The sequence below is a fragment of the Meleagris gallopavo genome, chromosome 4 (genome assembly GCF_905368555.1).
Source record: "Meleagris gallopavo chromosome 4, MGAL_WU_HG_1.1, whole genome shotgun sequence".
Taxonomy (NCBI): domain Eukaryota; kingdom Metazoa; phylum Chordata; class Aves; order Galliformes; family Phasianidae; genus Meleagris; species Meleagris gallopavo.
In genome coordinates this window covers 69,111,994-69,172,941 of record NC_139407.1, presented here as the reverse complement: position 1 = coordinate 69,172,941, position 60,948 = coordinate 69,111,994, and the positions used below count along the sequence as shown (strand labels likewise).

At 49.0% G+C, this 60,948-nt stretch overlaps 1 protein-coding gene across 1 annotated transcript; it reads left to right on the top strand.

Moving 5' to 3' along the window:
* The first annotated feature begins 451 nt into the window (after window positions 1–451).
* Window positions 452–25,302, top strand: ADAM33 (ADAM metallopeptidase domain 33). Its single transcript, XM_085223759.1, has 24 exons — window positions 452–764; window positions 2,890–2,972; window positions 8,475–8,551; window positions 10,892–10,967; window positions 11,294–11,370; window positions 11,600–11,786; window positions 12,263–12,328; window positions 12,438–12,509; window positions 12,946–13,112; window positions 13,214–13,298; window positions 13,902–14,044; window positions 15,231–15,408; window positions 15,790–15,879; window positions 16,235–16,430; window positions 17,173–17,281; window positions 17,751–17,955; window positions 19,027–19,104; window positions 20,006–20,114; window positions 20,335–20,485; window positions 21,112–21,202; window positions 21,592–21,837; window positions 22,182–22,345; window positions 23,125–23,142; window positions 24,202–25,302. Exons 1-24 carry the CDS (start codon window positions 641–643, stop codon window positions 24,251–24,253), a joined length of 2,844 nt encoding a protein of 947 aa, XP_085079885.1. The 5' UTR covers window positions 452–640; the 3' UTR covers window positions 24,254–25,302.
* The last annotated feature ends 35,646 nt before the right edge of the window (window positions 25,303–60,948 follow it).

Sequence of the window (60,948 nt, the reverse complement as noted above, 5' to 3'; positions counted from 1 at the left end):
GGGGAGGATGGAGGTGGTTATCACAGAGCAGCAGAAGCCCTGCAGTTTGGGTACGTGGGCAGCATCCGACCCCCACCACATACAACCCAGCAAGCCCTGCAGCCACTGAGTAAAAGACAGAATGCTATTAATGATAATTAATAACCACCGTAAGCACCCTGAGGATTGCAGGCGGGTCTCTGCGTTATCTCACCCCGGATTTACGGGAGGGATAGAAGAGGTTATTTTAATACGTTTCCCCTTTCCTCCTTGCTGCTTTTCCATGGGGTCGGCGAGGGGCTGCTGCTGGGGCTCCGCTGGGACGTCCTGGCCGAATGAGGGGAGGGATGGGGGGGGGGGAAGAGGGAAGAGCTTGGGAGCAGCCTTCCCTCCCGTCTGGTTTCCATTAGTCCGCCACGCTCAGCCAAGAAACACAGCCATAAATAAAGGCGAACAATACCAGCCCCCTCCCCGCGACCGCCCAGCCCAGGACGCAGCCGGGTGCCTGGGAAAAGTGGGCTCCGGCCATTGGGACGGAGGGGAGCGTGAATGGGGCTGGTGGGGGGAAGCGGGACGGAGGGGAGGGCAGCCGAGAGCATAAGAGGGAAGGGAGGGCTGGCGGCGGGGAGCAGAGGCTGTGACAGCCGCGGGGATCGCCGGCATGGCGAGGTTGGTCCCCCGCGTGCCCCCTAAGCGGAGGGGTTTCGCTGTCATTTTTGGGGACCGCGTCTTGCTGCTGGGGCTGCTGCTGCTCCCCGGGCACGGGGATGCTGCTGGGACACGAGGTAAGGGGGTATGGTTTCTAGGGGGGGGTTGGGGGGTGGGGAGGGAGTGCTACCCTTCGGTTTGGGGATAACAGCGTGCGGATGGGGGGACCCCAGGTTGTGTTGGGGTGATGCTCGCTTTGGTGAGGCTGCTGTTCCTCCTCTTGCTCTGCAGCTGTGCTGTGAGGGGGTCCCCCAAGCTGCCCCCATTTCTGTGGGACCCCCTGATCCCTTCCCAGAGTTGTACAGATTGCTGGGTGCTGCCGATGCCTCTATATGGTCCGATCCGGAGCAGAGAGCTGTGAGCGGCCGCCCAACCCTGAGAGGAGGAGGAATGGCTCCTGGCCCCCCCATGGGACCCTCATGAGGACCCTCTTTTCCCCCCACCCCACACCAGGAACCCCTCGGCCCTCGCAGCCATCTCAGCTCCCCGAAACGGAGCCAAGCTGGTGCTGCTCAGCTGTGTTTTGGGGCAAAACTTGGCCTTTTTTTAATTACTGAAGAAATACGTTATTTTCCCCTAAGGTTTCCAGCACTTTCAAAAACAGTTGTATGCTGAAAGCCTCGTTGAGCCCATTTGGGTCTGTGTTCTCCACCCTGTTTTCTTCTGCAGCCTCTCCAAGGAGCTGAAGGCACAACTTCTGTTATTATTGTTCTCTGTGCTTTGCCGGACGCTGCACTTTCAGTGCGTGGTGGGAGCTCTGAAATTGAGATAAATTCAACATAAATCCCTATCAGAAATGCTGAGCACTGCAGGGCTGAATCCATCCCAACAACCAGCGCTCCCAAAAAGGGCAGGGAGTGAGTGTGTTTTCCAGGAAAAAGAAAAAATATCAAGAGAAAGGGGTGGGAATGCCCCTCCGCGCTGCGCTCGGGTTTGTTTGAGTTGGATTTTCAGACCCTTGCTCGTTCTCTGGGGCTCTGCCATTCCCAGCACAACCTATAGACAAACAGTTCATGCCGTGAGCTCCCTGCTCCCAGCCCAGGGGGAGAACAGCTGTTATGTTTTTTTTCCCCCATTTCTTTGCATTGGGTTGGTGGCAAACGTCACGGAGCGCGATGCGCTGTGCGGCCGTGCCTCAGTTTCCCCGTATTTATGGCTGTGGTTGGAGGCCCCGTTCCCCTTCTTGGAGGACAAGGGAGTCTGCCACTGCCTTATCTGCAGTTATTCCTGGAATCTGATTAAATGCTGTGTGTAATGAGAGCTGATTAAATGCCACCGGGCGATATCGTGCTGGGACTGCTCCCACCCGCAGCTCCTTTTCTTTCCCTCTTTTTTTGTCTCAGTAACACCATCCTTCCCCACCCCAGTTCCCCACATCACTGCAGGGGGACCAAAACAAATATATTCAGTGACCACACTGTCAGCCCCTTCGTTCCTGTCCCTTTGCCATTTATTGGGGAGGGTTATGGGATCCCAGCTTCCACTAACATTTCCCTTGGCGAGGTGGCCCGGCGCCGGCCCTCATCCCCTCTCAGCAGTGTCTTCAGCAGCAGATTTCATTTTGTTCTGTTGTTTTCTTGGCTTAAGTCATTGAGAACCACTCACTCTGCTGCAATCAAATGCAGCCACGTTGTTTATGAGAAGAAAATCTTAGAAAGTCTGCCTGGCTCCGGCTGAGCCCCAGGACGCTGCTGGGATGTGTTGGATACAGCCCAAGATGTTTTTTTTTTGTGTGTGATTTTGGGAGCTGGCACATTTTTGGGGCTGGGAGAATGGAGATGCTCCTGGGAGCTGTGGTTTTGTGCTGGTGGCCAACCCTGCAAACCCAAGAAGCCCCCCAGCTTCATTTCTTTGGGGAAGCTCCTGCTGCTGGAATGTGCTGTGGGAACTCCCCAGCTCTCTGTGCTCACCATAACCACGTGAATCATAGAATCACTCAGGTTGGAAAAGACCTCAAAGTTCCCCAAGCCCAACCCATCCCACCGTGCCCACTGACCTCTCTCAGTGCACAATTCTGGAACATCTCCAGGGATGCTGACTCCACCTGGGCAGCCTGTGCCATTGCCTGACTGCTCTTTTGGAGGAGAAATGTCTCCTAATATCCAGCCTGACCCTCCTTTGGCACAACGTGAGGCCATGGGAGCTCCCCAGCTCTCTGAGCTCCCCGTAGCCCAGGTGCTCACCAGCTCTTCTCTCCCACAGGGCCGATGTCCCAGGGAGAGTGGGTGACACCACATTGGCTCCTGGGGGGTCGCAGCCGGCGAGCTGTCAGCCTGGATGACAAGGTAAGGACACAGATGGCTTCTGCCCTCCCCACTGTAGGGTAGGGTTGTGTGATGCCAGGTCTCGGATGCAGGGCACGTGTTGGAGTGCCCAATTTATGGCATCCATGAGTTTGGCGATGAAATTGGAGGCTTTAACAGCGGATTAATTAAATACTGGGTGGCTGGATCCCAGGCTGGCAGAGGCTGAAGGACCACATCCAGGCAGACTTTGGAGGTCCCCAAGGAGAAAGCCCTGCATCTCTCTGTTCCCTGTGCCAGCACTTTGGCACCCACCCAGCACAGCAGCGCTGCTGATGGGCTCCGGGCTCAGCCTGCTGCCTGGCTCTGTCTCCCTGATGTCCAAGAGCCGTGTGCTGGATGGGACACCCCTCCCCAAAGCTCACTGCTGGCTGCCACATTGTCCCCTCCATCCACACCTCCAACCCCCGCTAGGTGATGGAAGGAAACTGCTGAGGTTTGAGGTTTGGTAGAAGACACAGTGCTGGGAAGTGACCTCCTCTGGTGGCATCTATGATGGTGACGGGGTCTGAGGATGCAGTTTTGAAACCACCTGAGATGTTTCCACGTAAGACCTCCTGGTTGGTGCCTTTCACTTTCTGGGTAGCAACGCTCACACAGCAGCTGCTGCTGGGAATTGCATTTCTCCTGCAGCCAAAATAGCTGTGGTGTGCCCAGCCTCACACGTCTTATCCTGCTGGGGACAGCAGGGTTGGGTTCCAATCTATGAGAACCCGCCCTGGGGCTATATTTAGGCTGGAGGGTATCTGAGAGGCGAGTGGTTTATTTATACACTTGCTGCCCCAGATTGCAGTGGGATGTGGGGGCTCAATGCATCCCTGTGGCTGTGGGGCTGGGGAAGGGGCAGTGAGGAAGGACCTGGCACTTCCTGGCATCTGTTCTGCTTCCAGACAGCCCGAAACAAGGAGCTGCTGTTCGGCGGGGATGTGGGGAGGGGCTGCAAGCCAGCAGAGGGGCGGTTTGTAGGGGAATTGCTGGAGGAACCAAAGAACAGGGCAGGGGCGAGCAGGATTCTGCTTGCACGTCAAGACCCAAAGCGTTGCTATAACCTCTCCCCTCCAGCCTGGCCTTTTTGTCCTCAAACCACCACCAAGTGCTTATTTTTAGGATAAATCCATTCTATTCTGTCTGCTGCTGCCTTTCTAGCAAAGGTGCTGGAAATAGTTACGTTGGCTTGGTGCGGATGTGACATGTGTGGCTGCCCTGTTGCCCTTCCCAGTGCACAAAGAGGCTGTTTGTCTCCTTTTGGGGTCTGCAGTGTGCTCCTGTATGGCCTGAGGCCACGGGGAGGAGGAGGAGGAGATGCATCTGAGTGAGGAGGCGTCAGGATTTGGGGCTCCTCTTGCAGCGCCACGAGCTGGGATGAATTGTGTTGAGATGTGGGCTGGATAGCCTGGAGTTGTGAGTGCAGCTGGGCTGAGTGCACGAACCCCTGTGTGGCTGGACCCATGTCTGCCTCCTGAAGGTGCAAGACATTGGGTTCTGGCGCGAAAGGTTGGGTTCTGGCACGGAATGATGGGATTCTAGCAATGGGTTCAAGCCCAAAGCAATAGGGTTCAAGCACAAAACGTTGGGTTCCAGCATGAAATGATGGGTTCAAGTGCAAAACAATGGGTTCCAGCATGAAACAATGGGTTCAAGTGCAAATCAGTGGGTTCCAGCACAAAATGATGGGTTTCCATCGTGAAACAATGGGTTCAAGCACTTAGCGGTGGGTTTAAGCGTGGTGTTAGCAGCAGGCAGGATGCTGCAGGGTGGCCCATACCACTTTCCCATTCTGGGAAGCACCAAGGGGACACCATGGTGTCTTCTCTTCCCAGTGATGCTCCTCCTGGCTCGATGAGGTGGCCTTGGTGGCCCCGCACAGAAGTGGGCATGCAGGACCCTGTTGTTAGGGCTGAACTCTCACAGGCTCCGTGGCTCCCAGCACACGTGGAAATGATTTGGGAGAGGCCAGGAGGAGGTCATGAGGACCCTGATTGCAAACAGCTCCCTTGTTGCTGAATTGGTGTGGGATCCTGTCCCCATCAACCTGGTGGCTGACAGGATGGTTGTGCTGTCTGAGCTACTGATTTCTTTTCCCTTTGCAATCGCTTGTTCCCATGTGCCTGGGAAGCATCAGCAGCACTGGGAGGAGCAGGAAGGGAGGAGTGGGATCACCCGATCCCTGCCCAGGTGCTGTCACCCATTCCTGCAATATCTGTTTCCTGCAGGGAAGCCCTTTTCCCTCTGCAACATGTGGCAGGGCAGACCAAGCCAGCATGTAGCTTCTGAGCTGGATTTGCTTTGAAACAACCCGAATCCTGCCCCTTTATTCAAGGGTTGGGTTCTCCTGGTTCTCCAAGAGCTGGCTGCCCCCAGGATGCTCTTCCAGCGAGTGGCTGGAGGCAGAGGATTGCCCTGGAGGTCTTGGATTTCCATCCTGGTGTGCATCAAGCTGCGCTCTGCTGCATGTTTGAGTGATGGGGAACTCTTGAAACCCAAACTCTGCTGCTCAGCTCCAGCTGTGCCTGAGCCTGGGGAGGACCTGGCTCTGCTGTAATGCTCTGTCTGGGAGCTCAGCTGCAAAACCCATCACTGTATCCTCTGCGGGGCGTCCACATCCCCGTGGTGAGATGGGAACCCATCTTCCCTTCCTCCTCTCTGCATCCAGACTTGCATGGGCTTACCCAGGACGTCAGGGCTTGTGGGACTTGGAGCCGTGGAGAGACAAAGATCGAGTAACAACACAACCCTCTTGGCCTCAGCTTCTCTGCTGAGGTTTTTCTGATCAGTGGATTGAAAGAGAAAAGTGGAGCCAAACTCTGCCCCGTGGGCTCCTCGCCAGGGCGGGTTCATCCCAGCTGCTCTCCCAGCACAGCCCATACTGGGACTGGGTTTGTGGGATGTGCTGGAGCGGGGCCACCAGTACGTGGCCTGGCAGCTCCTGCAGCATGCAGTGGGGATCTGTGGGTCCTGGAGACAGACGGTGGTGTTTGGGTCAGGCAGGATGGTGCTGGAGCTTCGGAATGATGCCAGAGCTTTGGGACAGTGTTGGAGACTGGGATGGTGCTGGAGTTTGGGGTAGTGCTGGAACTGGGGGTAATGCTGGAGACTGGGATGGTGCTGGAGTTTGGGTAGTGCTGGAACTGGGGACGGTGCTGGAGACTGGAATAATGGTGGAGCTTGGGATGATGCTGGAGACTGAGACAGGGGCAGACTGGAATACTGTTGGAGCATGGGGTGGTGCTGGAGCTTGAGATGATGATGAGAACTGGGATATGATCCGTTCCCATTCCTGGTGCACACAGCCACATCCAGCAGCTCTCAGGGAGCCAACCGCCTGTCACTTAGGCTCAGGGCAAAATTACTATACTGGTGCTTAATTAACACAAAACACATCATCACCTTTCCTGGCCTAACAGCTGGGTTATTTGACTTCTGCCCAGCACGAGTGTTGCACTCTTTCTCCTTTCCCACATTTTCCTTATGTACTGCTGTTTATTTCTGCAGGGGTCCATCCGGGATAATGCCCCTCTCCCTGCTGCTTCCCCGTCCGTGTGGGGGAAACTGAGGCACGGGGAGGGACAGCCCCTTGCAGGGTCTGAGTGCTGACCCTATTGGCAGTGAGCTGTTTTCCAGCCTTCAGTGGTAGCACGGGGGCTGCAGGCATGAATGCTGCCCTGAAACACGTGTCCCTTTAAGGCAGCAGCTCGGGGACAAGCATTTTGCCATGAAGGCCCCAAAGTTGAGGCAGGGAGTAATTGCTGGGGAATTCAAACCAGGGCCTGGGGAGGAGGAGGAGGAGGAGGAGGAGAGGGCTCAGGGGTGGGAGAAGCAGCCTGGAAATACAGGGAGGCGGGGGAAAAGCAGGGAAATTGCAAGAAAAATGAGCAGACCATGTTTGGCCAGGGAGCGATGTTTGTATAAGATCATGTTCTAAAAATACAGCTCGTTCCCACCATCCGTGGAGGAGAGGAGCCTTCGGCCCTGGCTTCCTCCTCCTCCTCCTCTTCCTCCTCCTCCCGCGTGGCACAGGGCCCCTTGTTGTGGCTGTGCCTTGGCCATGCTGGGGCTGGTGGAGACCTCAATTTTGTTTTTTCTCTCTGCTTTTGTTGGTTTGTTATTTTAAAGCGCTGCCTCTGGGCTCCTTTTTTGGAGCTGGGGAGATGGCTTCTGGGGGGGGGCTCAGCCGTCAGCACTCCATCACTGCGTCCACATGACGCTGTGGGGCCAGCATCTCCCCATCTTTATCCCATCCTATCCCAAAACATCCCCCTTGGGCAATGTGAGCAGCTCAATTTGGGGAATTTGCCCGAAAAATAAGACCCTGCCACCACAAATCCCACGTGCCCCACACCATGAAATGCTTCATGGTGATGCTGTTCCCTAAGAACATCCCTAGGGCTACTGGGGTGTATGAAGAGCGATGTCCCACCATAGGGCCAGGAGAGAGGATTTGGGCTGTGGTTCAGCCATTTATGGGAAAATCACCCCCACCCCTTCGCATTCCTGGTGAGAAACGCGTGATGTTTGGAGCAGTGAGGCCGGAGCGCTGCCGGGACGGCTCCTTCCTCTCCCATTTATCTTCCTAGCTGGGAAAACCTCTGCGGCGTGGCAGCCACCGGCCCCATCCCACCACAGCCATGGCTGGGCAGGAGGGGGGGGTCAGCAGCATGTCCTGGATGGGGAAGGATTTGGGTGGGGGATTGGACCCAGACGCAGGAGATGGAGGTGGGAAGGGTCCCCTTGGTTCTGCTGGGCTCCTGCAGCTTGGGGCTGCAGCGGCAGCCCAAGGTTGTGCGGTTGAATCCTGGTACGAGGAATCTCACCCCACATGGGCTGCTTGGGCTGGTTTGGATGGTCTTATGGGATATCTCCAGTTCCCATCCTCTGGGGAAATATTGGTGCTGCCTCCTAGCTGTGTCCCAGCCCTGCCTTTTTGTGCATGTCACCTCCTGCCACCACTGCCACCGTGGTGACAGCCCAACCTCAAAGGGACCCAACCCACGGTTGGGTGCAGAGACACCAAGCACTGCCAGGTGACACCGGAGACACTTTTCATGTTCCCAGCATTGGAGCCGGGGAGGGGACGTGAGCACAAAGTCTCACTTTTGGATTGTGTCACATCCCGTTGTGCACAAACCAATTATATTGGCGTGGATGCGTGCGCACGGTGAGGAAACCAGTTCCCATTAGGCTCCCTCCAAAGTGAGGGATTGAGTAAAGCCACCAGCATCCTGGGGAAGCTGAGTCAATCGCTTCCTCCCGCTGTCCCTGGGTATTTTTATCTGTGCCGTTACCGCTGCCTGGATGGGTGCTATTTATTCCTGTGGCCGTGGCACAGAGATGCCAACCAGCCCTGGCTCAGCACTGGGCACCTCCTCATGCCCTCCTCTTTTGCTCCCCTCCTGTAAGTCCTACAATAACACAGAGAAAGACAGGGGGCATCTTGTCTTGGGTCTGTCTCTCCTAACCCCATTCCTCCTTTGCTTTCTTCTGCAGGTGCCAGCGCCGGCGCAGGCAGAGGTGGCTGTGATGGCAGAGGGCAGAGAGCTCATTCTGGTGCTGGAGAGGAACCAGTAAGTGTTGGGACTGGTTGAGGAAGGGGTACAGCTGCAGGACACTGGGTTAGGGCTGAAATGATATTTTCCATGGCTTGTGCCTGCATCATACAAGAAAGAGGCTGGACAGTGCCATGGTGCAGGACAGTGTGGGTGAAGGATGGAGAAACCCAATGGAGTGGTTCTGCAGCCCTGCTCTAGGGCTGGTGCAGCAGGGTCTTTGGTGGCATCTTGGTAGCGCGGAGGACATTTGGAGCTGTGTTGATCTCCTGTTGGTCCAGTCTCGGTGGATCAAACAACCTCAAGATGACCCTTGGAGACCTTGTGGTGTTTGTTCTGTTGTGTTTTTGGGTTTCTCCTGGTGCTGGGTGGCCCTGTGGTCAAGCAGAATGTGGTGTCATGCAGAAAACCCATCCTTACAGGTCCAGTTTTGCTTCTGCTTTCTTTCAGCTGTGTGGGTTGCATGCTAATATGCAAAACCTAGCCTGATTCCTATCAGGCTCAAAAATGTTTTCATTTCTTCTAACAACCCTACCTTCTTCTGGAAGACATTGAGAGGGCTAAGACCTCGTCAGCTGGAGATGGTGTTGGGTTTGCAGGGAACTGTTGAATTGGGTATATTGAATTGCTCTGAGAGTGACCATGCATGGTGCCCAAGACAGTCTGAGGTACTCAATAGCATCAACAGCACTCAAGAGCATCTATGGCACCAAAATCCATTCAAATGGCTCCCAAGATTGGCCTAGCACTTGCATCTGCTGGGAGGACCAGTGCAGCCATGGCTGATTGAACTGCTGTCTTGTGCCAGCTAACAGGGCTACCTCGGCTACCAGGCTGTGCCATACCCCAAATCTTCTCTCCTATGGTGCTGGGAGAGATGGTTCTCCTCTGAACTGTTCCTCATGGTCTCTTCCAACAAGACCTTCCCTTGTGAAGGAGGAAGAGCCCCATCTCCCTGCTCTCACTTCCCTTGCCCTACCCTGCAGAGGACATCCCAGTGGGATGCCACTACAATGGAATTTGCTGTATCCCAAACTGGAGATAAGCTCAAATCTCCCACCTCCCTCAGCCCCCAGGCACTGTGTGGAGGTTTTCACATCTCAGCCAACCCCATCCCTGACCCCATTCCTGTTGCACCCCTTCCAGGACCCAATCTGAGCTCTCATCACGATCCTCTGCTGTACTGGAGTTACTGGTGCCAGGCGTCTGCTTGCAGGGATGTAGGTTTGGATGCCAGGACTGTGCCCACAGCAATATTTTTGGAATCAAACTAATCACAAAATAGAAACCAAGAGGCGGGGAGGCCCGGCACTGTTCTGGGCTGTCTGCTGGCAGCGTTTCCTTCTGTAGAACAAAACCAGAGGGTCAGCAGGGGTGAGCCCAGCCCTGCAGCTGGCTGAGCCCCTGGCATACTCAGTGCCCATCATCCCAGACTCTAGGGAGGACACATCTCTGCTGCTTTCCCTCTTGTGCACAGGCATATGGGATGTGGGCTGAGCTCTGGCTCTTCTTGCCTGGCGGCAGGAAGCAATTTGTCAGCACAGGGCTGTGTCACTGCGGGCTTGGGTGAGAGATGGCCGGCAGCTGTGGAGACAGGCTTTGCTAAAAGCAGTCTGAGAGTTCTCACCATCAGCTATTAGGAAAAATTTATTCTCAGAAGAGTTGTAATGCATTGGAACTGGCTGCCCAAGGAGGTGGTGGGGTCACCGTCCTTGGAGATGTTCAGGAACTGTGGAGGAGTGGCACTGAGGGACGTGGGCATGCTAGGGATGGATTATCAGACTTGATATTAAAGGTATTTTCCAACCTTCTATGATTATCTGACCAGCTCTGCCTTTTTGGGACATGCTGGTACGATGTTGGTATGGTTTTGCATCAAGAGCATCACGCTCATTGTGCCATGAGTAAGCTGAAGTGGATGGATAGAACTCGTGGGGCTGGAGACCCCAAACCTGCCATGCTCTGAGTCTGGACCCCAAGGATGGGACTGACTCCGTCTTCCTCAAGCTGATGATTCCCCTTTGGGGCTTTGGCTTGATGGTGGGTTTGGAGGCTGTTGTTTCACTGGGATGGGGGCAAATGGAGACTTATCAGTGCTGAGGACCTATGGGTGGGCTTGGTCCTTGTGGAGAAGCCATCACTCCATCCTTGATGGTGACCCCAACCCTGGTGAGCTGCACAAGTGGGCCTGGAGACTTCAGATTCCCCACTCACATCTCCTGGGGCTAAGCAGCAGAGGCACCTTCCTGCCCCTTTGGACCCTCTGTGCCACTGTGTCCCCACTGACCACGGGTCCCCAAAGGGTCAGCACATCCCTGGAACACCGGTGGGTTCCTCACTGCTCTGCTCTCTCTGCAGGCTGCTGGCACCAGGCTATACTGAGACGCACTACACCACAGATGGGCAGCCCGTGACGGTGACCCCCAACCACACGGTGGGCACATCACTCATCTCAGAAGAAGGGGGACAGTGGTTTTGAGGTGCCCCCAAAAGGATGAACCCTGTGTATCTCTGTCCCTCCCCCGTGCCAATCCCCTGTCCCTGATTTGTCACCCACGTGGCACATGGAATCCTGCCCCAGGCTGAACCTCCAGAGCTGGCAGCATCCCGGCTCCATCCCTCCTTTTCCCGGGTCCAGATGGATGCTGCTTGCTGGGAAGCATGAAGTGGATGGCTTTCTTGGGACAAGAAATTGGGATTTACAGCTGGAGGGCTCTGTGTGGTTGTTTCTAAGCAGGGTTTCTGCTGTCTTTTTTCCAGGATCACTGCCACTACCATGGGCACGTTCAGGGCTACCAGAGCTCCTGGGTCGTCCTCAGCACCTGCTCAGGAATGCGGTATGGAGAGTGTGGGAGAATTTGGGGGTTCTGAAGGGAAATGATGGATGCACTGCCTGAGGTTTTAATGCTAGGGATGTCTGAGCTCATGGACCTGCATTCATCCATCTCTTCTTGCTGCCCGGCTGGGTACCCAAGCTGAGGTGTGGAAAGTTCGAGGGATCTTGGCAGGGTTGGGTGAGCAGTGAAGGAGCTGTAGGAGCTATTTCGGTCTGTTCTCCATCACCAGGGGCTTGATTGTGGTGAACAGCAATGATACCTACTACCTTCACCCTGTGGGGACACCCGAGCCAAACCATCACCTCATCCACCGAGCAGAGCACCTGCACATCCCTGGTGGCACCTGTGCCCACGGCGATGACTTTGGGAACACCATTGGTGACATCGCCCGGCTCTTCCAGCTGGTGGACCACCGGGTACAGCCAGCTCTGGGTCCTTTGCTCATGGTGGGGTGGGGGGCTGGGAGTGGGGCTATCTGCATCCTTGCCCGGTGTCACAGAATCACAGAATGGCCAGGGTTGGAAGGGACCTCAAGGATCATGAATCTCCAACCCCCCCCTGCCCCATGCAGGGCCACCAGCCTCCCCATTTAATACTAGACCAGCTTGCCCAGGGCCCCATCCATCCTGGCCTTGAACATCTCTAGGGATGGGGTGTCTTGGGTGGGCAGCTCACATGGTTTGATTTTAGGCAGGCGACCTGAACAGGAAGCCCTAATACATGTGGGCTGGGACTTTGACAGACAGTATGGAACATGATATGGCCATGCAAATTGTCCGTGCCTCCTTGTGCCTCTGATTCACCTCTTGGCCATCCTTTCTGGGCAGATGTAGGAACATGTGATGCACTTTGGGCTTCTTCACTCCTCCAAGCCTTGCTGTCTGTCTTGCAGGTGAAGAGAGATGCCTGGAGGACCATGAAGTACATGGAGCTCTTCATCGTTGCTGACCACACACTGGTGAGTGTTGCAGGGGCAGGAATTTGCTCTGGTAGAAAAGCCAGGATCCTGCTCTGTATCCATCTCTGCTCTTGCTCTGCTGACCTTTCCCATCCCCATCTCTTTGCAGTTCAGGAACCAGAACCTCAACTTGGGCCTCACCAAGCAGCGAATTGTGGAGATCGCCAACTATGTGGACAAGGTAACGCCGGTCCCTTGTCACCATTTCTGTCACTCCCAGTGTGTCAGAAGTGCCTGAGCTCAAGGCCAGACTGAGGGGACTGTCTCCATGTCACTGGAACTAGGAGTCTAGGTGGTGGTTGAGAGTACAGGATGGGAAATGCATTCCCAACCACCAGTGATGGTGGACTCTCAGAGGCCAGGATCAAAGCTGGCATTGACGTGAGCCTAGTGTTGTGGTTCTCCAAGCCTAAGTACAGACAGTGCTGTCACGTGGTGGATGGGATTGTGCCACCCTGACAGTGTTGGTGGTAGAGCTCATGTGTGCTGGTGGATTTAGGCCAAGCGTATCCCTGAGTCAACCAACCAGAAGGAAAGCATGGAGACCCACCGGCTGGAACATCACGGTGGGGATGGTAGATCTCCAGCAGGTGTTGATCCCTGTCTCTTCCCTGAAGTTCTACAGGTCGTTGAACATCAAGGTGGCCCTGATTGGCCTGGAGGTGTGGACGGAGCGGGACCAGTGCACTGTCACCAGCGATGCCAACACCACGCTCTGGGCCTTCCTGCAGTGGAAGAAGGCTCTGAGGGCTCGCAAGAAGCACGACAATGCTCAGCTGCTGACGTGAGCACCTTGGGGATGGTGGGGCAGGGCAGCAGGTCTCCGTACTGATAATTAATCTGGTTGGGTTCACTAATTGCCCTTCTGTTCTTTCTGGTGAGCAGCGGGAAGACATTCCGGGGGACGACCATTGGCATGGCCCCACTGGAGGGGATGTGCAGTGCAGACAACTCCGGAGGGGTCAGCGTGGTAAGGGAAGCACGGGGGTCCCCATTGCCAACCCCCCCTGGGCTGAGGACCCCATTGTCACCCAATCCTAATGGGATTGTTCATGGACTTGGAGAACCAGCCTGGGCTTGGTCCTAGGATTAACCAGTGATGCTGGTGGCCCTCTCGAATGCTGGCCAAGCCCTAGGAAAGGTGAAAAAGGGAAGGTTTAAAGCTTTTGTGCCCTGTGTACACTCCCAGCAGAAGTGTTGGGCTATCCTGCATTGCTTCTGTCCTTTATCTTAAGTACCATCTGCCTGTGCCCTCTGGTTTGGCAGGGCCATCTCCATCCCAGATGGTCTTTCTCCCTCTCCTGATGGGGTGATGGTGATCCTGTGGTCCCTGGGCTGGCTGAGGCACACAGATTCCTGTTTTTTGGGATGTGTCTTTCAATGTCCCTTGTTTTCAGCGGTTTGCTCCAAGAAAAGATCTTCCCAGAGGTCCCGTGGTGGGCTTTTAGGAAACAAAATCCCACCTCTCCCATAGACCCTATTCATTTGGGACACAGCTGCCCCCCCCCCCCACCGATGTGGGGGCCACCCCTTTCTGCTCCCTAGAGCTGACGCAGCCCCTGCTCCTTGGCAGGACCACTCGGAGCATCCCATCGGAGCAGCAGCCACCATGGCCCACGAGATCGGCCACAACTTTGGCATGAGCCATGACAGCCAAGGCTGCTGCGTGGAGGCCACCCCCGAACAAGGCGGCTGTGTCATGGCAGCGGCCACCGGGTGAGTGGCAGGGATAGGGATGGGGATGGGGATGGGGACAGGATGCCCCACAGCAGGAACATGTCAAACATTTGTTTTCCTGCCCTCTGCAGCTCACATGCAGAGCTCCCCAGGCTGACCGCGTCTTCCTGCCACATTTCTTCCTGCGGTTTTTTGCTAAAACGTTTTTCCCCACGTGGGCAGGAAGGACGATTTTTGACTGTCTGCAGTCTGTCCCTGCTCGTGTGTTCATGTATCAGCTTATGGATGTATTTACTTGCTTACCTTACATGGGCTTAAAGGTTTTTTCCTGTAGCCCAAGAGATTTACCCCAAAGTTCCCCCAGAATCCTTGCTTCATGTCAGAAATGAGATATGCTGATATGCAAAGAACTGTTTGTCAGCAATATGAGGAAATGAAAGCAGCCCTGAAATGAGCAGAGTGTATCTCTTATGCATATATCCTGTGCTCTGCTTCCTCCTTCTCAATGCACCGCCCACAAAGCACTAGAAACTTATGCAAAATTACAGAAGAACTGTTCTATAGATGTCCCCGTTTCATTGCATGAGAGTTGGACTAGATGGCCGTTAAAGGTCCCTTCCAGATCAAATCATTCTGTGACTCTCAGAGCTGGTGTAGGAAATCACCAGCTTCTGCCAAGCTCCTTATGGGAAAGGACACGGGCTGCTCAAGAAATGACCATACGTGCACTAACTTCTCACTTTTTTTGCCTCTCAGGCCTTGTGAACAATTCATTTTCATTCCTTTTTCTTTCGCTTTAAATTTTTTAAGGGTTTTTGTCTGTCTCAGCCTCCAAAGTATTGAAATAGACCCAAAGGGGTATTTCCCATTCTCCATTGAGTAATAACAGGCAGATACAGGCTGTCCACGTGGAGACCTGATCCAGACCATTGAGTCTCCAACCTCCAGGAGGCTTCTGTTGGAGATGTGGTGCTCTGGAGGTGGCACTGAGCAGCTCTGCTCACCCAACACAACCCATTCCCCAAAATATTTGGGTTCAGCATGGTGTCCCCTGGTTTAGTGTCTGGGTTACCAATGCGGGTTGGGGTGGGAGGTGGTCGTGTGGATGCAACTGGACGATGGTGTTTGCTGCTTGTCCTTATTTCCCAGCTCTGACTGTGGTTTTCCACTTTCTCCTGGCTCCACACGCCCTGGTTCCACCCTTCCCCATCTGTCCCCCATACAGACACCCCTTCCCGCGTGTCTTCAGCTCCTGCAGCAAGAGGCAGCTGGAGAACTACTTCCAGAAGGGAGGTGGCATGTGTCTCTTCAACCTGCCCGACACCAAGGACCTGGTGGTGGGACGGAAATGTGGCAACGGCTTTCTGGAAGATGGAGAGGACTGTGACTGTGGGGAGGTGGAGGTACGGTGCTGGAGGGGGGTGGTTTGTGTCTCAGCTCTGCTGGAGGTTGCAGCATGGGAAGGGGTCTCTGCAAAGGGAGTGGGTTTGGGATGCCATCCCAAAGGCAGTGCTGTGATGGGTGGAGAAGGGACTGAGAGGGTGGTGAGGCTGTGGGACAGGGTGACTGTTGCAGTTGTGGATGCTCATCCCTGGTGGTGTTGAAGACCAAGTTGGATGGGGCTTTGGGCATCCAGATGGTGGGAATTGGATGGGCTTTAAGGTCCCTTCCAGTCCGAGGCACTCTATGATTCTATGAGAGCAGTGATGGGAAGGGGGAAGGGATGGACTCATCGAGCATTGTTGCTGTCTATAACTCTACATCATTGTCTTCTCTGCATACAGGAGTGCACCAACCCGTGCTGCAATGCACACAACTGCACGCTGAAGATGGGGGCCCAGTGTGCCCATGGTGACTGCTGCCAGAACTGCAGGGTAATCCCCCCTCTGCCCTCCACCCAGTGCCCACCTTGGACCAAGCATTGAGACACGGTCCCCATGAGACTCACACACTGCATGTCCCCAGGTTCAGCCCTCCTGGTGCCAAATGATGAGGGTAACGCAGAAATACACATAAGATATGCATAAAACCTGTATCTTACAGGGAGTCTCTGCTTTGTGGCTGGGGTCCAGTCCCAAAATCTGGCTCTATACATCAAAGCCCCTTACAGTCCCAGAGGGGACATTATAGATGCTTTATGCCCCATGCTGTGCCAGAAGGTAGCATCCATCTGAGCTGATCCCATTTGCTGCTTTTGGGTGCTGATGCTTCTCTCTTCTCCTGTGGCAGCTGAAGGTGGCTGGGACCATCTGCAGGGAAGCAGCAGGATCCTGTGACCTCCCTGAATACTGTACGGGTGCCTCACCCTACTGCCCAGCCAACGTGTACCTGCTGGATGGCTCGTCCTGTGCCTATGGTGAGGCATACTGCAACAATGGCATGTGCATGACCCACCACCAACAGTGTGTCCAGCTCTGGGGACCAGGTGAGCCTCAGTCCTATCCCACAGGCATCCTCATGGCCCCTTACTGGAGCAAGAGCCTTGCTGGGTCTCCGTGTTGTGTCTCAGTGGTGTCCTTAGGCCCCCTGCCTACAGGGGTAGGGTGTAATGAGTGGAAGGTGTTTGTATCCAGGGTTGGGTTAGTGTCTGTGGGGCTGGTGTGGAGGGCAGAGCATGCTGCTGTTGTACATCACAGGTGCCTGGTCCTGCACTGTGCATAGCTCATCATAGAATCATTGTGGTGGAAAAGGCCTCTAAGATCACCAAGTCCAACCATCACTCCATTGCGTATGGTCCCCATAGTGCATATAGCCTATACATTACATGCAGCTTGTATGGCCCCCGTGCTGCATTGGGCTGCTCCTCACCCCTTTGCACACTGTGCTCCCCATACTAACATCCTTGACATCTTGCTCTATCCCATGGCTTCCATCCTAATAGCATGCAGCTCCCTATCTGCATTCATACAGCACACTGCCAACCCCAGGGCCAGAAGACTGCAGCAGGCACAAAGGGGAGGAAACCTTCCCCCACGGCCAACATCTTCTGCAAGATCCCAGAGCAAAGGGACTTTTATCCTTCTTGTCTTGTTCTTGACCCAACACCCACCTTGGAGCCTTCTCCAAGGTGTTCTCCCCATGAGCATCCATCCATTAATTGCAGTGCTGGTGTTTCTCCCTGCTTTCCTCATCCTGCTGATTATGAAGGACCTTTTTTCCCCTGTCAGGAGCCTGGCCAGCCCCAGCTGCCTGTTTCCAGGATGTGAACATGGCTGGCAACACCTATGGAAACTGTGGCAAAGACAGCCAAGGGCGCTATGTGAAGTGTGACAAGAGGTGGGTGAGGCACTGACATGTGCAGGTACTCCATCACCTGTAGGTCCCAGTGCCCAACAATGGGGCTGGCACGGCTGTTTCCCACCTTCAGCATCACTGTTTTGGGCCAGAGGAAGCCATCAGGTCCTTCCTGGGCTTAGTTCCATCATAACTGTGAGGTCGCTGTGTCACCACCCAGCCCAGCCCAAAGGGAAAATCAAGGACAGCATCTACAGGAGAGCCTGTTTAGGGAATGTGTGCTCTCCAGTATTCCCAGTTAGTCAGTGATCTTAGAGGGGTCCCCCTGCCTGTTCACTTCAGCATCATTTCAGCAACAGTCTCCATAGTTGATCTAAGCCTTTCTGAACCTCTTCTATCATACCCTCCCATGGCCATAAATTCAGAGAGGTGAGCTAGCGGGCAGTGGGATGTGGCAGGAAGGATGAGTCAGTCTTCACCTGCCTTCATCTTGGCTCTACCCTGCTCCTAGAGATGCCATGTGTGGCAAGATCCAGTGCCAGAGCTCAGCCAAGAAGCCCCAGGGGACCAACACAGTCTCCATTGACACCACCATCCGCTTCAATGGACGGGAGGTGAAGTGCCGGGGCACCTACATGTACACTGCCAAGGATGATGAAGAAGACCTCTCTGACCCTGGGCTGGTGATGACGGGGACAAAATGTGGAGATGGAATGGTGAGTGCCTTTTCTTAGGGTTGAGATTTTCTTGGGGAACCAACCAAGGTTTGTGTCCCAGCTCCACTGTGGACAATGACAGTTCTCTATGTGATGACTAGCCCCCCATCCATGGTTTCCACCACATTTGCAGGCATTGCCCTGATGATATGTCAGCTGTGATATCACAACTCATAGAACAGTTTGAGTTGGAAGGGGCCTTCAAATTTCATCTGGTCCAACTCCTCTGCAATGAACAGGAACACCCACAGCTCCATCAGGTGCTCAGAGTCCTGTCCAGCCTGACTCTGGCCACACATCACCAGATGTTTATGTGTAGGCCATCAAGTCCTCTTCTCTTTGGTCTCCGTCTTAATTTTCCCATTTAATGAAAAGTCGAGCAATACCAGCAAGAGATCCGTACTCTAGGACTTGATGAATGGGGTCTTCCTCCTGTGACTAACTGTTTTCCAGTGGGAAAACTGTTAGGAATCAAAATACCTATTTGGATAGATACAAAATGTGCTGCTAACTGAGCACGAGTCTCTTTTACAGCACCTGCATCTCCAAGTACTTTACACAGGGTCCGTGCAGCTTAGAATGGGCACAAGCCTGGTAGACAGCATGATAGCAAGGATGCATGCCATCTGGCTGGAGAGATACAGCCGTCACTGTTTGGCATTTTCCTTGTGAAATATCCACCCCAGTTTGTGATGGAAAGCCAAAATGTTGACATTTTTATGAGAAAGGATGGCTGTTTTTGAAATCCAGCATTGGCTTTTTTGGCTGGTGCCCACCTTTTAGGGCTGGAGGGAATGTGCCTTCTCCAGCAGCTGCCAGGTGGGCTGTCAGGGAGGGAGGTGGCAATGGTGGAGTGTGTCTCTACTGAGCCACATGGGATTGGGAATTGTTGGAGATTCCTGGGCTGTGCTGAAGGCTGGAGAGAAATACATTCACTTGGGACAATGAGACAACCAGCTTTCATTGTGTACGTTCAGTGTCTTCCCAGAAGACTCCTGTCTGTGAAGCCAAAATATCACTGTGCTCCATCTCTTGAGCCTTTCCCAACCTTTTCTCTTGTCTTTCTCTCAGGTTTGCAAAGACCGCCGGTGCCAGAATGCCTCCCTTTTTGAGCTGGAGAAGTGCGTTTCCCAGTGCAATGGCCATGGGGTGAGTTTCCATCTGAGACCTACAGCAGCTCAGATCCTTACGCAAAACCGAGTCATCTCCCACCGGGATGAGCCTTGTGACACAGCGGGCATCTGCTTTTCATAACTCTTAACTTGGAGGTCAGCTATGGGTGAGACCAAGCCGAGGTCTTTGCTTGTCTACGTCCAAGTTAGAAGGAGAAAATTATTCTTGCTGTGATGTCCATCTGCAAAATTTGGATCAGGGTACGGTTTGAACTGGAGAGTGTTCAGAGCTCGGAGCAGGTGTCTGTTCCCTCTGAGAACAAAGCAATGATCAGAAACTCAACAGGGACTGCAAAAAATGCAGGGAAATTGTGTAGCAAATAGAAAAAAGCCACTGTTGTCCGAAGCTTAAAGGCTGCAAAAATGTGATGCCTGCAGATGAGGACTGCTTAGACCATGGCTTTGTCGGGTGAAAAAACAACAAACAAAATGCTTCTTGGTTATGAAAAAGGCAATAGGTAGAACAGTCAATACTCAGCCTAGTTAAGGCTCCTGGTTTGGATTCTCTGCTTCAGAAATGCTGTGAACTGGGGGGACATACCCCAAGGGGAAGGCGTTTAATGAAATTCTGGCTTAGCACAAAGCAGCAAGGCACAAAGCACTAAGTGTAAAACTGAAGTTATGAGAAACCTCTCTGCAAGGTTTATACAACAAAGATCAGGAAAAAGTACTGCCAGCAGGAGAATGTGTCCACATTGCAATCACAGATTTGATGGCAAAGTTGGCATGATCCAAGTGATGTCCAAGGGGTGAATGGTAGCAGGGTTAAGCTCCTCCTGTCCAGATTCCTGCCATTGGCACGTGATTTCTGCCCTGTCCTATGGATCTTCATTTTCATCCATCCCTGTTGGTCTCCAGCCCTCTTTCTCTCCCCACAGGTTTGCAACAGCAACAAGAACTGCCACTGCAATGCAGGTTGGGCTCCTCCATACTGCGAGAAGCCGGGTTTGGGGGGCAGCGTGGACAGCGGACCCGTGCAGCATGACAGTGAGTGCAGGCTGGAGCAGTGGGGTGGTGATGGAATCCTTGAGATGGAAAAGGCCACTAAGATCATCCAGTCCAACTATCAACCCATCATCACCATGCCCACTACGCCGTGTCCTTAAGACCGAGCAGAGCCATGCTCTGGATTTGGCCCCTACCAAAGCAAACCCGAAGGCTGATGACTCTTCTGGCCCCACATTAATCTTTGTGCTTTCCCTGACAGATTATGAAGCCATCTTGGTAACAATTCTGCTCATCTTCCTGCTCTTCCTCCCGGCCCTGGTGGGGAGCATTTACTTCTGGTACCGACGGGAGAACTCGCTTCTGAATAAGTGGATCAAGGAGATGAGGAGGAGGAGCCGGGAGACATACAGGTGGGTGATATGTCCTAAATTTCTTCTCTCTTGGGAACCCAGTTAGACCCTGAAACCTTTTATTGGAAGCAGCCAGCCTGGTAGGATGGGTGGGGGAGGAAGCACAGCACCAGCTTCAGTAGGATCTGAGACTGCTTTGAGATGGAAAGAGCTCTTCCTGGGGACAATCTGAGGCTTTCAACTCTCTCCTGTGCAGAGGACAGGAATGATCTGTTGGAAGGGATGACCGTAGAGAGTGATGATGAAGGCAGCCTGGTAGCAAGGATCTCCCTTGCCATCTGCTCCAAGCAGGCTGCAAGAGCTGGAAGGGCTCTAAATGAACACAGAATTTGAGTATTCATTATTTCCTCTCCCAGCACAGGCTCACACACATATCTCAGAGCCCCTACAAGCATTTGAGAAAAAAACCCAGAGCCAGACATGTGCCTTTTTATATGCCTAGTGATTTCATAAATGCCTTTACTCAAGATTGACTTATTGTCCCTGCCCACCTAGCCCTGCCAGGCATTTCCCTGTGTGTTCCCAAAGACAGGACCTTGCTGATGTGCAGCCTTTTGGGAGGGAGCTGTTGCAAAGCTGATTGCTTTGTTTTGCCCTCTGTGATTTATGTTTGTGATCCTGGGCAGGAACACAGCCTTTGGTCGGAAGGCAACCAGTGGCCATTCCAAAGCTGCTTTCACCTTACGGAACATTTCCACCTCCAGCCACGATAACAAAGTAAGTAACATTCCAGCATCCAGGTTTGCTTTCCTCCCTGGTCACGATATTGTGGTGATCGCATTTCCCTCTAGCAATGGGGCTGGTGTTTTTCCCTGTGTCTGTGGTGTGAGCCCTCAAGCAGTATTATACATTCCTGCTAAAAACAGATCTTTTGAGCTATGTGTGCTCCAAAAGATCTCAGTGACTTCTAGGATACTTTGCAGGGAGTTGGCCCCATCCTCATGGCAGAGTGAAGCTGATGGCTTCGCACTGTTCCTCCAGGCAGGCAGACACTTCTGCTGGTGGTTGCTGCATCTCTGGTGGCCTTGGGATCACCCAAGCCAAGAACCTAGAACCTGTCTCCCTAGGAAAATGCACTTAGGTTTTTCCTTTTCTCATCTCTGCAGGCAACGCGAGCTGCATTCCCCCCCAAAACCTGTCCTCGCCAACCCGGCTTCCAACCCATCAATGTTGTCCATCCCTTTCGTCCACCTCCTCACTCCATCCCTCCACGCCCAAGGGACCCCAAGCCTGCCAGGCCACCTCCTCCAGCTGGCAAGTCACCCCTGGTTCCCACCAAAACAATCGTCTCTCAAGCAAAGCTGCCTCCTCCTAAGAAACCTCTTCCATCCAGCCCTGTGAGGACCCCAGTGGTGAGTTGTATTGGCTGCCAGAGTTCCCCATTTTTGGCTACCTGTGGCTCTGTTGGAGTGGACACAGTTGGGGAGTTGCCGTGGCATCCTAAGAGATGAATCTGTTGCAGTGCTGAAGAAAGCTCGGTAGATGCTGAGAATATTTCAGGGTACTTTGGGTACAGTTGTATGCTTTGAAACATGCAACAAGGACTTGGACGTGATGATCCTTGTGGGTCCCTATCAACTTGGGATATTCTATGATTCTACGACCTCAGCTCTACAAAAGGAGAAAAGGGGTTGTAAGACATCACTGGAGGCTTCCCTAAGGATGTTGTCTCTCCTTAAACATTTTGTGATTCCAGGTGGGCCCAAAGCACCAACCACCACGTCGGCCACTGCCTGGATGTCCTTTTCTGGCCAAAGAGCTGCCTCCTGCACCTGGACAGACCCTGCTGGTCACGGTCCCTCCTACCAACGTCAAAGCCTTTGGTACAAGTGCCATGAGCCACTCTACGAGGCCATCCAAGTAAGTTGAAGGAGGAGTTGAGTTGCTTCCCAGCACACCGGGGCCATGCAGGCAGACACAGCAGGGTCTCATGGGTCATGGGTTTCTGTGGGACGTCCTCAATGTCAGCACGGTGTGCTCTGGCTTGCTTTTTGTTCCCTCATCTACAGCGTGGCCTGTGTTTTGTGGTAACTCTGTCCATGGCAGGTGGGGTCAGAACTAGATGGTCTTTAAGGGCCCTTCCAACCCAAGCTGTTCTATGATTCCATGATTTGATGATTCTCTTAGTCCTCCCCAATATGTCTGCTGTGTTGGGGGTCTGTGCCTGCTGCTGGGGCTGTAGAGCAACTTGAAGCCCACTAGGTTTGAGAGAACCTGGAAGATGGCTTTGGTGCCCAGCTTCTAGGGGCAACAGCAACAAATAGGAAGGAAATCAGTTGATCCCCCAAATCCTGCCATGTGGGGAACAACTGCAAGCCAAGAATTTACCCAAATGTTGACCCTACCATCAACCCCATGCCCATAGTGCAGGAGAAAAGCCTGCCTGTGTGTTAGTCAGAGCACCCACAGGCACTCCATGCCTCCACCTGATTGGACATTGAGGGGTTTGGCCAAGGTTGGTCAATGGTGACCAGGGTTTGAGTTTTTGGTCCTGTAGGGTCATGATGAACTAAGGGGAATACCATATTTTGGTGGGTGCATGTGGCTTCGCATCCTGGAGCATGAGGGCTTCTGGTTTGCTGCTGGGGGACAGGGGAGAGATGGACAATGATGATATCTTTCATCTTTCCTCCCTACAGGCCAATGCCACCTCAAAGGTGAGTTGCAGACATCATGCAGGTACATGGGGGACCTTCTGCACTAGGGTTTGACCCGTCAAGCTGGAGTTTAAATGTCTCCCTTCCCAGAAACTCGTAGATGAGTTCCTTTCAACTCGTGCTATACTGCTAAATTCAATGAAAATGGGTCAGTGGGTACTTTTGTATCCCCTCATGATAGCCAAGGCCTTATCCAGCCGTGGAAGGAAGACGCCATGTTGAACTAACGTTGACCCTCATCCCCAGATGGTCTAATTACTGCTTTGATCTTCTTAAACTATTTTAGGTCCATGTTCCTTTGTGGTTGCCACCACAAGGAGGCTGAATATGCCCCAGAATTCTCAATGTAATTCAATCTCTACAGATTGTCTCTCTTAGTAGATAAAATAAGCTTGTTCTCGGGTCCAAAAAGAGAAAGGTTTGGCACATCTCTGCTTATCCAAGATAAAGCACTTTTGCCCTTGCTGTTTTCAGCCATACAATTCTGAAACAATGCCAGCTTCAGGAAGTGTAGACTGTCAGGGCCAGATGTGCTGGGAAGTGGGATGTACCATATCCCAGTCCTGATTCATTACTAGGCACTACCAGCGTGGTAAGAGGTAGGGAAATGTCCTTCCTGGTTGGTTGAGGTGAGAAATTTCATGAGTTCTCAGACTATGGGGACTTTCTCACAAAGGCTGGCTTGGTGACATCTCTGGTAGTGCACAAACTGCCTTGGTTGTTCTTGAGAAACTGAGAACCCCTTGGGGGACATCTCTCCAGCAGCAGGTAGGCTCCCAGGTGTCACCACTGGTTACTGCCTGGTGCCAACATGTGCTTTTGTCTCCTGTCAACGTATTGAGGATATGTCTAAGGCCAGCACCTCAAAGCAATACCATCTGGGATTGTATTTTTGAGAGAGGACTGTGACCAGGACAGTCTTGGATCCTCTCTGATCTCATAGACAGCAGCTGATCTTCCCTTTCTGAGATGTGGAAGGATGGTTGTGATGGAGGTGGTGGATGCTTGGTCTCTCTGCGCTCTGTTGAATTGTTTCCTTTCTCTTTTTACTTGCTCTAGGCCAGTCCCAGCCATCAAAGTCCAATCAACCTCCTTCCCCTTGAAGAAGTGACAACCAAAGGACACCTTAAGCCCATTCTTCCTGAGCTGGCTCTCCTGATTTGCACTGCTGCTGGCGACAGGGGTCTTTTATTCCTCTCATTTTATTTGGTTTGGTTGTTTTTTTTTTTGTTTTTTTTTTTTTTAATTTTTAATACCAGAGGACTATTTTTATAAGACAGAATGAGTACTCAGCACAAAACAGTAGTGGTGGGGGGAAGAGAGGGGAAATTGGTACCGTGGTATAACTGAGGGTTGCAGTATGGGGTTACCGTGGTGGAAACTCCACCGCAGCTCTTGCCATCACTTCTTTGCCAGTTTACCCACCAGCTTTGATTTCTTACTGACATTGCACATGGGCTGGTTGGGGTGACCTGGGGTCAACTGAACATCCAACACTGATGAAAGATGCTGACAACGGCAAAAGCTGTGTAATATCCTTCTAGCTACCTCCTCCTTCTCCTCCAGTCATGGTGAGATCCCCCCACCACCCATGGCCACCAGAGTTCAATGCTGGGCGTTGTCTCCATTTGCCATGAGACAAAAATAGTTGCCAGTTTGGACTGTGCCATCTGGTGCTGGGACATATCCGTGAAGGATCCAAGTTCTCAGGCTCCTCCTGGCCCCCTACCTGGTTGCACAAGAACAAACAGTGACAATCCTGGGGCCACACCTGGAAGGAGAAGCCATCTGGGAAATGGTTTAATGTCTGCAGTGCTGGTGACAGCTGGTGCTTTCAAGGGACTCAGGAGCTCTTCAAATACGTTACATTTTCCCCACTCGTGGGACAAGCCCAGAAGTGGTTTGTGAGCTGCTATCACTGCTGTCTGAAGTGGGAAGGAGCCACAAGCCAGGAACAAGAGCAGGAAGACCTCCTGCCTGTGCTTTTGGCTTGCCCAAAGGCCTTGGCCGAGCCATTGCGTCTCTCTGTGCCTCAGTTCCCCCCGTCTGTGAAATGGGGGGTAATGCCTACCTCACAGGGATGTTGTGAGGTTTAACGAACTGATGTCTTGAAAGGGCTTTACAATCCTCAAATGAAAGGTGCTCTTGACTTGCACAGTACTATTCCGTGCCACTTTCCTGTGACTTGACATGCGGCTCTGTCAGGGTCTGTAATGAGAACAAGAATACAGTCCCCTGGCTCCTCCGGCTGTTTTCTTGCTCAGAAGTTCCCCAGCCCTCTAGGCATCAAGAACTCTGGTTCTCCCACCGTACCACTGCAAAAACAGCCATCCCTGCAACCCCTCCATTGGCTTAAACCTGGGGTTGTTGGGTCCAACACATGGACGAACCTGGGTTAGATCCCATTGTGCCTAGGACTAAACTTTTTGGGATGTGTCACTGACCATGTACCTTGCTCATGGTATAAGCTCAGGGACAGCCCTCAGGAAACCATTCTGCTGTTTCATTATCCTCAGTATTACAAAATGGCTGTGGTTAAGTCAACCTAAACCATCCTTTCTCCTATGATTATTACTTTTTTTTTTTTTTAATTTTGAAGTATTTAGTCGTGCTTATTGGTCTTGTCTGAAGTACCTTCACATGATTCACATAATTCACATACCAGCTCCAGCCTCATGGAATCATTTAGTTTGAAGGAGACATCTTGAGATCATTCCCAACTGACCTCCAGAGCATGGGATAAATGAGCAGGTCTATAAACCTGCCCAAAGTCCTGTTCTTTGCTGTGATCTCCAAAGGAAGGTCATGGTTAGACTTGAGGAAGAGCCTACAGAACTGCTGTATCCTTCTCTCTGTGTAGGTGTTAGAAGAGGGTAAAACAATTGGAGAGTGGAGAAGTCACAGTGATGAAGGGATTGGAAAACATTTTCTTAATTACTTGGATCATTTAGCTTAATGACAAAGTGAGAGATGTCGATGCTGCAGTCAGAAAACTGCCTTACTTTGTGGTGGGCACTTGGATGGTTGCATCAAGCTGGTGCAACACCCTTCAATTGCCCTTCAATGCCATCCCACTCCCTTTGTCTCCTCCTGTTGCAGCTGGGGAGCAATGGGGATCTCGACTTCTACAGCTGCCCAAAGCTCACCAGCATTGAAGAGGCACCTTCAGGGATTAAATTTAAGTTATTCAGGCTGGAAAGCAACTGATAGAAACTTCAGTTTCTGATCTCAGGGGTCCTACAAGGTCACGATAGCACAGGGCTCTGCTCAGCAGCAAATGGTGTTTTTACTCAAAGACCATCTATCTCCCTGGGAGATGTCTTAGCAGGCACCAATGGCTTTTCCTCAGTGCAGACTGGTGCAGAACCATAAGAAGGGATTGTAATTTGGGGATGGTGCATGACAGTCTGTTTGGTAGCTCTGTGGTGGTCACAGGGAGTGCAAATGGATGATGTCCACCCTGATGCACCTACAGCTATAACACGTGGCTCATGGGACAGGCAGGAATTGTGTCCTGCTTAGGGAAATTAATGCATCCAGGGAGGGTTTCGGGGTGTTGGGATGACACTAGGTGGCAGCAGACGACCAGCAAACCCTGTGCTCAGCCTTTCGTCTGAATGCTGCTGGGATATTCCAGGGATGAGAGCTTCAAGAGCAGTTTTTCCTCCTTGTTCTCTGCCCCAGCCCCACGGTCTGCAGTCCCTTTAGAAGTATATGCTGGGCATCAGCTTGCTCTGCTGACACACTAAGCACGAAGTTCAACATTTTCATTGGAAAATGGCAGCAGAAAGCAAAAGAAAGCCACAAAAAAAAAATCCCCCCCCTTTTTTTTTTTACCTTCATCCCCCTGATGCTTCTGTCCCACCTTTCCTGCTGGATCATCCAACTCAAATGTCACACTGCATTATTTGACGTTGGTGTGGATGTCTCTTGGGACAAGTATCCACCAAACACTGCATCTCTTGGAAGGTTTAACCTGGCTGTTTCTCCACCAGGGAAAACCTGAGGCTGTGGTTATGGAAAGATGATGGATCTCCCCTCCTTCAGAAAGCACTTGAGTCAGGGCTGAGGCTGAGAGGCTCTGACTAATGCTGGAGCAGTGACTTGAGCAGACCTACTGCACTTATTGTACCCTGGTAGTTGTGCTTACCATGTGGGAGAGCCTTGCAAGATTGCAAGATCGAAATGACAAACACGAAACATCCTGACTTGCTCACAAGGAAATGTCTACATCAAATTCAACAGCTTTACGTTGCTGGAGGGAGCAATCGTGTTCTTACTTTCCAGTAGCAAATTAGAAGACAGTATGAGCCCTGTATGTGATTTCCAACAGCAGCCAGGGGAGATGTGGAGCAAAACCCAGCAGCTTTCAGATTTTAGCCTGAGCCCTGATAGATTCTAGTGTCAGCTCTTTGCTCTGATTCGTGTAATTGCCACTGTCTTCTTCAACTGTCCAGGGGTGGAGGACCCAGGCTACATCTTTTTGCATCTTCCTACCGGGTCCCAAATGTTTTCTCCAGTTTTGGTCTCATTTATGAGTCTTCCTCCTCTTGCACTGAGATCGTAGAGTTCACAGAATCATTAATTATGGAGAAGACCTCTCAGATCCCCAAGCCCAACTTCAGCCCATCCCACCGTGCCCACTGCCCACGTCCCTCAGTGCCACATCTTCATGGTTCTTGGACACCTGTAGGGATGGTGACCCCACCACCACCCTGGGCAGCCTGTGCCAATGCATTGCTCCCTTTCAAGGAATAATTTTTTCATAATACCCAACCTGAGATGCTCCAGGTCTTGTGCAAATGAAGTGAGTGAGAAGCAGAGCTGGGTTACTTTGCCTGAGCCATCTCTTTCCCTGCACAACTGCTCTTCCCTGCTGGGTTTCATCCCCATTAACATTCTTGTTAACTCTTCTGGGATCCCTAACACACCAGGCATTTTGCAAACAGTAGAACTGAGAGTCTGCTATGAAAGTAGTAGGGGCCTATGGGCTTTCTGGATGCTTTCACTCTAAGCAGGGCTGAATAGGGATTGTAGGAGCGTGCACATGGGTGTCTTAACATCTTCCTATTGACACCATGCCCTCCTTGGAATGAAACATCCAGGTGATATGACAGGCACAGCATGATCCTCAGAGAAAAGTCATGATGAGCTGATAGGGCTCATTTGGAATCATAGAATCATTAAGGTTAGAAAAGACCACTTAGATCATGTAGTTCATCATTAACAAATTCAGGGGTGTTCTACTCCTGGAGGTGGCCAAGGAAGAGTGACATTGACATTGTAGGGAAAAATCTCAAGTAAAGGCAGAGAGGAAGCTACAGCTGGCTTCATTTCTACTGTAGCAACACTGATGGCCACAGGTAGACCTAGCCAGGACAATGGGACTGGATTAGAATCATGGAATTACAGAACAATTTGGATTAGACCTTTAAAGGCCATCTTGTCCAACTTCCCTGCAATAAACAGGAGCATCTACAGCTTGCTCTGGGTGCTCAGAAATCCTGCCTCCCACCACACTAGTAGTGACGATCTGCTTGCCTTTGGGCAACTTATTGCCTCTCTCCACGCCTCAGTTCCCCTTATTTGTGAAATGCAGCCATCTGCTGCTGTCCCACCCATGTCTTGTCTTGCCCACTTACCCTCGAGGGCAGAATGCCAGCAGGGCAGGGGAGACCCTCCCATGTTTCAAAGGCTTCCATATACTGGAGAACTCAGTGGGACCAGAAGTGTCCTTCTTGGCTGAAGCCTGAATTTCAAGGTGCACCATTTGCAGGGTGCATCTTTTCCTTGCCCCTTGGGATGCAGCACAAGGTGGCATTGTCAGTATGAAAGCATCTCCCTTTTGTTTTTCTCGTTTTGTGCTGGAATGGTTGAGATGAGGGGGACAGGGGCTCAAAGTGGGACTGGGCAGCCATGCTCAGTGCTCTTGGACACGCAGAGCTGCAGCCACATTCACAGAGTCAAAGGGGAAAAGGAAAAATAAAAAGAGGAAGAAAAAAAGCGGTGAAGCAGTTAATGAAGAGGCTCCTGCAGCCGAGCAAGTCGAACCATTCACCATTTTCCAGCACCTTTTCTTTCCTTTCATTTTGTCTTTGGCAGAAGGCTGTTGCCTCCATCCCTCCCTGCTGTCCAGGGAGCTGATAGCTCCCTCCTTGGAGCCAAGAATGGTCCCATTACAAATGAAAGTGTGCAGCACAGCTTGATTTTAATTCACTGCATCAACATTTCCCTATATATACAGAAAGAAATAAATTTATAATACTATACACACATGCTAAAGACCGGGGTCCTGTTGAGTGCTGTCACTGAAGTGTTGACTAAAGCTGATGCCTTATCTCACTAATTTCCAAGTATTTCTTCAAGAAGCATCTTTCAAGTCCCAGCACTATGAAGTACAAAGTGAGCTTAGAGATGGAGCAGTTCTGTGTCAGCAGCATCAGAGCAGGATGCAGCTCTGTCTCACCAGCTTCCCAGTCTGTTTTAAGTCATTTCTCAGAGAAATAAATGAAGAAGCAGTGCAAGCTTGAACAGCATTTGGAGCAATACAGAAAGCCTGTCCTGTATTCTTAACAGGATCGTTTTGGTCTTTATTAGGTTTACATTAAAAAAAAAAAAAAAAAGGTGTTTGTGTCCAATGCTGCCTCCAGTGAATGAGGCACTTTGTGATCCCTAAGCTTTGCAGAGCAGTGAGCTTTGGTCATGTCTGTACTCAGAGGTCAAATGTGTTTGGGACAGTTTTGGAGGTCCTGAGGCCAACGGCACAAAGCAGTCTTCATCTGTGTAATTAAATTCTCCTACCTGCAGAACAAAGTGCCCATCGGCCAATTCGTGGGCCGTATGAGTGACTGACCCATGCATGGATTCTACAGGGCTGTGAGAAAGTCAAATGTGTGCCAGGAGGTACTCACAATTCAGCAGCTTGAGTTCAATCCACTGTTGAGTTCACCACTATAGACACAGCTTTTGGGACTGGGCTGGAAATGAATCTATTTCATCTTTTCAAGGATGGTCCCTCCTTGAACCTGTAACTTCATCCCTTCAGCCAAGGATGGTTCTTTCTTGAACCCTGATATGCATCTCTTAAACTGTGAGTGGTCCCTTCTTGAACCTTTATCTTCATCTGTTCAACCAATGATGGGAATTCCTTCTTGAACCTTCTCCTTCTGGCTTTGATTAGAAGAGAATGGATGAAGACAAAGGAGTCCTTAGGTCATTTTAGATAACGCTGATTTGGAAAGACTGATCTAAGAGGTACCTCTGAATGTCTAGATGAGGAATCCTCTGGTGCCAATGTCTCCTTCAACCACAAAAAGCAGTTATCCCTGCAATCAGTGGAGGAACAAGAAAATCTTAGCACCATTGGATGAACTTCATGAATAACCACGTCTCCGTTCCCAGTAAGAATCAACTCAGTGCAGCCTTTGGACTCATTTTTTAGAAGGGTGTGGATTTACCCCCCTGGTTTTATAGCAAAATTCTGCTAGCATCATTCTTCCTGCTGTAGGAGGTGTGTAACAGTACCTGCCATGGAGGTGCTGGCATTGAGCTCCCCATCAAGACGACTCTCATCAAGTCCAAAGATCTTCAGCCATAGGGATGACTGTGCATCAGGTCAGACACATGCAGGACAGCAAATAGTTATCCACCACACACCTGGACACTGGGATAAAGCAATGATTGAACACCAAGTAGTCCTCAAGATACTCCAAGGCATGGATCCAATCTGCCAAGCCATTCTGCTGGCGTTGCTTAGCAAATCCAAAATGAGCCACAATGGATAAACAGCTTAATTTTCCCCTGGGCATAAAAATAACAGCTACCTTTTGCAAGTGGTTTTTTTTTTCTTCTGCTTCATTTTGTTGGATTTTCTTTCCCAGCCTGCCCTTTCCATAAAGAAAAGCTCTGACTACAAGAAAAGCTCTGACTGCAAGACCAACTTCAGTCATTCTTTGAGTTTCAAATCGTTCTTGGCATGCTTTTTCCAACACACTATCTCCTCACAGAGGCTTTCCTGGGAGGATTTTGCAGGCGTGAGGCTTTTGTATTGCAGGCATCTCAGGTCTGAATCAAGGTATTAACATCCATCTCTGTGGGGCTCTGTTGTTGGGCACATTATTAGCATCACTCATGCAGTTTGGTCTTTGCGTGTTCTTCGTTTTTATACCAGTAGTGAAAATAACTCCATACCCTTTGATGTTCCCTTGGATGGGGCTCTTTATTTTTTTTTTCCTTCCACTTTTAGAATAGAAGCAGAAGAAAATCAATTTAAACAAGATGCAGAAAGGTTTCAAAACATGGTCTTAATCAAGTCAGCTTTGCTTCCCATCTTCCTCCAGCTCAGCTCTGAACCACCCCTCAAAACCTGGCAGTTAATGACAAAGGAAAATCAGCGATGACACACTTTGAAATCCTTGGCACTGAGTGACATGCACAACAGCTTTAAAAAAAAAAAAACACAAAACAATTGGCTGGAGAATTTTCTCCACTCAACTTTGGGAAAAAAACCATCATTTTCTGGTATGGGAAATGGCTTTTCTGATCTGTCTTGTTAGGGAAAGGGCCCTTGAGCACAGCTAAATTGAGCTCTGCTGACTTTTCAGCAGGAGGTCAGGATCTTCACCAGAGCTTGCAGAGCTGACACTGGGTTATCCCAATCATCCTGATCATCGAATCATAGAATGGTTTGGGTTGGAAGGGACCCCAAGGATCATCAAGTTCCACCCCCCTGGCACAGACAGGGCTGCCAACCTCCAGATCTGGCACAAGACCAAATGATGCTGGTGATGCTGTCCCTCTCTGATGTCCTGCAGTGCACTGGGAACAGCAAGTGGCTGGGCTTGAAGATGTGCTTGAAACACAACTGAAAGTGGCACGATTGTCCTTTCGGATGCTCATCAGCTATGTGCTCATTCTCTTTCAGCTTTTAGATGGAAGCTTTGATACCTGCTGACTCTTTTGTCTGTGAAATGTCAGTAGCATCACACTTGGTCTGAACTCTGCTACCTGGATCTTGCCAACCTGCACCTTGGAGGTGTTTCAAGTTGAGATTGCAATGTTGGTCTCTCCCTGAGAGACAGAGAATGACCATGGGGTAACTGGCAGCCACCCCAAGGCAAGATGTACCTCTGGTGCTGCAGAGCTCTGTGACACTCAGGATGGTTTGCGTGGTGATGCACTGGCACAGCTGCCCAGGGAATGGGAGAGTCACCATGCCTGGATGCGTTCAGGAACCATGGAGATGTGGCAGTGAGGGATGTGGTCAGTGGGCACGGTGGGATGGGTTAGGGTTAGGGTTGGGTTTGGGGATCCGAGGGATCTTTTCCAACCTGAGTGATTCTGTGATTCTATGGTTCTACGATCTCAGTGAAGGAGGAAGAAGACCCATAAATCAGGTCTCAATTTGGCTTTCAGTTAGGACACCTTGGGGGTCCTTTCATCCCTTGTCCCTTGAGGACAGCTGGATGAGGACCATCACAGACCTGCCTTGACCCTGCCCTGCAGCCTTGAAGATGCAGCACACTGCAAGCTTTGCTGCCACCAGCCTCCAAAACTACATCGCACTTGAAGTCTTATGACTCTGATGAGTGGGCTCCATGCTTTCTCCTTGATCCCTGATGACCAGCAAAACTCATCCTGGACTGAAAGCAGGAGAGAGATGATTTGCAACAGAATACCAATTTTGATGATTATACGCTGCACAGACACACCATCAGAATAATGGGGGCAGCTGATGGATTTGGTAGCACTGGGCGCTTAACATTCTGCCTTGTTTTGCCTCCTGTCATTTCGTGGTGTTAATGGCTTCGCTGTGATTTGTTAGATTGCATGACCTCAAGGACACCCAGCTCCCTCCTTCGTTTCTCTTCCTTCCTTCTCTCCCTGCGTGTGTGTACGTGCACCTTTAATGGAAGGCTTTGTTTTAATAGAATCTAAATGACATGTCTCTGCTTTGGACAGAGTTCAGGAAAGCCATCACAAGGACAGAGAAACCACAAGCATCCTATGAATGATTTCAGCTCTCCCTTGATAAGCTGGTGACCTGTTCCAGCAATGAAGCTGGGGGCTATTGATTCAGCTCAGGGCAATTGTGCAGATTTTAGCTGAATTGGCTTGGCACGTTGGCTGGAGATTGCACCTGTTTTCATGACAAGAATGAATAGCTGCTGAGCTGTTCTGTTATTCTATCTGCCTGCCACCCAGTGGGTATGGGGGCTGAGCAGCTGTTTCAGGAAAAGTTGGGATATCAGATAAATACTTTAGGGGTTTCCAGCCATAGACTCTGATTCTCTATCCCAAGTGGATCACAGATGGTTTGTGGGCTGGAGAAACAGGTCTTCCTGGTTCCAGGAGAAGAAATACATCCTAGCTGAATCCTGCTGTCCACATAGGAGTGAGATCAGAGCATGCACTGTGCTATCTCACTGCCCCACCCGGAGAAAAGACTCGTGCATGGTTCAGAGGGGAACCCTGCATGAGTGTAAGCAGCAGAAAGGGTAGAGAAGAGTCCCAGTTAGAGGCAGGGGCAGACAGACAGCTCAGCTGTAGAGGTATCATAGAATCACAGAATGTTTGGATTGGAAGGGATTTGAAGCCCACCCAGCCTCATCTACTGCTGTGGGTTGGCTGCCCCCCACCAGCTCACTCTGCCCAGGGTCCCATCCGTGGCCTTGGGCACCTCCAGGGATGGGGCAGCCACAGCTCTGGACAGCAGTGCCAGTCTAAATCTTCTGCCTTTTACTTTAAAACCGTTCCCCTTTTGTCTTACCACTACGGTCTAAACAGTTGTTCCCCATCTTATTGGAGTTGGGCTCCATGATCCTTATGAGTCCATTCCAACTCAGGATGTTCTACCATTCTATGATTGCTTACGAGCTCTCTTTAAATATTGAAATCAAGGGGTTTTGTGCAGATCAAAGAGCTGTACCCTGGTGCCAAGGTAATTTGGCTCTGGTCTGTTCCCTCATGATCTGTTTGGCTTGGCCTCACTGTTCCCCAATCTTCCTACTCCCAAGGAAAGAGTGTCTTCCATACTCTGGGGCACACGATGTTTAAGTTCAGGCAACTGAAAGAGAGCCTTTGGGCTCCTTTGACTGTGGCTGTAGGAGTGCAGACGCCTACACTCTGGCACTGAAACTGATGTGTTTCCATCTATCAGCTAATTCTGCCTAGGGATTCAATATATTGTTAATAATGTGTCTAGCAGGGGAGGAGAGAAGCGTCTCAATTTTCAGGCTTATTCAGCCTTGAAAATATCCTTGCTGTGCTGTTGGGAACTGTGGTGACGTGGCTGCTTGCAGGGTGTTTTGGAGTGGTGGATGCTTCAGGTTAGCTGGGAAGGGGCTGGTGGAGGATCTTGAAGCACGGGTGAGACCTTTCAGCTTGGCCAAAGGGGCAGTGCAACCTGATGGAGCTGTGGCTGTCCCTGTTCACTGCATGGGAGTTCGACCAGATGGCCTTTAAGGGTCCCTTCCAGCTCAAACCATTCTATGATTCTGATTTTATGTGCACGAGGGCTGTCAGGGGAACCACGACTGTAGCAAAGAGAAGTGGCCCCCAACACCCCATTGCCCCATTGCCTGAGGGAGGAGAGGGAGGTTTGTACAGAAAGCTGTTTCACTGGAGGAACAACCCAAGGAGTTTGTGGATGTGGATGCCCCATCCCTGCAGGCATTCAAGGCCAGGCTAGATGTGGCTCTGGGCAGCCTGGGCTGCTGGTTGGTGACCCTGCACATAGCAGGGGGGTTGGAACTGGATGATCATTGTGGTCCTTTTCAACCCAGGTCATTCTATGGTAACCCAACCAATCCCCCCCTGCAACTCCACGAGGAATAACCCTGTTGCCTTTGCAGCTTTGGCCCCACTCCCATTTTGCTCCGACCCTTGAGAGAGGAATTATTCAGTGGCAAATAATTGCTCACTGAGCTCCTCCAGCCTCCACAGCTCGGTCAATAATAACAGCCCACTGCGTTCTATCACATGGGGCTCTTTCCTTTCTCCTTTGTCTTCAACTTCCAGATTCCTCTGAAGGTTCAGAATGGAAAGATCCCTCCTCTCTGCCCTTATCTGCAAGGTGAAAGGACGGAGAAATTGTCTTCTGCCTTTGGGAAGATAAGTCACGTTGGACTCTTCCCCTTTAGAAAACTCTTTAATGCCATTTATCAATTAATTACCGGGTTGCATTTATGCCCATTAATTTCCCTTGCTGTCTTTCATTTTTGGAAAGGTCTGTGCTGCCCAGGATCTAATTGTCCTGGTCTTACATTTCTTTCTTTCTCATTTTCAAGCTAAGTGGATGCCAGAGCCTTCAAAGGCAGCTGTCTCTTCCCCCTCCTCCTCCACCCTGGCCATGCTCAAAGTGGATTTGGCTGGGCTTGGGGGGAGCGGATTAATCTGTGTGGCCCAAGCTTTAAATCCTAATTCTACTCCTGAAACAATCATTGCTGGATGCAGGGAAACATTTTTACCTGGAATTTTTTGCCTGGAAAGAAATACTTTCAGGTCACCTGCAACATGCTGGGGTTTTATATCAATCTTGGTTCATCCTTTGGGTCCAAATAACCAAACCAGACAATTTTGAAAAGAAATGATTCAATTTACCTTTGTTTCCACCCCCCTCAAACAGTTTAATATCTCCCTTTGAAACAATATTTCACTTTCTTTGCTTCAAGTTAAAACACAAACGTATTTATTTTAAATGGAAATAAGTTCCCAAGTAAACAAAATGGGCTTATTTTGTTCAAATGATTTTCCAGAGAAAAAAAATGAAAAGTATACCGTTTGGATAGGTCCAAAAATGCTTTTCTTCAGTTCAATCACTTAATCATAGAGTTTTTCCTGCCCCCTACCCCACAATCACCATCCCCGATGCCATCGAGAAGAGCACAAATGCTGCCATTTAAGCCATGTTTCAGCAAGGAAAGATTTTCTTGTCTTTCTTGTGTTAACTAAGTCAATTTTCAGAGATCTGAGCAGAGTCAGTCCTCTGGGGCAATGTGCTTGGATGCTCAAATCCAGCAAGAGCCCAGAGTTTCACAATCCTTTTCCCAGAGTGCCCAATGGGCTTTGGATGGCATTGTGCTGAAAGCCAATTAGAAGAAAATCTTTTGCAAAAGCCCTGGCTATGGCCAGGAAAAGAAGGCCGTGATACACACAAATCCCATCAGTTCCTACAGAGAGATGAATGTGTCTGGACGGCACAGAGGTGGTTGTGAGGTCATAGAATCTTAGAATGGCCTGGGTTGGAATTGACCTCAGAGCACATCCAGTCCCAAACCCTTGCCATCAGCAGGGTTACCAACCACAGATCAGGCTGCCCAGGACTGCATCCAACCTGACCTTGAACATCTCCAGGGATGGGGCATCCACAACTTATCTAGGTAAGACCTTCTCTGAGTTCTCTTATTACTGTGTCTCACTGGGGACCAGAAATAAGCTTTCATGCATGGGGTGGGCTTCCTTCTAGAATGTCTTCACTCAACCCATGGGTTTGTGGTTGCTTTTCTGTCTCCAATGTCTCAAGAATCTATGAGACCTCCACTTAAATGAGGAGAAATAAGCATTTCTCAGCAGAGGTATTGATGAACCAGATACCTGAAGCAAAGTGGGTTTGTCCTAGCTGTCAAGAAGGTGCAGCAATGTTATCAAAAAATATGGGACATTTCTGGGCTGTAGCCCCCCAGCAGGTGGGCAGTTATCTATGCTGATCCCCTGAGAGCTGTCACACCAAGGTTATTGCTTTGGGGATGGCTGGAATCTGACCATGCTGAATTGCAAGGACCACAGCACAGATATCATTGGTCTCCTTGCCATTGTTATTGATAAGAAATGCTTCCAAGAGGAAGGTATCCAAACTCAGGGGGTACAAAGCCAAATGCATCTCTCAAACCAAGCATCTGGAGTTGGAAAAGCACTGCAAGCCCTCATATTATAGGTAGATAAGCACATCTGGCTCAATTCTAGCCTTGGGTATGGTGCTAAGAATGCTCCCTGGGGATAACACGTGAAATGTGCAAATGCAGTTTGCACCTGTGCAAGTCCCAAGAGTGTGTAGATAAATTAATGATCTGCCAGCACTGTCCCTGGCCTTTCTAACTCCAGGCAAGTCATAGAATCACTGAATCATTAAGGTTGTAAAAGACTGCTAAGATCATCAAGGATGGCCATCATCCCATCCCCACCATGCCCACTAAACACCTGCCAGTGAATCAGTTTCCCTACTGGGGAAAAGGTGATAGGGATAAAGTTATTTTTCTTGCTTCCTGAGAACACTGGCATCTTTTAGTCCTTAACGATGCTAAGATACAGGAAGAGCTGTTAGCAGCATCACTGTTTACATCTCTCAAGGGAAGATGAGCTGTTATGCTTGGACTTAAAAACCTCTTGTGTAGCAGCATGTGGCTGTGCCCTGGGTCAAATGGGACAGATGCTTAGAAATTCACTGTTGGATAAAGTACGATGGAGAGGCGGTGGTGGGAGGCCCTGCTGCTGCACTTGTCTTCAAAATCAGGTTGAAACTGTGTGCAGGTCTGATGCAGGCTCTTCCCTTGGCCATGCTTAGAAGATTGACAAAAGCATCCCAGCTAAGCAGGGGTGTAGAGGGCCAAAGCCACCACACCAATGCTGCCTCAGCTACCATTCCCATTTGCTCCTTGCTTGGATTTCTCATCACTCATCTTTTCTTTAAGTTCTCCCACCCTGCAGGGTGAGTTATTGCAGGGCAGCATATCTCTCTCCCATAATTGCCCCTGCACCATGGGAGGATTTTATTTCCCTCATTCCAGCTGGGGTATGACCAGCCATCACCATTTCAGGCTCCTTACCAGCTCTGTGCTCAGGTCTGTCCCTTCCTTGCGTGGGAACACACTGCTCAATGGATGGAGACCCTCGGAAGACCCGAGGCCGAGGCCATCCCATAAACATCATCCAACTGCTGTTGTTCATTACAAAGAGGATGACATGCTCAGCAACTGAAACTTCTGTGCTTCCTTGCTTCTCTCTGCATTTCCAACCATCTTCCTTCTGCATTGCTGGAAAATCAGACTGCTCACCAAGCTCTGGATGTGACTGTGATCGGGAGGGTTTGTCAGACCCTGGAGGAAGAATTGGAGGGAATATTCTTGAATTTCTTTTTACTTCCTCCCTCCCTTGGGTACCACGATGGCAGAAGGAGGGAGAGAAGCCAAGCTAGTGCCTGAGGGGTAAGGAAAAGGTGAACCCATAATAGAATCATAGAATAACCTGAGTTTGAAGGAACCCATAAAGATCATTGAAAGCAATTCCTGGCTCCACACGGGATCACCGAAAAATCATAGAATCATAAAATCATAGAATGGACTGGGTTGACAAGGACCACAATGATCATCTAGTTTCAACCCCCTACAACTCCCCTGCTATGTGCAGGATTGCCAACCACTAGACCAGGCTGTCCAGAGTTGGTGCAGTTGGACCCTGCAATGGAATTAGGAAGTTTTGCTGAAGTCCCTGCCTTTTCAAGGTATATGAATAAAGAAGGAATAAACCACACTTGTGGTTTTCCATGATTTTCCTTTGTGGAGCCAGCCCTAATGTATTGTAATAAAAGGGCAAACCCGTAAGGCCATCCTAGCTGAGCTTACCTTTCTTGGGCACCTTCTTTCCATGGAAAACCCCTAGGAAATCTGTAGGTTGGAAACATCTAGAAGAGACAGAAGGATGACTTCTGATGGATGGAGAAGACCAGATGTGAAAAAAGTAACAGCTATTGCCATGCTTAAAATTTAATTCTTAGAATAATAGAATCATCAAAGTTGGAAAAGACAACTAAGGTCATCTAGTCCAACTGTCAACCCTTCGCCACCATGCCCAATAAGCCACAAAACCCCTTCCCCAGTGGGCTGGAAGACTGGAATTTTCCCGGAGGACTGGAATGCAATGTGGCATTCCATCTTCACTTTCCAGGCTTAAATTTAAGAATGGACAATATTCCTAGGAAGCTGTCAAAGTCCAGGTGCCACCTTCCTCTGATCGATGTGGGCTGCCTTTGGTCAGCCTCCCCACCTGGACTTTTATTTCCTCCTCCAGACCTTCAAGAAATGGTTCCTTCTTTCCCATCTCCAGATGGAAAAGACAGAGAGCAAAACCCATCCTGGCTCCTTGCCACTCCTATTTTGCATCACCAGCTGTGCCCATTTTACTGCACAAGCCTTTGCTCGCCTTCCTCTTCTCCCTCTTGCCCTCCCTGTTCCTTCTCTGGACATTTGCTGATGCCAAGCCAGCATCCTGACAGCCAAAGTGACATTGTAATTTTCTCCCTGGCAGTGGTCTGGGTTGTCTGAGGACACACACAGCAGAAAGGGAGGATGGGATCTGCTTTGTAAGGCTCGCTGTAGTTGCAGAGGGGGTTTGGTCTGCCCAGGAGCATCGCGGTTGCCTCTAGGATGGGACCCAAAAAGTCAGAAGGATCGTGAGGCCCCGCTTTCACAGTCTGTATTCATACTGAAAATCAAGATCAAGCCAGCTTTTGCCCTTCTGCTAGGATGGAAAGCAGAAAATTTGGCAGTGGAACATGGCAAGTTTGGTGATGGAGGCTTATTCTCCAGATGCCAGCCCCGGTTTTTGCCATACCCTCCCCAGAGAAGCTCCCAAGCACCTCCACTCTCAACCCATCCATAAGAAATCATCATAATCCAGCTCAGTGGGTGGCATTCCCCTTCATTTCATGCCCATGGCATTCACTCTCCATTAATGCCTGCCTTAAATAACTCGCAGGGCGGTTCTGCAATTTCGGCAAAGAAGGAATCTATATGTGTGAATGGGAGGAGATGGAGCGAATGTGTAATTGGGCTTAATCTTTCCACACTCAAGGAAGCAACAAAACATCTCTCTTCGTCTATTTAGTCAAAACACGGCAACATCATTGCTCTATTGCTCAGGAACAATAAAGATGCAAATAATGTCAACGTCTCCCAGGCTTTTGCCAGGACGTTTACTGGGGAGAATATTATTGCGTTCTGATTGCTTTGTATGAAATCCACTATCAGTGCCTGCACGTGGCTTTGCTTCTTGAGGATGCTGAACTAAATTGGAATGAAAATGAGAAGCACCGTGTCTGCTGCTCTATCTTGATGCTCTGCCTTGTGCTTTAGTGCTGGAAGAGGAGCTGGGGGGTTTGGCAGTGATTCTGAGCTACGTTCAGGTTTTATTAGGAAGTAAGGGAAGTTTTGGGGCTTAATTTTTCCTTGGGCATCACTGGGACATGGTGGAAAACATCGGGCAGAACCGTGATGTAATGGTTGGGTGTCACAGCCAAGTTGTCTGCTTGAGTATCTAAGGAAATGGAGCTCTTTTACTGGATAGGTTTGGGGAAATCCCTGTCCAGTACCGAGCTAGAGTGATGGAGTAAGGAGCATGGGCATGAGGAGGTGTTTGGGTTGGAGGAAGCTCAAGGGAGACCTCATCACTCTCTACAACTCCCTGAAAGGAGGTTGGTGGAAGGTGGTGGTTGGCCTCTTCTCACAGGTAACAGCGATAGGACGAGAGGTGTTGGCCTCAAGCTGTACCAGGAGGGTCAGGTTGGATAGTAGGAAATATTTCTTCTCCAAAAGACTGGTCAGGCACTGGCACAGCTGCCCAGGGAATGGTGGGGTCACCGTCCCTGAAGGTGTTCAAGAATTATGTGGCACTGAGGGCCATGGTGAATGGATGTGGTGGGGATGGGTTGGGGTGTGGATTGGGTCTTTCCCAACCTGAATGATTCTGTGATCCAATCATGGGGATGCATGAGGTGTTCCGAGTGGGAAGTCAGCAAGGTGGAGCTGGCAAATTAAACAAAGAGATTTTACAAGCTCAGCACTGATTAAGGAGATTGGAGCTGGAGAAAGAATGCCCTGAGGGTGCGGGTAAGCCAGACTGCACTGCCAGCCCCAGCACTCATACATCCTGATAGTGCAAGTGGGAACATGGTGCTGGTGTGTCCCAGTGACCTCTGTGCCCCAGGAGGATCCAGGAGTTGGAGGTGATCACTGTCAGCTCAGTGACTGTCAGCTCCTTCCCCAAAAGAATTTGTTATCCATCAACAACAGCCATGATCTGCTCATCACCTGTGATGCTGAAGGCTGCATCATATGACTTTAATTACTACTGATAGGAGGTAGTGACAGATATTTATCCAAAAAAAGAATCCTTTGCTCCTGAATTAAATATTTAGCTGAAAAGTGAATGGCAGCTCTGATAGAGGAGCTGGAAAATTCAAGAGAAGAGGTAAAACGACGCACGTTAACCAGATATCTGACACATGCATGAGGTTCATTTTCTAATATCTAATGTATGAAATGTTCTCAGTGTCAGTGTGCATCTCTAGCTGCTCAGAAGGAATGATTTCCCTATAGCATGTGGCTGGTTAACAGAATTCTGGTTCCCAAACACTCTGTCTTCCCAGAATAAAGCTGATACAAAAGCAGAATTAGGCTTTAAGTGGAAAGACTTGATTTTTTTGCCAAGAAATTTAGAAACAAAATAAGATGTGTACTTCAATTTGGCTTGAGTTGCTTTTTTCTTGATTTTAATTGTTGAAATGGTTGTTTTTTTTCTGGTTTTTTTCTTTTTTTTTCTTTTTTTTTTTTTTCTTTCTTTTCTTTCTTTTTCTTCTTTCTTTCTTTCTTTCTTTCTTTCTTTCTTTCTTTCTTTCTTTCTTTCTTTCTTTCTTTTTTCTTTTTTCTTTTTCTTTTCTTTTTTTTGGAAAGATGAAGGCATTAAGACTTGAATTTGAAATGCAAGAGTTTTCCTGGATATTTCATTAGTTCCCAGCATGAGAATAAGGAAAGATGAAATAGGAGAGCTTTCCCTAGAATACAGAATTGCAGTGAGATGTTTATTTTCAAACACTGATATATCTGTACCTAGAATCCTGTTCAGCTTTACCAAACAGACAGATCTTGTGCCTGCTCCTCTCCCCTTCTTTCCATTCATTTCCCTTTACCTCTTTCTGGAAAGAAATCCTATGGTAAATATTTTACCCAGCTTTATCACAAATCAATGAGTTTCAAAGAGACTTCTTGATTTGTTTGGCTTGTTTTGCTTCAACATGGCAAGAAGTGAAGGTTGCACTTGGCTTGTGCTTGCACTGCTGGAAGCCAGTGAAAAAGGTCTTTAAAATGGGAAGGAAAAAAACCAAAATATATATGCTTATTTTCAAAAGAGTTTCAGCCTCCTTAGGTCAGTTCTGGGCATTTAGAAATGCCTTGCCCTGTTATGCTAAAATCCCACAGCCTTTTGCTGCCTATAAACCACAGCTGCCCCAGTGTTGCTACTATTTCAGCCTGTCCCATGGCACATTTCTGAGCTTGGAGGGTTTCTAACTCTGGCATCCTTTCTTGCCCATTCTCCACCAGTTCCTCCTCCAAACTCTGCTTTTCCTTCCTTCCCCTCACTCCCCAACCCTCATCTTCAACCATTCATCTCACAGATTAAACTTTCTGTGATGGCCTTTGGAAAAAAAGTCCCAGGATGGAAGAGATGTTTCCCTCCCAGTACCTCAGTAGTGATGTCTTCAAAGATGAGACTTCTAAATGAGGCTGCTTGTCCTTGTCTCCACACTGTTGTCTTTACTCAGGGTTTTATTGAGCTTTCCCAGGTCTATATGGCTTCCAGTAGTGTTCAGCTTGCTGAATGCAACTGAAAGGTGTGAGGGAGGTGAATTGTTGTCAGACTGATGTCCACTTTGGAGATGATGGCACTGGGATATAGGACTGCCTACCCACTCCTCCATCTCTTAGCTCCCTCTCAGACCCAGAGCCCCATACACTCATAGCACATCATTGCCTCCAGATTCCTTTGCCCTCCTCAGATTTAACTTGTGTACCACCAACAACCCAACCTGTTCTATCATTGCATCCCTCCCACCTCCCCATTCCTCTCTCCCCCATTCCCCAAGTCAGAGCCCATCCCACCATTCGGGCTCTTTAGGATTTCCAAGGCTTCTGCTCTAGGATATCAAATAGGACATAAGATAAGGATTGACTCATTTTGGAGTAGAAGATGGAGGGCAGGTGGGATATCCAAGAGCATCTCCAGTAGCACTGGGCCTTCAGCTGTCACAGTTAGAAACATCCAACAAGTATTTGAGCACCTATTAAATCACCAAAGGTCTACAGAGCCACTTGTTCCCTGAATTTAAACTTCTCTCTCTGACCAGTGGTGGGGCATTTCAGTGGTGACTGGCTGTCCAAATTCTGCAGTGGGCGTTCATGTATGTGGTGCATGTGTGGACACCTACATGGGGACATCCACACGTGGGCATTGAAATCAATGAGTTAAGTCCCACCTGCAGTGTGAGCTGTACTTGCCCGCCCATGTTTAGATTCAGAGCTGTAACTTGGCAATCCCTTTGTTAGGCAGGAGATCACAGAATCACAGCCTCATAGAACATCCTGAGTTGGAAGGGACCCACGAGGGTCACTGAGTCCAACTCCTGGCTTCACACAGGAACACGCAAGATTAAATCCATATTTCTGACAGAGTTGCCCGAATTGCTCCTTGAACTTTGGCAGGTTTGGTGCCATAACCACTGCCCTGGGGAGTCCTGTTCCATGCCCAACCACCCTCTGGTTACGAACGTTTTACTAATGAAGAAGTGAAGGAACACCCATCCCATCATCTCCACCTTCCATTGCAGGCCAGAATGACTAACGGAGCTGGGAGTCTTCCAGAAAACTTGAACAAAAAAACAATGCCTTGCAACATAATCAGAAACAATTGAGCTATTTTGCTTTAGAGGGCTACCACCCATCAGGGGATGATCTTGGCAGTGTTAGGATGTACTGGGGAGCAGTGGTAGTGTGCTCAAACTGAGTCACAGGCATAGAGAGAGCTCTACATCCAAGAAAAGTGGAGCCATTGGGGTGAAGAACCAGTTCCTTCAGTTTCTCTGTAGATTTTCAGCGCAAAGTACTTGTTGAAGTTATTTACGGAATTATTTAATTCCAGTGGGAATATGGGTAGTTAGTCCTGCCTCACCCTGAATCATTCAATGCAATGAAGGCCACTGCTGTAGATGCCAAAACAGGCTTAGGGGCACCTACTGTGAGCTCCAGTGCAGTCTCCATTCAGGAAGGATGTGCCTGATGTTATTTAGTCTGAAATACCCAATATTTCAACTTACTTAGAGCATTATCAAACAGAAATGCTTTTCTTATATCCTTTGCCTTTCTCATATCCTCATCTTTCCAATCTCTTTGGGTTCCCCTCAGCCTCTCATGACAAATCTTTCCTCCTTTTGCACAGGCAGTGTCAGCACACGTGCCCACATGGGTATGACTTCTTGCCCCGAGCTGTTCTTGAGCAAAACATCCAGAAATGGATGTTCTTATCTGGCGTCTATTGTGTGCAGAAGGGAATGGATTCCTTGCTGCTAATTGCCAGCGCTCCCTGCAATTTGTTGCACATTATTTCTTTTTCCTCCTCTAATTAAGGATTGCTTTGTGTTCTCTCTGCTTGTTTTGTGGCTCTTTCTCCATCTCAACCTTTTTGATGTGTTTTTCCTTGGAGGCTGCTTCCTCCCACCCTTCACCATCTCAAAACATCATCTGTTTGCTCTCTTGGGGAGGCCCTTCCCTGTTAAACCACTGCTGCTTCCAGCACACCAAGTTTTTTTTCACTACTTCTTTTTTTTTTCTTCTTCTTCTGTTGCAGTCTTCTTGGTTGCTTTCTCCCCAGCTGTTCCTTAAATGCTCCTTGCATTTCTGCTTTCAGAGTGTGCAGAAATGGTCCAATCTACTCCAATTTGGACTCAGGTTTGCATTTCTAGAAATTGCCCTGGGTGTACTGGATTACTTTATATTTACAGAGGCTTCTAGCTGATGGTGTTTCAGTCGAGGGATGGAGCTGTCAGCCCTGAGGTACTGTGGATGTGAAGTGAAATGAGGTCCAGGAAGATGTGAAGATGCCATTCTCCTCTGTCATTTGTTGACATGACTAGTGAATATGGAGTCTATGATCCAAGAAGCATAGTGGCCAAGTGGAAAGCATTCAGAGAAATGCCACAGGTCTGAGCTGTAGCAGACTTGCTTTCCTTCACAGCTTTTCAGTGTACTGGGGGAAGTGTGGACTGCTTTGATGCCTCCATCCAACACCTGGAAGCGTTTCTGGACCAGTGGCACCAGGGAGATCTTTGTGCAACATCTTGCTTTTCTTGTGGGAGCTCTACAGAGAGAGACATGGGTTACATGTCAACATGAATTTCACTGTGTCCATCACTGGAGCCGATTGCAAGACAGCTCTGAGGCAGAAATGAAGTAGAGTTGGCAAGCACAGCAGCTTTCTCGGGTTATTAATGCTCAGCAGTTCTCAGACTAAGCTGTAATTTGGGTCAGACCTTGCTTGAGCAGCTGTGCTGAATGCAGACACGGAGAGCTCAGCTATGCCTTCAGAAAGAAACCTGTAGGTCTGGTGGCAGAGAGCCTTCCTCTATTGCTTTCCTCAGGGACCATGCCTCTCTGCTACTGCTAGCTAAAGGGTCATTTTATGGTCCTCAAATCAGGGCAAGCCATTCCTCCTTTCTTTGTTCCCATTACCTGTAACACAGGATCTTCCTGAACAGAAATGTGGCCTTGATGTTGACCTGATGGAATTTTGTTTTTCCATGAATATATCTCCAAATCTGTCATCAGGCACAAGGAGAGCCCAATTCTCCAGAGACACTGCAGGAAACGGAAGCTTTAGGTACTCTGACTTTACCAGACGATGAACCAGCTTGGACTGATCTGCATCTGCACTCCCTATATCCATGATAATTGGAGAGGGGTGAGATGAAGAAGTGAATTGCTCCTTCCCACATGTGAAGGTTTGATTTTTTGGCCACTGACCAGCTGAGTTGGACGATGTGAGGATGTAAACGCTGTGTGTGTAAGGCTTGGTTTGCTTTCTGGCTGTATGACTTTTGCTGGGACATGTCCATCACACCACCAGTAGAGTCCAGGTCATGTGTTCACACACTTTGGCTAAGCCAAGACTGGCATCTCCATATTCCCTATATAAAACCTTCCCCCTGCAACAAATTTTAGCTTTGCAAGGACATAACTTTACTTCTACTGATGGGCTCTAATTCAGGAAAGGGCAATTCTGAGGGTTACTCCTGCAAAAGCCGGTGTCATGGTGTAACATGATTAGACCCAAGAATCCCAAATGCTCAGCCAGCCTCCAGAAGTTATCTCCCTTCCATTTAGGTGTAGTCATAGTCATTGCCTTCTTTCTTAGGGAGTTTGGTATCTCTCCCATGTTTTATTTCACCAGCTAAACCTGACAGGGCAGAGAAGATGAAATCCAGATTTTTCATCTGCTGGTGTAAACAGCCCAATACTCAGTTCCCTCATAGAGACATGGTCTGTGGGCATGGTGGATATGGTGGTGATGGGTTAGGGTTGGACTTGATGATCTTAGAAGTCTTTTCCAACTTGAATGATTCTGTGATTCTATGTAAATTTTCTTGCCCCTACGCAGCTTCCAAATCCATATCTTGATCCTGATGGTTTGGAGACAGGACTGCTGACATCTGGAACAAGGACACAGGCACGGCTGCTTGGCCACAGAACTCAAATGCCACCAGGAAAGGCAGTAATGCTCATTTCTTAGGGTGCTCTGTGAACCTACCTTGAACACAAGCCATGAAGACTTTGTGAGTCAAGAGCTTGGCTGCCCATCAGGGTTCATTTGTGAAGGGTTCCACTGATGGCAAACAGGAGCTTTCTGAAAGCCTAGGGAATCAAGCAGTCATCCTCAACTCCTGCTGCAGGGCTGCTGTGGGTGGAGAGATGCTCCCTGAGTCACACTTTAACCCTTATTCTCTTATATTTACAACCTCATTATAAACCTGATCGTCTCCCCCAGCAGCTCCGGGTCTGCTGTGTTTGGGGGGGAGGAAAGCTATTTTTTGCAAAGGAACATGTCTGCTTGAGGATGGACTTCTACCTGTGGCTTCTGCTAATGGAGGCCATTGGGTACCCTGCCATGCTGTGGCAGTAATGGACTGTGGCAAACTCAGAAATTTCCCTGGATAAATGTTGAGCGTTCCCCATCTGCTCCTTTAAAATAACGAGATTTAACCTAATTTTTGATGTCAAGGCGTTTGGTTAGGGAAATTATATTCTGTCACCAAGGTGTCAGGCTTGTCTGAGTTTTAATAAAATTATGACACCCTGCGCAAGATGGTAAATGAGTAGTTCCTGTGTACAAGCCCTGTTTTCAAGCAGCAATTTCTTTTCCTGAGGTCCCGGAGTAAACAGTAGATGACAGTCCTACAGGAGCAAAGCAAATGCGTTGTGACTAAGAATCACCTGCCACATGGCTGGGAACAGTGGGATACAAATAGGTTCCATCACTGGCAGCGGGTCCCATTTGAAAGGGTTTCTGGGATGATTTGGAAGTGATTTATTCTTAACCCTTGCATGGGAAGAGGGGAAAATTAGGGAAATATCAGAGCTAGAAGTAAAAGACAGTGGGATATGCCATGGAGAGCTGGTCAAGGAGGTAGTGAAGGAATGGAACGGAGCTGCTTTGCCACATCTCCAGTGTGAAGCAGGAAAGGAGCTGGGGAGACCTGAAAATGACCAAAATTTTGGCTTCTAATAATGATAGGGAAAGAAAGAAATGCTTTGGGAACCCTAAGGGCATTTGTGTAAGAACTCTTCTTTGGGTCTTAAGACTCAAATTAAAATTGAGGGGCTGGAAATGAGACCCTCTCTGTTGTAAGGATATCCCAAGCCTGGTAAAGGCAGAGGACCATTCATCCCATGGGAAAGAGAGCTCCTGCAAAGCCCCTGTCTCTAAACAGAGGGAAATATATACTATTTATTTATTATATTTTATTTTTTTGTGAAAGGGAAGGAATTTCCTGCACTAATGCTAGTGCACACTTGACTCATATTTTGACTGGCAATTCAGATACAAGCCTGGAAGAGAACACGAATCCCTCTGTAAAACACTGAACTACATTCAGTCCAAGGGCTTAACCAGTCCTGGGGGCAGACCCATCGCTGAGCATGCTGCCCTCACACATCTGCTGCTCTCGATGATGATCCTGTTTTTACAGAAAACAAACCGTGCCAATGAGGAGCACATGTTAAGTAAAACCTTGTCTCCCAAATGGGGATTTAATGCGTGTTTTGATACTGGGCCAGCTTCCTGCTGGCTGGAAGTTGGCACTGTCCTACTGGCTTCCTGCTGCTGGGTGTTGGTAGAGCCACAGGGCTTTACACCAGGAGCTGTCCCCCAATTACGCTTTGCCTTGGAGCTGATGGGTTGTATCCTTCTCTGAATGGGGCTGGCTCTGTGGTAGGGCAGCCAAAAAGATTGCTTGCATTGGGCAGGGGTTTCTGGGTTACCCCATTTCGAGTCCAAGCCCTGTGATTGCCATGCACCCCTTCCGTAGCTGGGGATGCCAGAATTGCACTTGAACACTTGAACCTGACCCAGCTTCATGGAGAAGATGAAGTTTACATCCCAGAATGGCCATTTTCCTGGTCTTTACCTCTGAGAAAGAGTTCTTTCACCTATCAGATCTTTCCCCTTAAAACTCTCACTGACAGAACCATCTCTGTTTTTGAGGGATCCTGAGATAAACCCTGAGATGCAGAGAAAATAAACTGGAAAGGTTTTCAGAGACACTCCAAAAAGCAACTGTGCAAGTTTTTAAAATTCCCTTCCCTTCCCTTCCCTTCCCTTCCCTTCCCTTCCCTTCCCTTCCCTCCTTCCCTTCCCTTCCCTTCCCTTCCCTTCCCTTCCCTTCCCTTCCCTTCCCTTCCCTTCCCTTCCCTTCCCTTCCCTTCCCTTCCCTTCCCTTCCCTTCCCTTCCCTTCCCTTCCCTTCCCTTCCCTTCCCTTCCCTTCCCTTCCCTTCCCTTCCCTTCCCTTCCCTTCCCTTCCCTCCCTCCCCTCCCCTCCCCTCCCCTCCCCTCCCCTCCCCTCCCCTCCCCTCCCCTCCCCTCCCCTCCCCTCCCCTCCCCTCCCCTCCCCTCCCTCCCCTCCCTCCCTTCCCCTCCTCCTTCCCTTCCCCTTCCCTTCCCTTCCCTTCCCTTCCCTTCCCTTCCCTTCCCTTCCCTTCCCTTCCCTTCCCTTCCCTTCCCTTCCCTTCCCTTCCCTTCCCTTCCCTTCCCTTCCCTTCCCTTCCCTTCCCTTCCCTTCCCTTCCCTTCCCTTCCCTTCCTTCCCTTCCCTTCCCTTCCTTCCCTTCCCTTCCCTTTTTCTCCCTTTTCTTGTTCTCTCTTTTCCTTATGACTACTTCAATATGAAGCCCCCGAGGAAAAGTAGAATAGAGCATATGTACATTACAGGGGCTTGTTACATTGCCAGTGCTTTGCTTGCTCAATTAACTGGAAAATTCTGAATTCACATGCAATTTCACCATTGAGGGGGAAAAACATTCCTGCCAAGAGAGCAATACTGGTTTAATATTAATTCTAAAATATGGTTGGTAAACAAATGGATGGTACATCTGCAAAGGGGGACACTTCTTAGAGAGGGGAAATCTTCCATTACGAATATTTCAGTTTCCAGAATAGAAAGGCATTCATATTTAGAAGGATTTCAACTGAACTTACTTGTTTGAAATCATTGACTTTCAGATGAGATCTTTATTGTGGCTTTGTAACTGCACCCAAAGTCCAAATTTCTTAAATATTGGTTCTGCTAAGCCTAGCTCACCTATTTATAGCTTCTGAGCTGGAAACACAAACCTCCTGAATTCACAACATCAGGGATTTTAATACTGCGAAGAGCCCACAGAATTCATAGGCCTTACAAAGTACTCATGCTAGTAGCTCAGCTTTGATCCCAACCTCCACCCCAAGAGTGGACAGTGTGAGCTCCCATATCCCTGGATATCACTGACATCTCCCAAAACATTGTATTCCTGCAAAAAAATACACTCTAATTGCAGTGAGTCAGTATTTTATGGTGAGTGTTGATTCCACCAATAGATAAACAGGTAGGTATAGGTAGATAAATAGATAGACATAGATGTAGACATAGACATAGACGTAGGCATAGATGCAGACGTAGACATTGACAGAAAATAGATAAATAAGTATAGATAGGTATGGGTATAGGTAGCTGGATAGATAAAAAAACAAATAACAAATCCTGCAGTCCTACGTCTTGTTGGAAACCTCCAGACATCACAGAGGATAAATCTGAATTCATCATGGATGGCAAAATCATTCCAACAGAGATTCAGCTCAAATCGTACCCTGAGAATGCGGATACCTCTCTACTTGCTGGTGTCTTCCAGGAAGCTGAATTGAGCACCCAGATCATGTTCAGGTTTAACGTGTGAGCAGAGTTTCCCACTCCAGTGCTTTGTGAGGTGGTAGTAGGCATGGAGGTATTGGGATGAGACCAATGAGAAGATACTGCAGGGAAGTCTCGCTGCTCTCTGGCATTTCCATTCTGTATGCAGATGAATGGAGGAAAACACCAAAGGACTGTGAGGGTCCTGATGTGAAACTGCCATAAGGGACATTTTTCCTTCAAGCATCAGCTGTGTGCAGCAGCTGTGTGGTGACAAAAGGCCATTTTGGTTCATAGCTGTTCTCATCTAAATGCAAAAGCTGAAATGTTGTTGTGCTCATGGGCTAGCAAGGGCAGGGTGCATCCCCTGGCTCAGTGCTTGGGGATCCCTGCTCCCTCCACACAGCCTGCTCATGTAAACCCAGAATCAGAATGGGAGTGTGGACCAAGGGCCATTCACACTGCTGTTACACAGCTGTACCACTCATCATATTCCCAATCATTTGTCTTCTCGTTAGTTCTGCTGCTTTTGGGGATCTTTCCCAAACTCCAAGTCTGAGAGATCAGGCTGAGGGAAAATGCCAAGGAGGAATTTGGCATTCAGGCATATGTCAGGCCATAGGTGATTTGAGCCATTGAGTCTGGCCCCATCACTGTCCTGTGTGATGCTTGGCTGATGATAGGTACAGGTGCTCCCACATGGCACTGAAGCACTGCAACACTGATGACAAGATTAAGATTGAGAGGCATACAGCCTGGGAAGCTTTCAGCGTGCTCTGGAAATACAAGAAGAGAAATGGAAAGGGTTCAGCAGAGATTTACGACCTTGTTGGGTGGGAAAACAACCCTGTATGAATGATCCTCACCTACAGTATCCATGAGGCAGTTCCAATACAGTGAGCTCAGAGTCAGTCATTGCTCAGAAAGAGGGATTTTCCAGTGGAAGTTGTTTGAATTTCCCCTGGCTTGCTCATCCAGGAGCAGGGGGCTGCTCTTTCTGGGGACAGAAAGTCTACTTCAAGTCCAGTGTGAATAGGAACTTGTCAACTTTGGGTTTTGCACTGTTGTTTTGCATGATTCTGCAAGGATTCCATACACTGGCAAATAATTCAGGTTGGATATTAGAAAAAACTTATCAGAAAGAGCAGTCAGGCACTGGCACGGGCTGCCCAGAGAGTCGTCAAGTACCATCCCTGGACATGTCCAAGAACCATGGAGATGTGGCACTGAGTGACATGGTTAATGGGCATGGTGGAGATGGACTTGATGATCTTAGAGGTTTTTTCCAACGTTTATGATTCTATGATTCTAAACCTTCAGCTCATTTCCTCCTCAGACCTGTCCCCATGGCTGTTCTGATCCTGCCCACACATGGCTTCCTACCAGGGGGCCACCAACTTCGTTGCCCTTGAAGAACAAGTGCAAAGAGTTTGTAGGAGCCTGTAGTTCTCAGAAGGTAGCATTGATGGTGTTGGTCCCAAGGGCTCACCTATGTATGAATCCTGTTCTGTGGTTCCTTGTTCCCTCAGCCGTGTTATGAGTTCCTCAATGACCTCAGCACCACCTTTGTTAGCTGCCCTCATGGTTTTGTGCTTTCTTACCAATGTATCAGGTTTCCAGGTGACTATTCTGACCTACATGTGCAAGGTCTCCTTGGTAAACACAATAACCAAAGCTGGAACTCGAGCTCTGTGTGAGACGGTCTGTCTATCTTGTCAGTTTATTTAATAGATGACTTGTGTTTGAGCTGGGAAACAATTCTTTACACAACCTCTTTTTCCAGTCTGTCAAAACAGCAGAGCCCTTCAATCACTCCCCTGTCCACAACCGGAGTTCAGTGAGGAAGCTGAATTATTTTCTTGCAAACAAGAAGACAGAGATAAGACAGTAGAATATTTGGCTGAGTAAACACACGTTACCTCAGCAGGAAAATTAGCCCTGCAGACAGGACACAGGACTACTCTAATAATCCATTGCTAATTCATCAGCATGGTTTTGCCTCCATAGGAATAATCAGCAGACTCTAGAATGGAGTTTATTAGTCAATCAGTCCCACTGATTCTATTTATCTTCTGAGCACATACACATACATCCACAAGGCTGTTTTTTAATAGAATTCTTTCAGACCCCACTGATAATGGGTGAAAATGAGGAAAGATTATGTAGGCACAAAGATGTGCCTAGATTTAGCGAGATAAGGTCTGGTTGTTGGAGAGGTGTGTCAGATGCTTTTTGCAGGACTTGGCACCGGGGTCTGCAGCTCTGAGAGAACTGGGAGGTGTGGGGACCACTTGGGTCCATCCTTCTGCTGATAACCATCTCTTCTGCTCACTCCTCCCCCATCTTTTGTGTTGGTTTACTGTGGGTTACCAGGAGGAAGCATGAATGCCGCCAAGATGCCCCAGATGTCACCTGGAGCCGAGTGTCTGATCTGTTTCTGGAGACCCATCATTTTTCCTCCTTGGGTATCCCAAGAGCCACTTAATGGGACCAAAAGGCTTTCCAGATCATGGCTCACAGTGATTCAGTCATAAAATCCCAGCCATGCTGGTCATTTAACCAAGGAGCCTAGCGTGGCCTCATAGGGTAGAGTGTGTGAGCTTACAAGGAGAAGCCTGTAAGCAACCATCCAGTTATGAAAACATGATGACATTGGAGCAGTTCATTTTCCTAAGTTGTGGACTAGAGTGTTTTTAAGATCCTGTTGCAATCTGGAGCATAACTGTTCAGGTAGAAGTAGCTAGGGTTGGGTTCTCTGTGCCAGAGGGATAGGTGAGAAAGGTCTCACCCTTGGCCTCCTCCTTGTGCCTTCTCACTAGGTAGTGCATCTGGGTCATGCTCAGGAGACCAGATGTGGCTAAATGGGTCAGCACAGTGGCTGAGTTCTTCCAAATAGTGTAGAAATACCCAACGTGAACTGTGCTGGGCTCAGTAAGCCTGTTTCTAGCTCTGGATGGTCTGGTTTGTCACTGTTTGCGCTCAGACTTGCAGGGATACACACAACTGGAGAGAGAATTATCTGGAATACTCATTCTTCTGACACTCATTCAACCTCTTGTGTAACTCATAGGTCTTGGAGCCATCATGTCTTGAAAAGCAGCAGATCCCAATTTCTGTGTTTGTCACTACTGCCAGCAATCATGGATTGCACAAGTGGTGATGAAGTCCAGGCACTTCCCAGCAAAGTAAAGTGTAGATATGACCATTTTGGGTGAGATTCTTGTTTCTCTTAAACTTTTGTTGATCCAAAGGCTTAATGGATTTATTCCGCCTTCACATCAGATCAACAGAAGAGGAACAGTGGGCTTGAAGCTCAAAAGTTCCATTCTTACTCAAGTATGACATGGGCGTCTTTGTTCTGAATTAAAAACAATTAATGCAAAAAACTTCATGCACCCTCCTTGCAAGTAGCATCAGCACTTGTAAAATAAAATAAATAATAATAAAAAAGTGACTTTAAAAAATAACAACCCATAAAGCAAAACATAACAAACATGAAAAAAAAAAAATCCAAACAAAAACATAACTGTGCAAATAAGTACCCTTTGCAATCTGGATGTTTTATAGTTTCGGAAACATTCTGAATATATAATCCAAGCAGTTATATTGCCAAGGAAATGTCACATAAAAACAGAAGAATCATAGCTTAGATCAGGGAGATAAAAAAGGACAACATACTCTAATCAGATGTGACAGATGCAGCCCAATTCAACATTACAGCCAGAGCCAATGGGGATTTGCTTGCAGACTACACCCCTCGCTCCCTCCCAACCTCCCCATCTCGTTCCAATACTCAGACCTGTGTTCATTTGGAGAGAAAATAAATTGCTTTTATGACGCTCTCTGGAGGTGCCCGATGTGTTAATGAGAAGGCATACCACTGTGATCTGATGGGAGCTCGTGATGGTCTTCCAAAAATGCCCCCAGAAGAACCTGGATTTTGCTTTTTAATGGTTTATAAAGCAAGTGGTAATAGAAGAACACCACTCTGCTTTGGTCTGCAGGCTGGGCATGGCTGGCCACAGGGCTGCCAAATTTAATCGTGACCTTTCCTGAACACTGATGGCTGCTGTTGTGACCACGTGTGACTGTGGATGAGTTCTGAATTGAGCAGTGGCTCACGCCATCTGTGGGTTGATATAAAGACCATATCCAGGCCCTGGGTTTCAGATTCTCTCATCTGACTCTAACTCATGAGCATGGCTCCCTGGACTCTTGGGACAGGCAATAGCGAATGACTGGCACCTTTGCTTTTATCCATCTTTGGGTAAGTCCTGTCCTATTTCTTAGATCAACTCAGTGAAAAATATCCTGGCTAGGAACTCTAGGAATTCCCAATTTCCTGTCTGTGCCCTCAGCACTGGGAAGGAAAAGCAGAGGTGGCTGCTTTGGACACCAGATCAATGTTTTACTTTTATCTTCCCCTCCTCACTTCGTTCTAATTAAATATATAAGACTAATGTGGAAATTACCATTACCTATTTAAGGGCTCGTTGATTTTAGGGGGTGCTATATTTTCTTTCCCTCTTTCAGCTGTACATTTTTTGTCACTATTACTGCCATTGTAGCTAAGCACAGACACAGGAGGACGTGCCTTCAGATGGGAAAGCATCTGAGCAAAGGTCTATGGTTGGGTTATTCCTGTGCATCTGCTGCCTGCACACATGGGCTTTCCTTTGCTATAATGAGCCCTGTGAAGTCTTCTGGCTTGTCCCCCCTTGCTGCCAGGAAAAGAGGATCTTGGTGACCTCCTTCTTTCTTGGGAAAGCATAAGAGGATTGAGGACAGGCAGCTTCAAGGGTGATCTGCCTTCCATCTTGCAATCCTGTCATCTTTCACCTTGCAAAAGAAAGAAGGGCCCCCAGGAGGCTGGAGCATCTTCTTGCCTTGGAGGCACTTCTGAAGCTCTCTCTCCTTTCCTGGGGCTGCAGTGGTTGTGGAAGGTGCCCTGCAGCTCACATGTGGACTTTGGAGATTTCTCATTAGGCCAGGAAGATGTTGCCCACTTCCTATTTAATGGAATGACAGTAGAAGTTGGTAAAAGAACAGAACTCACCTAGGACTGGTTTGAAAGCCTTTTTTGGCAGCACAGCCACTGATAAGTGGTTCCGTTTTTATTTACCTTTCCAAGTAAAAGGACAAGTGGATGTAATTTCTTGTTTGATTTTTTCTCTCCTTAACATCTGTCCTCAGGACCTTGTTATCTCTTTGTCTGACAACTGACAAGGGATGCCAGTTTTCTGTGCTTAATGAGGGGAGTGGTAGACTGTGCTCCAGCCACCCCTCAGCCTTTCTTTTTCGTAACAAAACAACTTGAACTTTTGGGTCCTCTCAGGTTAACTCAGACTTTCCAACTCATTCCTCTCTTGCTTTCAAGGTAAATACCAGAACAGGATGCAGTGTCCCAGTCCCAGTGTATATAGCAGTATCCCTACTGCTATATACAGACGTGGAATATGACCTCTCCCTCCAAAATCCCTTATTTATGCATCCAAAAACCCACACAGTTTTCAACATCACTCTGTGAGCCTCTGTACTGATTATACCTTGGATGGTATCAATGTGCTCACTGTCTGCCTTTGTTCTTCTCACCATGTCATCTAGACAGCCCTGTGCATGCAAAATAATGGTCTTGTTTCTTCTGAAGGCTTCTTTGGTGTGGTTTGGGGTTTCCATGTCTGTCATGTTAGACATGATCCCTCAGGCACCATATCTTCCTTGCAAACATTTCCTGCCTCCTGGCACAAGCTGAGGTCAGCCAAGGGCTTTGAATCCCCTTAACGTGTGCCATATTCATTTCAGCTCATCCTACCCATCCATCCAAGCTCTGTGATGTAGAAAATCTGATACCTTGCAGAGTATGTTAAATAAGCAGCATTGCTTTTAAGAAAAGAAGGGGTAACTGAGTCTTCCCCAGCCTGATGCTAGCTTGATGGTACTGCATACACAGAAAGCTTCCAAAGAGGGCACATTCCCACCTCGTGATTTCAATTTTGTTGCAAGGTTCCTCAACACCCAGACTTTTGTATGCAATTACCAAAACAGAACATAATCTGGAGCAGAATATTTCTGACAAACGTGGCCACATCTCCAATCCCTCCCTCAGTCCCCACCGAAAAAATATCCAAGAAAAGACATCAGTACACTTCAAGAAGCCACCACTGGAAATGGATTGAACACAGTACAGCAGATGTTGGGGTACCCATGAGGAGGGAGGCAGATGAGCAGCTCTAAAAGAGAGGCACGAGAAAGGGGAATGAAAACCAAAACCAGAAAGCTTGTTGGCTTGAGGCCGAGCTGTTTGTGGTTTCTATCAGCTGACCCAACAGTGGTGTGAGATCAAGGAGCATGCTGGTTCTTAAGAAACAGCCAGCCACTGGGAGGTGGTGATAGTAACAGGATCCCACCTGCAAATGACCTCGAGTCAGAGCCAGCTCACAACATACAGCAAATTCAGGGACAGCTCCCATCCCCATCAACTCCTGCTCTCCCCTCTGTTTATCTGAAGCCCTACAGCTATCCATCCATCCCAAACAGGTGAGAGGAGCAGCTCACCTGGCCATCTAGACAGCTGAAGCCCATTTACAGCTGAAATCAGCCCCCTTGTGGGAAGGCTGCTGGTGCCACGTGCATCTACCACAGGCTGCTGGTTATTTCAGACCAGAGCTTTTCAAAGAGCACCTTTCAGATGGTCCCTCTGCACTCACTAATTGTGCACAATTCAAGCACTTAATATTGGCCACATGAAGCTCTATAATCATATGGGTCCTGCCATGGCTCCAGCTATGTTCCCAGCCCCACCATATAACCATATAACTTATAGCCCCACAAATTGCTTTTCCCTAGCCCTGCTCTGTCCCCAGCCTCCTCCTCCTCCCAGGCCCCATTACACTTCAGCTCTTGGTGTCTCTCTGTTCTCACTGTCCCCCAGCTCATTTCTCCCATCTTGACTTGGTATGTGGCAGCTCTGCCTATCTGTGTCCCTTTGTAAGGAAACATGACCTGACACCTCCTGATTACTCTCAATACTGACCACCTTCCTACACTGATTTCACTGCCCTCTCCCAGGTGGCAATTTTGGTGTAATTTCAGTGCTTTTTAGACAAACACATCTTCTCTGTCCATAGACTGAGTCCCTCACAGTGCAGTAATTTTGTTGGGTCCATCCAAATGGGTTGAAACACATGGACAGAGAGAAGCCAGGCAATTCCCAAAGGTTGAAAACAAAACCAAAGCCAACACAATACCCTTAATGTGATTTAGAAGTGTGAGTAAAAATGACAGAAAAATACAAATGAGTGATGTAACATGGCCACTGCAGAAAGCGCTGAGTGTGAGCATCCAACTTGGCCAGGCAAGAACCAAAGGGCAAGCATAGAGGCTGTAAGGCACAGGAGCTCAGGAATTCAAAAGTGTTACCCCAACCCAGGCAGGCAGTGGCTGATTACAGCTTTATCTTAGTAGCAGTCCCTCAGCTGGCAATAATTTAGCACCAATACTGTGGCATTTGATGTACTTTGGAAGTCCCAGTTCCTGGAGCAGGATGATTATGCTCTTTCTTTTCTTCCCTCTCAAAGACTAATTTGTAAAAGCTCTTCTAATTGTGGAGGAAAGCTGGAAAGTTAGACCTTAAGCAAGAGCAGACTGATAAGAAGAATGTGCTTGGATATTGCTAAAATAGAATACACCCAAAGCTGGTAATGTAGGGGAGGTGTGGGGTCAGACATGGCCTGCTTGGTTCTTTCTTATTTAGGAGTTGTGTGCACACACTTCATATGCATTGGTTTAGGAAAAAGGGATTTGAAGTATTATTGCATCTCGTTTGTGCAGTGTGAAGAGGACATATGCTGTAGTAGCTTATTTCTGTAATTAGAGGAACACTTGAAGCAGAGAAACAGTGCTGGGGGATGTGATGGGAAGGAAAGCCTGAAGATCAATACTGCCTGCATCCTGTGCAGCATCAGTGATTCCAGGGAGCAATTCACAGAAGAAAAGAAAAGAAAACTGGAAAGTTTTCTGACCAGGCTGTGATGCAAAGGTGGGTGTTACCCATCACTGCAGTAATACTGTAATAAGCACTAAGCTTTTAAGTAGCCTTTGCAAAGCCCATTGTGCCACCCCTGAAAGCCTTTTGAAGCACAGTGTGAAGACAGTTCAGATGTTTGTTGTAAGACCTGCCCACAAACGCTATTAAATCTATGCTGGTCATTTTTTGGCTTTAACAGGCAAGAAAATGCCTGGAAATGCTGCAGCAAAACTATCAATTGGTGTTTGTCCTGAAAAGTAGGAGGGTTAAGAGGCAGAGGGAGGCACGCGTGCAAACTTAAGCTGTTAATTTTCCAAAGAGAACCAAATGGGGTAGGAATATTTGCCAAAATGTTTTTAAAGGGAGTAAAGGGAATACTGCTGCACCTTTTCCATTTGTTTTGCCAGTCCTGTACAGAGCAAAGCAACAAAGTACGACTGCTTTACAATATGGTTACCTGTCACTTGGGGAAGGCGCATGGCACCTTGGGTGTCTCCAGGGATGGGGCACCCACCACCTCTCAGGGCAACCTGTGCCAGTGCTTCTCCACTTTTTCCTCATATCCTGGTGCACTACTTGATAAGTAAGTATAGGATAAATCAGTACAGGACTTGCAGGCAAGGATTGGTAAAACCAATCTGGTCCAGGACTTGGATAAGACGTTGTCAGGCCCATAGGTTGGTGATTTCCAGAGGGTCCCATCTTACCCAAAGTGGTTTACCAACGTTATCCTCACTTAGCAGCCATATGGAGCAGTGGTCTCTGGATGGATTGTGGACCTTATAGGACTCTGTAAGGTCCTTGAGCTCCTTGAGACCTGAGATGAGCTTTTGTCATCAAGAAGTAGCATAGTTTTGTGGTCTACATACTATGACCTGCGGATATAAGAAAATACATTTTGCTGGCCCCTTGTCTAAGGCATCTATAGAATCATAGGATCATTAAGGTTGGAAAAGACCTCTAAGATCCCCAAGCTCAAGCCCAACCCATCCCATCATGCCCACTGACCATGTCCCTAAGTGCCATCCCCATGGATCTGAAACACCCCCAGGGATGGTGAGCCCACCACCTCCCTGTGCAGCCTGTGCCAATGCCCAACCAGTGACAGCCAAAGGAAAAAAAAAGAGAAATTAAACAAATCCTACAGAGTAACGCTGTTCTGAATGCTCAAACTTACTCTGTTTGTGACAGAAAGGAGCGAATTGCACATGACAGAAGTTGTCACTTAGGGTAGGATCCATTTGTCCACATTTGGGTTAATATGACCTACTTTCCAGTGTCTGTCTGCAATAAGACGCATTGCAACCTGGAGAGTGTTTTGAGACAAACGGATGTCTGCGGTAAATATCTGGAGTTTTAAGAGGTGTGAGACAGAAATAGAGGTGATAGGAGCACACGAACAGATCAGTGTTACACCTCATTATGCTGAGAGATGCTCACTTACAGAGCAGGAGCTGAACCCATTGCCTTGTGTTTTCTTTTTGTCTCCACGGGAAGTGATGGAGCTGGAAGGCTGCACCTGCATCCACCACCCCAGTGCAGAGATTTCACTTTCTCTCGGCCATCAGACTTTTGCAATACTATTTCTATGCCAAACCAGGCCTGGATGAAGTGGTTGGGAAGGTCTCCTGACTTTGCCCAGTCACATCCCCATAGGCAAGCTTCGCACACTACCTGCAGATGACTGCATGGAGATGAATGGGGACCCTGGATTTTTCGTACCTATTTCCAACACTTTAAGAAGCCCTCCAGGAGGTGCAGCTCAATCCTTTCAGCAGGTTCTCGGCTGCAGCTCGGAGCTGCTAACTCGTGATGACAACAATTGTCGGCTCCTATTAAGATTCAGATCAAGGCTTTATCAGGCAAATTGGTGTGGATGCTGCTGCCCGAATGTTATTTTAAATGACTCCGTACCCAGCACAGGGAGATTTGTGACAGGTAGGAGCTCTTCCTCCAAAGCTGAGCACTGGGATTCAGCCTCTGACTGCTAATCCCCTTCTTACAAAGCAACCTCTCCTCCGTAGGAATCATGTCCTGCTTCTCAACAGTGGGCATGATTAAACTAGATGATCATTGTGGTCCTTTTCAACCCAGGCCATTCTATGATTCTATGATTATTCCATTTCCTTTCAGTGGACAGCATGTTTCAACTCTTATTAAATTGCCATTTCTCTCAGCAGGATCTGGGAGGCTGTTCTATTGCATCCCAAGAAGCACAAATCTCCCCCTGTATTGGTGATAGCTGGTATCTGATCAATAGCAATGCAATCTTCTCTGCGGAGTTTCAAAGACATTTGTTGGGCTGATAATCACTGAGAGCCATTTGATTCCCTTGGAGGGATGCCCTCTTACACCACCTGAGGATCCGGTCTCTGTGTTCTCTTTCCTTTACACAAGGCAGACCTCTCAGGCATTCATTTAATAGCAATGAGAGAGCAGGGTTTTGAAATGACTGGGTTGGGATATCTTTTGTCATGTCTGTTTTTGTAAGTGCTTCACGGGAAAAGGCAGCACTGAATTAGCT

What these genes read in the sequence shown, in the direction of transcription:
- ADAM33 (XM_085223759.1), top strand. Translation starts at nt 641, where the DNA reads ATGGCGAGGTTGGTCCCCCGCGTGCCCCCTAAGCGGAGGGGTTTCGCT. An exon ending in GTCATGGCAGCGGCCACCGG is followed by an intron (nt 14,045 to 15,230) that starts GTGAGTGGCAGG and finishes TCCCCCATACAG; the next exon opens with ACACCCCTTCCCGCGTGTCT. An exon ending in CCTCCAGCCACGATAACAAA is followed by an intron (nt 21,203 to 21,591) that starts GTAAGTAACATT and finishes TCATCTCTGCAG; the next exon opens with GCAACGCGAGCTGCATTCCC.